Source organism: Notechis scutatus, chromosome Z, assembly GCF_049901735.1.
Source record: "Notechis scutatus isolate UNSWTSFEM ecotype Mainland chromosome Z, rNotScu1.2, whole genome shotgun sequence".
Classification (NCBI taxonomy): Eukaryota; Metazoa; Chordata; class Lepidosauria; order Squamata; family Elapidae; genus Notechis; species Notechis scutatus.
In genome coordinates, this window is record NC_142025.1 from 112,003,001 (window position 1) to 112,075,089 (window position 72,089).

The window sequence follows — 72,089 nt, forward strand, 5'->3', positions numbered from 1 at the left end:
CACTGTTGGGGCATTTATAATTTCTGGAGGCAAGTTGTTCCATTGAGTAATTATTCTGTCAGGAGATTTTTCCTTAATTCTAGGTTATGAGAATGGTAACAATTTCTATCCATTGCTTCTTGTCCTGCCCTCAGGTGCTTTGGAGAATAGCTTGACTCCCTCTTCTTTGGGGCAGCCCCTGAGATATTGGAAAACTGCTATCATGCCCCCCTGCCCAGTCCTTCTTTTCATCAAACTAGACATACCCAATTTCAGCAACCGTTCCTTATATGTTTTAGCCTCCAGTCCCCTAATCATCTTTGTTGTTCTTCTCTGCACTCTTTCTAGAGTCTCGACATCTTTTTTTCATCGTGGTGACCAAAAGCTTAAATGTTAAGAAAATTGACACATTCATCTCACGACACCGATAGTGAATCTTAGTAACAAGTGATATAGAAATGGAATGATGTTTATAGAGATTCTCAGTCATGCAGGTCATGGTTGTCCCAGAGGTACTTTTTCAACAGAGAACTGAAAACAACTCTTGGTTTTACCTTGAATATATTCGCTTCTCATCCAAGAAGCTTCTTTAGTTCAGAACTGAAGAAGCTTCTTGGATGAGAAGCAAAATGTATTCAAGGAAAAATATAGCTCAGTTGCCTCTTGGAAAAGCACCTTTGGGACAAATTGAATTATGGAAAAATTGTAAATTCTATTTTAAGGGAATGAATCCATCTATGGTATGTTATATATTTTTTATTATCAGCAGGACAATATTATGAGGGGTTTTTAAAATCTTGGCGTTTCTTTCCAGTCCTTGTTATATTTCAATCTGCTGAAAAGCTTCAGGAGATCAGAAATTTTGTAGTATCTGAGGAAAAGAATAGGTTTTAATCTTCCATTCTGTTTTTGAATGCATTCAAACTCAATAATATAAACATTTTGTTCCAAGAGTCAAATTAAATTTCTGAAAAAGAGATTGAGCAGATTTTCCTAATCTTGAGCTAGTGTTTAATATTTTATTTCATACCTTTGACAAAGCATGTTGTAATTGCTGATACAAGTAGGAAGACATGTTTTTGTCAAGGCAGAAAGCACTGTGTATAATACTGGCTACAAGGTTTTCTTTGGGAGTGGGACTAGGCTGGTCATAATACCAAGTAAGTTTTTGTTCTTTATTTCTGCTATTGTGATCAGTTCAAAAGGTTGATTTCTTGCCCCCATATTATAAAACTTAGCGGCATCTCAACCTGCATGCTTTGTAGAAAATTCTAGATTCGGTTCTGATCTCTCCATTTCCAGTTAAGAAATAATGACTTTGATTGGAAACCCCATGTCATCCTTATCAAGCAATTACTACTTTTGATCCATGTTTGGTTTCATACAACTGTTGTTACCCAACTGAATATACTAATTCCCCAAAAGAAAAAGTATGTCACAGTTTTATTATGAAACCTTTTGGGCTCTGAAAAAAGACATTAATTTAAAAAAATCATTAACTCATAATTCTTCTTCCCATAAGTGAGGCCTAGGTGGTCGCTAAGAGTTGACAACATCTTGATGGTACATTATCAATCAATCAATTAATCAATCAACCAAGATATGTGCTTCTAGGATTTTCAGCTTTCTGATTTTTCATAACTTAGACTTGGCTCATGGATGGTTGAACAATGATATCATATCATGTTTACATTGGAAAGAGAAACAATACACACACACAAACACATGTATGAGAGAGACAGAGAAAGACAGACAGATAGACAGAAAGAGAGATAGAGAGAGACAAAGAGGAGGGGAGGGGGGAGGGAGAGAGAGAGACTATGAACTTTTAGAGATCTTTGCAGATGAACAACCATTTTCATCAGCTACTGTTTTACTCCCCACCTTGCTTAGCAACCCCACTCTTGAGATAGATCTTTTTATGAAAAGCAGGGAATAGATCTGCAAACTTTACAAAAAGCCCCCAGCTTCACTGAGAATTGGGGCATGTTAAAATTTATATAAGGATATCTAGATATTTAGATCATGAAAAAATGCTTAGATCATGAGAGAAAATAGCATTTCTGTCTGCTTTTTTCAATAACCTGGGTTTTATTCTTAAACTTCTTCTCCAACCCATCCTCTAAGTTTACTAACTGTGTTTGAAACACTTAACTAATGGGTTTGTGTAAGGGATTGTATCACTGTGAATAATGACTATGGCAAGCTCACTTGGGGATCTGGCACCAGGCTAATCGTTATGCCAAGTAAGTTGATCCATTAATATTATACATGTGTTGTGCTTGAGGAAGCTTCTCTCTGCTTGTGTATTGGAGATCTTTTCTCTTTTCATAGACAGATTGATAAAATTAAGAAAAAGTCTTGGCTATCTCAAGATGTGTTACAAGAGGAGAATAGGAAATGGAAATAAGGGTTCTACTTCATCTTTCTGAAAAGAAGGTTTCCAAAAATGTCAGAATAAGAATTTTATACTAACCAAGCAAACTGGTTAGCATAGATGGGCATTCTAGAAATTGTCCTCCTAAAGATTCTGGAGGGGAAACTGAATGGATGATAATAAATATGCAGCTCTCTGGAAAATTGGACTGTGATTAGAATTATGAAGATTTGATGTCTATGGAGATTCTCAATAATCCAGATCATGTCCCAAAGGTGCTTTTTCTGGAGACAACTAGACTTTCTTGTTTTTTCTTTAAAGATGTTTCACTTCTCATCCAAGAAGCTTCTTTAGCTTTGACAGGATAGTGGGGGATGGAATATGAGAGTCCAGTTATCTCCAGAAAAAGCATCTTTGGGACAACCATGACATGGATGATTGAGAATCTCTACAGACATCCAGATCATGGTTGTCCCATACATTATCATTCAATCAATCAAACAACCAAGATGTGTGCTTCTAGGATTTTCAGTTTTCTGATTTTACATAAACGTAGAGTTGGCTCATGGATGGTTGAACAATGATATCATGACATGTTTACATTGGGGGGAAAAACACACACACACATACACATACACATACACACACACACACACACACACACACACACACACACACACACACACACATATATATATATATATATATATATATATATATATATATATATATATATATATATATATATATGGATCTTTGTTATTCGGGTTTTCTCGCGTAGATTCAAAGTATCTGAGCACGCTTTGATGAAGTCTCATTCATCATCTTCAGCTTGGCTCTGTGCTTCTCAGAGTGAAGCACAGAGCCAAGAAGCAAGCCTGAAGATGATGAATGAGACTTCATCGAAACGTTGCCTAGATACTTTGAATCTTACGCGGAGAAACCCAATAACCAAAGATCCACATACAAATACCATGAGAACCTCAGAAAACAAATATATATACATATATATATATATATGACAGAAAGAGAAAGAGAGAGAGAGAAAGAGAGAGAGAGAAAGAGAGAGAGAGAGAAAGGGAGAGGGAGAGGGAGAGGGAGAGAGGTGGACCATGAACTTATAGAGATTTTTCATACAACCATTGTTACCCAACTAAATATGCTAATTCAACAGTGCTTTTTGTCAAGACAAAAAGCACTGTGTATACCAGAGCATCTATAAGGTCATATTTGGAAGTGGGACTAGGCTGGTCGTAATGCCAAGTAAGTTATTTGTGCTGTTGTTATAAGAGCGAGAGTGTCTTTATTTTGCTCACCCAAACATTTTATCTGTAGTCTTCAGTGATTAACAAATTCACAGATTATTTCTGTGGTTACAGAGATTATTTTGACATTCAAGAAATTCAAGACTCATACAATATTAATGTTCCTAATTGGTGTGCACATGTCTTCATACAGCCATGCACATATGATCTAAAAACAAATAAAAGTGATAAATAAACCCAGAAAAAAAGTAACCAGTAAGGAATGAGCAGCCAAAATACCAAAAGGTGAAATGTCTATTAAGCTGAAATGTGCAAAAACAACAACACATTTGTCTGAGAGTGAATCCCAGTAACTAAATGACATACAAATACAACTATGGAAAATTATAAATTTCAAGGGCTGAGATAATTTATAGTATCCTTAGTTTCTGGTATCAGAGGTACAATATCATGATAACGCTTGGGAATCTTGGCATTTCTACCCAGTCCTTGTTATATTTCAGGACAAAGGGAGTGGAGGGGTCTATCTAAGGAAACAACAGGCTGTAATCTTGTGTTCTCTTTTTGAATGTATTCATATTCAATTATCTAAATATTCTGTTCCAAGAGCCAAATCAAATTTCTTAAAAGTCGATTGAGCAAATTTTCATGAGATTGAGTTGGCTTGCAGCATTTCATTTATTAACTTTATTTTCAACCTTTAATGCCTGTGATGTTTCTGGAATGTTTAAAATTAAGCTATCTGTACAGATAATTACAGATTAATAGAGTTGGAAGGAATCTTGTAACTCATCTAGTACAACCCCCTGCCCAAGCAGGAGACCCTACACCATTTCTGACAAGTGGCAGTCCAATCTTTTCTTGAAAGCCTTCAGTGATGAAGCTCCCACAATTTCTGAAGGCAACTTCTGTTCCATTGGTTGATTGTTCTCACTATCAGAAAATTTCTCCTTATTTCTAGGTTGAACCTCTCTTTGGTCAGTTTCCATCCATTATTCCTTGTCTGGCCTTCAGGTGCTTTGGAAAATAGCTTGACCACTTTCTCTCTATGGCAGCCCCTCAAATATTGGAACACTGCTATCATGTCTCCCCTGGTCCTTCTCTTCACTAGACTACCCATGACCAGTTCTTGTAACAATTCCTCATATGTGTCACCTGGTGCTCCATTCAAAATCCAAGAAAGAAATACTTAGACTCCTTTAATCAGAGAAAATATATCTTTTACTTGAAATCAAGTGGTAGCAACAAAAGAATTCTGAATCTGAGAAAATGGGCGCGTAAATCACATATACAAAGTAATGGCAACGTTCCCACCCCCAATAGTTCAATTGGCTCATCCAATTAAAAGTTGTGTATATCATCATATGGGCATCTCCAAGTGGTGATGAGGCTTCTGTCCATTGACCTTGACATAATTTGATAAAGAGTTGCAGCTGCACATAGCATAGAATAGAAACCTAAGCAAGAGAATGTAACCCCCCAGCTTATACAGTTCTGGTTTGTAACACCTCCAGCTCACTTCCCATAACCATTCCCCCTCCTCCCCCATTACTTATGACAGCCGAAAGATGCCAAGCAAAGGAGAAAATCTTGAAGGCTGACAATATGTTTTAGTCTCCAGTCACCTAATCATCTTGGTTGCCCTTCTTTGTACTCTTTCTAGACTCTGAATATCTTTTTTATAATGTGGTGACCAAAAATGGATGCAGTATTTTAGGTGTGATCTTACTAAGGCTTTATAGAGTGCTATTAGTACCTTCCTTGACATACCCCTGACATAAATATGATTTGAAGTCTCTTCAGTGCCTCTTAACAAAGTTGGCTTAAGTTTTGACTATGTAAAAACTCAGAACACTGTAATAACTTATGGCTCAGCTAGAGTTGTATTTGGAACTGGAACAGAGCTGGAGGTTCATCCATGTAAGTTTTTAAACAGGTCTGCAATATAAAATTTGTGTAATTCTAATATAACCTGGTAGTGTATTTATGGTAGAGATCTGTTTCTGTAGAGTTGCAAACTGATTCTGACTCCTAAGAAACAGAATAAGGGTGACAGGAATAAGAAGGTTCCCATGTATCTACATTTTAAATACAGAGAACTGAAGGATAAAACATAAGAAAAAAGGTTGCAGGAATTGGGTATGTTTAGTTTGGTGAAAAGAAGGACTCTGGATTTACACAATCCTTTGAATTATAACCTGGTAAATAATCAAGTAAGTGTTTTGTTTCCTAATAAGCTAAATTCCCCATAGATAAATTATATTATAGCTTTATAAGTTCTTGGGATGCATAGAGGATATAACTTTTTAATATGAATTCATAATTGTTTCCCATTGGGGAACTTGAAGGGGTGCTTTTAATGAAAAGGACTAAGGATGACATAATAGCAGCATTCCAACATCCAACGGGCTGCCACAAAGAATCATGTGAAAGTTTCCAAAGCACGTGAAGTCAGGATAGGATGTCATAAATAAAAACTAATCAAGGAGATAACTAACCTAGAACTAAGGAGAACTTTCCTGACAGAGCAATTAATCAGAGGAACAACTTACTCCCGATATTCTGGGTGCTCCAACACTGGAGATAGGGTTCCCTATTTGAGGAGGGGGCTGGACTAAAAGACCTCCAAGGTCCCTTCCAACTCTGTTATTCTGTTAAATATGAAGGAGACAAGAGGAGCACTTCATTGTTCTAATGGGTAGTTAATATAATCACTTAAATTTATTTAGATGTCAGTTTTTCTGGGAAGCAGGACAACCCCATGTTCCTGTCTCTTGAGAAGGGAAAGTCTACATCTCGAGGACTTTCAGACTGGGGCTGCAAAAATCCAAATGAAGATTAGATGGTGATAAAGTGTGTAGGAAACATGTGGCTGCATGGCAAATATGACAAATAGGCAGACATGTTTTTGTCAAGGCAGAAAGCACTGTGTATGACAGTAGTTTCAGTAAGATCATCTTTGGAAGTGGGACCAGACTGGTGATCAAGCCAAGTAAGTTTCTTGCCATTATGGTCAGCCAAGGGGGTCTCCCCATTGCTCATTCTCTTTCTCCGCATTTATATGCAGTCTTCAGCAATGATCAAAATCAATGTTTATTCCAGTGATTACTTTGTTATTAAAAATATACACATTTATATGGTGCCCTAATACAGAGAATATCATACTTTTCAATTATATAAAATTAGTTATTTTATTAGGAAGGACTTTTCTCTCTCTCTCTCTCTCTCTCTCTCTCTTTTTTACCAAATCAATAATTATTATGAGTAATAAGATCTCCCTTAAATGAATTGGTTTTTGTAAGGGACTGTAACATTGTGAGTAGTAATACTTTCAAGATCACTTGGGGATCTGGTACAAGACTCATCATTAGGCCAAGTAAGTTGATCCACTAGTATTGGAAATTAAAGGATGAAAAGGCAAAATGTACTCATAACTCTGAAGAAGAAACTAGAATTCCCATAATATTTTATCCTTGCAGATATTAAAATGATGCTTAGGTTTTCCAATAGCTGCATTCTTTGACATTTTAAACCTAAAATATATTATTATTATTATTATTATTATTATTATTATTATTATTATTATTATTATTATTATTATTATTATTATTATTATTATTATTTGAAGATGCTGATACAAATAAGAAAATAGATTGTACTCTTTCACTTTTCCATTCATTCAAGGCATTTAAATTATATAATATAAGTAGTTTGTTCCAAGAGCTAAATTAAATGTCTGAAAAGGAGATTGAGCAAGTTGGCCTGCAATATTTCATTTTGTACCTTTGAGAAAGAATGTTGTATTTGCTGATACAAGTAGGAAGACATGTTTTTGTAAAGGTAGAAAGTACTGTGTTTAATGTTGGATACAACAAGGTTTACTTTGGAAGTGGGACAAGGCTGGCCATAATGCCAAGTAAGTTTTTGATTTCTTTTCAGCTATTGTAGTCAGCAAAGAGGTTGTTTTCTTTGCTTCTCTCTCACCCTCCCTCCCTCCCTCCTGCTCTCTCCCTCCCTCCTTCCCTTTTTCTCTCTTCCTCCCTCTCCGCATCCCTCTCCCTGTCTCTCTCCCTTTCCCACTCCCTCCCTCCCTGCCCTCCTCCTATACCCATGCATATGCTTTGCAGAAAATTCAATTCTGTTTTCATAATTTCAAGTTCAGGAAAAATGACTTTCTTTGGAAACTATGTGTCAAAGCTTTTAAGTAATCAGTTTTGTTGGTCCACATCTGTGTTCATACACCATACATAGCCCAACTCAGAAGTATCAAACAATTGCTCTATTTCCCAAATATGCTCATTCCCCCACAGATAAGCCATATTAAAATTTATTATATCATTATTTGGATTCTGAAGGGTTTTTTTTTTAATTGTTAACTCATAATTGCTGTTCCCATAAGAATATATGGGATAACCAGGAGTTGACAACATCTTAATGACACACAATCAATCAATCAATAGAATTGTTTTCTAGGAATTTCAGCCTCCTGATCTTAAATAACTGGGACCTGAATGATTGAACATGGTTATCATGATTTGGTTATGTTGGAAAGAGAGGAGAGAGAAGGAGAGAGGAGAGGACAGGGGAAGAAAGGAAGGAAAGGAGAGGGGAGAGGAGAGGAGAGGACAGGAGAGAAGAGGAGAGAGGAGAAGAGAAGACAGGAGAGAGGTGAACCATGAATTTCTGGAAATTCTTAAATATGAACAAAGATAAGACACCATTTTCCTACATAGTTTTATTCAAAACCTTACTTCCAACCCCAATCTTGAAGTAAATCTTTTTTTTTCTGAAAACAGGGAATAAATTTAGATTTAGATTAACAGAGCTGGAGGGGTTTTTGTAAGGGACTGTGGCATTGTGAATAATAACTACAAGATCACTTGGGGATCTGGTACCAGGTTGATCATTATACCAAGTAAGTTGTACTAACGTGTTTATGCTTTTATATGTTTTTTATTTTTTATAACTGTAAGCTAACTGGAGTTATCTTGAGGAAACCATGGGCACCTATAAATTTTTATAAATAAATCAGTAAAATTTTACTTCAGGTTTTTACTAATGGTGCTTCCAGAAATGGAAAGAATTGTACAAATTCTATTAGCTATTAGCACTTCCAGAAATGGAAAGGATTATATAAATTCTCACCTAACCAAGCAAGCTATAGTCAGAAAACGTAGTAATTCTATGATTTTTTCCCCCTAAAGATTCTTGAGGGGAAACCGAGATGAAGCCAATGGTTATAACTGCCCAGCCCTTGGACTGTAGTCAACATTATGAATATTGTCATCCCATAACTTGGAGAACACATTTGGGAAAGATGGATTAAGCTATTCCTACAAATGTTCCTGAATGGACTTCTGTCCAGTCTTTTTAGTCATTTTAGGATATACGCTTTCTCTATCCATGTCTATTGCATTAATCTCAATTGGATTAATGCAATTAATAATGCATAAAGGAAGCAATAGACTTCCTAGAACTGATAACATTCTTCCATACTTCTGACATATATATGATTGGAACTTCATCAAAGTTGGCTTAAGTGATAACTTTTTGTAAAGATCCATTTTACTGTGATAAATGATGGCACATTCAGAGTTGTATTTGGAATTGGAACAGAACTGAAGGTTCATCCATGTAAGTTGCTGAAAAGATTTTCAAAAGATAAATACTCTATAGTTACACATAAAGTGGTAGTACATTTGTGACAGAAATCTGTTTGTGTAGAATTCCATGCTGTTTATGACTGCTTCTAAGCATTCCTTATAGAAGATAAAGTACTGAGGGCTACCAAAGTAGAAGATCTTGGGTATCTACATTTTTACTATGAAGGAGAAAACATGGGGACCTGAGGGCTGAGAACTTCATTGTTAGAAGGGGATGTGCATATAGCACTTTAAATTTATTTAGATGGTCATTTTAGATAGGAAGAAGACAATCTCAAGTTTCTTTCCCTTGAGAAAAGAAAGACCACATCTTTGGGGCTTTCAGATTCAGGTTGCAAAAATCTGAATAATCATTAGATGGTGACAAATTATGTGGCAAACTTGTGACTGTATAAATTTTTGCATGGTAGAGCAGAGATTCCATATTACTTCATAGATGACTCAAAGTGTTTTTTCAAGAGGTAAGTGGACTTTCTGTTTTTTCTTTGAAGACATTTCTTTGTAAACATTTGCTTCTCATCCAAGAGCTGTCTGAGCTGAAGAAGCTTCTTGGATGAGAAGTGAAATATCTTCAAACAAAAACCAGAAAGTCCAGTTGCCTCTTGAAAAGGCAACTTTGGGACAACCATGATCTGGATGACTGAGAATTTCCATAGACAATACTTCATGGACTTTCATTAAGCAGAACAGAACAGAACAGAACAACACAGTTGGAAGGAACCTTGGAAGACTTCCAGTCCAACTCCCTGCTGAAGCTGGACACACTTTACCATTTCAGTATAAATGATTGTCCAATGTCTTCTTTAAACCTTCAGTGTTGGAGCACTCACAACTTCTGAAGGCAAGCTGTTCCATTCTAGTATTCTTAGTTAATGTTCATTTAAGAACACACCAAATGAAGACAAGTAAAAAACCAAATATTGGGAAGGGGGACACATGAGTGGGCAGGACATGAGAAGAATGAAGTTGAATGGAAATTTCAAGCTTCCTTGGAGTCATATCTAATTTAGTTCCAGTTCTGAAACAAAGCCTATTTAAGCTATAGCTAGCTCCACAGTTGCTTTCTTTTTTTTAAAGAGGATGAAAACAGCCCAAAGGGGATGAAAACAGCCCAAAGCAGTTTTTGTTAAGGCAGAAAGCATTGTGTATACAGTGGCAACTACAAGCCCACCTTTGGAAGTGGGACAAGACTGGTTGTCATGCCAAGTAAGTGTTAGCCCTTGATTCTTGCCATTATGGTCCATGCAGGACTGTCTTTCCTGTGCTATCCCCCCCATTTATACACAGCCATCTGTGATTATAAAAAGTGAACTGTACATTTCTTTCTTTTCCATCTATTTCTAATATATATGCCCTTATCCTATTGTAACTAGTCAGTTAAATCTGGATAGTTCCAATAAACAGTTCTGTAACTAAGATTTGATTATTGGCCTTATCAGAAAGAAAAGGAGTTTTACTGATCTACAAACAGTTCTAGGCTGCATAAACAGAGAGAGAGAGAATCAAGATCATATGAAGAGTTAATATCACTTTATAATGCCTTGGTAAGGCCACACTTGGAATACTGCATCTGGTTTTGGTTGCCATGATGAAAAAAAGATGTTGAGAATCTAGAAAGAGTGCAGAGAAGAACAACAAAGATAATTAAGGGACTGGAGGCTACAAACATATAAAGAACGGTTGCTGGAACTGGGTATGTCTTGTTTAATGAAAAGAAGGACTCGGGGTGACATGATAGCAGTGCTCCGATACCCCAGAGGCTGCCACAAAGAAGAGGGAGTCAAGCTATTCTCCAAAGAATCTGAGGATAGAACAAGAAGCAATGGGTGGAAACTAATCAAGGAGAGAAGCAACCTAGAACTAAGGAGAAACTTCCTGACAGTTAGAACAATTAATCAGTGGAACAACTTGCCTCCAGAAATTGTAAATGCTCCAACACTGGAAATTTTTAAGAAGAGATTAGATAACCATTTGTCTTCCTGCCTAAGCAGGGGGTTGAACTAGAAAACCTCCAAGGTCCCTTCCAACTCTGCTATTCTAAAATTACAGTTAGTCCTTGACTTATGAACACATTTGAACCCAAATTTTCTTTTGCTAAGCAAGAGTTGTTAAGTGAATTTTGCCTTGTTTTACAACCTTTCTCGTCACCTTTGTTCAATGAATCACTGTAGTTATTAATTTAGTAACATTGTTGTTAAGTGAATTTAGCTTCTCCATTGATTTTATTTATCAGAAGGTCGTAAAAGGGGATCATGTGACCCCAGGACACTGCAACCATCATAAATATGAATCCCTTACCAAGCATTTGGATTTTGATCACGTGACTATGGGGATTCTGCAATTGTCATAAGCATGAAAAACGGTCATAAGTCACTTTTTCTAGTGCTGTTGCAGCTTCGAATGGTCACTAAAAGAATTATTATAAATTGAGAATTATGTGTAATAGATTCAGACACATTATTGATGGTTTTTATTCCCATCTATTTCTAACATATATGCCTTTATCCTATTGCAAGTAAACTACTTCCCTAAGTAGTTATGTAACTAAAAATTAGTTATTGGCCATATCAGAAAAAAAAAAAAAAAGAATTTCATTGATTTAAAGAAATTAAACCCACAAGAGATTCAGGGATTCAGATAGATTATTAACATTTTTTTTCTTTCCAGAAAACCTTTGTATTCTTGGGGAAAGTAGTTAGTAAGGTCAAATTATTGATGGATAGAATCAGCTATGGGATTGAACGAAATGAACTGCCAAGATACCAATAAATCATAATGCTATTAAGTTTAAATGTTTAATTGACATATTTATCTCACAACACAGAGAATAAATCCTGATAGGTAATGTGGAAAGAGAAGTATGAAAAAACTACAAATTTTAATATCAAGGGCTGAGTCCATCTGTAATATCTTGTAAATTCTGTTATCAGCAGGAGAATATCATGACCTGGTTTGGGTACCTTGGCATTTCTCTCCAATCTTTGCCATACTAAAATCATTTTCTCCCATTACTTTTGGGGGATAATTATAAGAGATAGTCCTCAGTATTTTAATCCTAAACTCTAAAGCTGTAGCTGTTCCAAAAGAAGCTGTAATTGTAGATACAAATAAGAAGACATATTTTTGTCAAGGCAGAAAACACTGTGTTTCAGCAACAAGATTTTGTTTGGAAGTGGGACTAGGCTGATTATAATGCCAAGTAAGCTTTCATTCTTTATTTCTGCTAATACAAGTGGCTCCCTTGTAATTATCATGACTATAAAGAAAATCTGAAGCATCTTCCCTCTATTTCTTTTTATTTTAATATATTGATTCAACATTTGTAAAATTAAAAATGTGTATATACATTTTACAGCGTTGTTTGAGCAATAGATACACTTGTACTAATATTGTGTTATACATTGTCATAATAACTCCTTCATCCTTTTAAGCTCTGTATATGGATACATATAGTTTATTAACTTTTATTTATATGTCACCTTTCTTTTCAAAATGTTACCAAATCATCAGATATTACCTTTTCTTTATCCAATTATTCCAGATATCCCATGTTTTATAATATTCACTGTCTTGATTATCTTTTAGCAATTTAGTTAATCTATCCATTTTGGCACATTCATGAATCTTATTATCATGTTTTCTGAAGGGGTCGTAGCCAGTTTCCAATTTTGAGCAAAATCTTCTCTCTATTTCTATTCATTTTTTTTTCATTTTTTGTTTTTTCTTTGTTTCATTTTCTGGGGTTTCCCCCCTTCCTTTCTTTAATTCTAGATTTTTTGGTTTTTATTTCCTTTTTAAAAACCTTGCATTCCAGTGTGTGTGTGTGTGTGTGTGTGTGTGTGTATGTGTGTGTGTGTGTATCTTTGATTATTCAGGTTTTCTCCCGCGTAAGATTGGAAGTATCTAGGAAACGTTTCGATGAAGTCTCATTCATCATCTTCAGGCTTGAATGAGACTTCATCGAAATGTCGCCTAGATACTTCCACACACACACACACACACACACACACACACACACACACACACATATACATATACATATACATATACATATACATATACATATACATATACATATACATATACATATACATATACATATACATATACATATACATATACATATACATATACATATATATATATATATATATATATATATATATATATATATATATATATATATATGTTTGTATCGGGGTCAATGCAGGCAGCACCATATCCGGGTGTGCAACAAAAGTACTTCCTAGTGGCAGGCCCCCTCCGCCACCATTCCCCCCATTTTGCGTGTTTTAATATAGGCCTTAATTTGGGGGGAGGGGCTTAATTTCATTTCATGCCTATAAAACATGCTGGGACTTCCTATTGAGGGAGGCTGTATTGTTGGAGAAACAGGGTATATATATATAACAATAATAAATAAAATACTTATTCTATTCCAATTCAGCTCTATCATTAATGTTAGTTATAATCTTTAACATCTTTAACATTTCTTTTCAATATCATACTTCCTTAGGAACACTTATAATATTTCCATAATTTTTTCATATTTCTTTCATATTCCTCTTCACTTAAATTTTTATAACTCATTAATAATAATTAAAATGTTCCCATCCTTTCCTAATTTCATTCTCTCATTCTCTTTATTTCATTTATTTATTAATAAAAATTCCATTACATTATAATGAGTATTTTATCTATCATTTTAATCACACTTGTTTCATATTTTCTAAGTTCATTTCTATTTCTAATATAACAATACTATCTTATGTACCCTTGCAGAATCCCTCTTTCAATTAAGTTTTCACCCATTATCTCTATGTCTTCTAAATAGGCTTATACCTTTAATTCTTGTACGTTTTCCCTGTTTCTCTATATCCTGCTTCTGTCCTTTATAATTTCTTTTCCTTTCCCTCTTCCCCCTCTTCTTCTCCCTCCCCCTTTTGATCCCTTGTCTCTTTAATTCTAATTCCCTCTTCTGTAATCCTCTCTTCTGTTTCTTCCTAATATTGTAATTACTTTTCAGACTATTCTTTTTTTTGGCTGTTTTTCAGATCTTAAATTTTTTTACTCTCTTTCCCCCTTTTCTTCCCCCCCCCCCACATAGAATTACTTGGTCATTGAAGATGGCTTCTTCTTTGACCCACCCTTCTTGTTCTACAGGCATTTCTTGTTGTTTCTCATAGTTCTGGATCTCCATTTTTAAAAATTGAAATACGAAGCCAAAAAAAACCTCTTCCTTCTTGTGCATCTTCTTTCTATTTTTTAAATTCCACTTTCAATTCTTCCAATTCCAGTATATTTTAAGAAGCATTCCCTCAATATATTGAACAGCCCAGAAAATGTCTGGAAAACTTCTCACTCAGTGTTTATTTATTTATTTTATTTTATTTGTTTGTCAAACATGTGCAAGATAACAAGTATAAGTATGAACATAAAAAAGAAAAAAAGGATAAATGGGGACAGTAAGACAAGGACAGTAGGCACGCTGGTGCGCTTATGCACACCCTGTTTAAGGACCTCTTAGGAATGGGGTGAGATCCATGGTAGACAGTTTGAGGTTGAAGCTGTCAGGGTTTGAGGCTGTAACAATGGAGTCTGGTAGGGCATTCCAACCTTTTCTTGGCTGGTGGCCCAGCATGGCGGGAGTTGGGGGAGGGAATGATTTTGTATGAGGGGCTAGTGCATGTGCTGGCTTGCTACTCATGCAGTCCAGTTCCACTGCCTGGGAATGTGTTGTGGTCCCTACTCTAACTCATGGAAAAGGCAGAGAATGGATTCAAATCCCTGAAGGAGAAACCAGAGCCCTAATCATAATATTCAGTAAGAACAGATGTCCAAATAAAATTTCTAATCTCCAAGAAGAGAGTCTTGCACAATTTAATCCTAAAATCTAGGGATTTAGCTTTTTAAAAAAATATATATTTGTAGATTTTTCTTTAACATAGATGAGTGCTTAATAAACAGCATATTGTCTAGGTCAATTGACTTATACATAATATTAATAATAGTAACAATATTTACTTGTATATAGTAATATTCCTCCAACCTCTAATTTCTACCTTTATTGTCTAACCATTTGTAAAGCAAATCCCAGGTTAAAAAAAATATTCTGCATCTCCTTTATCCTTTATCTTTAAAATTAACCTATCCATTTCCACAGTATAATTTTTTTTAAAATTATGTTTTCATCTGTAGGAATTTCTTCATTTTTCCAATATTGTGCAAATACAGTTCTTGCTGCTGTCAACACATGTAATATTAAATATGCAACCCCTTTGTCATATTTTTCTGGTAATATACCTAATAGAAATATTTCTGGCTTTAGATCTGTATCCTCCCACTCCAAATCTGGGATTTAGCTTTTCTAAAGGAAGCTATAACTCCTTTACAAGATTAGGAAATAGGGTGGCATGTTTTTGCTAAGGCAGAAAGCACTGTGTGTAACCATGGATAAAGTTTTCTTTGGAGATGGGACTAGGCTGGTTGTTTTGCCAAGTAAGTTTTAGACCTTTATTCTTGCCCATCTTGTCTATACAGGGAATGGAGATGTCTTTTGTGTTAATGGAAAGAAAACCTGAAAGTCCTTCTTTTGTTTCTTTTCTCGTTTTTTTGCACTTTTAGCTTCTTGTTTGTCTTGTTTCCTTCTTTTGCTTTATCTTCGTTCCAGTTAGATTTTGTCTCCTTTAAAAAAAAACTAAATTCTGGTATGCTTTTCCTGAGCAGATTTTCCACACGTTTCCCTCTAACTTGTGGAATAGAAAAGGCAGGGAATGGATTCACAATAAAGGAGAATGTTTGTAGGGTTGAAATGAGGGCTTCTTGGTGATCTCTGAGCTCAGTTGTTTTCTTGCAGACATTTCATGACCCAATGCTGATGATGTTACCTAGTTTGGGTAATGAAACATCCACAATAAAACAACTGAGCTCAGAGAACACCAAGGACCCACTGATGGACTCTCCACCTCTGAAGAAGAAACTGGAGCTGAAAGAAAAATATTTTATAATGACAGATGTCCAAATGATTTCCATGAGTTGCATGGAAACAAAACTGGATGTTACTCAATTTGAAACAAAACTGGATGTTACTCAAGTAAACTTAGCTTTTCATTCCCTTTATCATGCCTTTGTCAATGTCCACTTTTTAATACTTGATTTTTGGCTTTTCCACAAAGAGCAGGTGAAGTTGATGACTGTTTAATCCACAAAGCAACCTCCATTCCTAAAAATATATATTGCCCATCAGGTCACATTTTGCTTCTATTGCCTTCTTTTCCAGAATTGAGTGCACAATGAGAAAAATTCTTGAAACTATAAATTATGGGAACTGAAAGGGCAGAGTGGGTTCAAACTTCCAAAGAACCCCTACAGTCCAAATTAAAGTATTTTACAAGGATAGTTTCCAAATAATTCTTCAAAATATCCAGGACCATAGTCATTGATATTTAAGTCTAAACTCTAGAGATCTACTTTTTCAAAAGGGTGCCATAATTATATGCAAATAGGAAGCCGTGTTTTTGTCAAGGCAAAAAGCCTGATTTAGTCTCCAGGCCTTTAATCATCTTAGTTGCTCTTCTCTGAACTTTTTCCAAAATCTCAACATCTTTTTTGTAGTATGGTGACTAAAATTGGTTGCAGTATTCCAGCTGTGGTCTTACTAGGGTTTTGTAAAGCGGCACTAATACTTCACATTATCTTGATTCTATGCCTCTGTTTTCTTTATTCTATTTCCTTTAATCTTCTCATGTCCTCCCTCGTTAAGGTGTCCACCTTCCCAATATTTAGTCTTTGGCTCTTCCACATGGATCAGATGAACTCAATGACTGCTTAGTTCCATAAAGCAACCTTAATTCCTGGGTGCCCTTCAGATCAAATTTTGGATATGCAACCGTTCCATTTCCAAATAATGCTTCAGATTTCCACCAGCCACCACCCTTGACATTTTAATGGTTCAAGTCTAGAGCTTTAGCATTTCAAAAGGAAGTTGTAAATGCTGAAACAAACAGGAAGCTATGTTTTTGTCAAGGCAAAAAGCACTGTGTCTTCCTTTAGCAACTCTAAGGTCATCTTTGGAGGTGGTACTAGACTGGTCGTAATTCCAAGTAAGTTTTAGCCCTTTTGTTTTGTTCTTATGGTCCATGCAAGAGGGATACTTTCCTTGCTCATCCCCCAGTATTTGCAGTTTTCAGTGATTATCAAAACCACTCCAAATGAATATGCAGTCTTCAGTAATTATAAACAATTCTCAAAAAAATTGTTATGCACATTTTCTAATCGTGACTTGGTCTTCAATATTTCATTTCATACCTTTATATTCAATATTTCATGCTTATGATGTTTGGGAGTAGACTTCTTAGGACTGCCAAAAATTAAACCATCCATACCCATGATAGAAAGAGGATTTGAAGTCTCCTCAGGACTTCTCATCCGAGTTGGCTTAAGTGATGACTTTATGTAAAGACTCAGAACACTGTGATAAATTATGGCACTTCTAGAATTGTCTTTGGGACTGGAACAGAGCTGAAGGTTCATCCATGTGAGTTTCTGAACAAAGATAAACTCTCTGTAATGATACATTTGGGATAAAATATGTTTTTGTAGAATTGCAGGCTAATTTTGGTTCTGATTTCTAAGCATTTCTTATAGAGATGAAGTTTTGAGGGCAACAGAAGTAAAAAGGGGTCCCTTTTAACTATGAGGGAAATCACAGGAGAACCTTAGGAGTGAGAATTTCTTTGTTACAATGGAATGTGAATATAAACCTTTAAATTTGTTTAGATGTATTTTCAAGTGGGAATAGGACAACCTCATGTGTTTTCCCTTGAGAAGGGAAAGAACACATTTCTAGAGCTATCAGACCAGGATTGCAAAAATCTGAATGATTATTAGATGGGAACAAAGTGTGCATAGCAAATGTCTGTGTCTGGATTTTTTGCATACTAGATCAGTGGCACCACATCATTCCACATATCTTCATGAAGTGCTTAATTAATGTTCATTTAAGAATATACCAAATGGAGAAAAGCAGTGTTTCGGCTTCCTTTTTGTAAAGACATTTCTTATTGTGTAATCAAGATGGCTATAGGAAAGTGATATTTGCACAAGGCACCAGGTTAACCATAATCCCAGGTATGTCAGACATTGTCAAAACACTGGCTTCTTGTGAGTATTACAGATGAGTAGGATCTCATCTTCATTGTTCTGAAATGAAGGAGAGTAGGATTTTTTTTTCATTCCTTTTGGGAATGAATGGAATTTTGCTTTATATATTCTATACTGTTTTAGAAAATTGATGTTTCCTCCCCATTTCCTATTGTTTAATAGGATGAATTACATAATAGTATAAATTACGGGTGATAATGTTCCTTCTTTGAGGGAAAAGAAGCACAGAAATCAAGAAATCTATATTTTGCCCTCCCTTTCTTCCTATACTGCTTTGCCATGGTCATCCTCTGTTCTATACTGCTTCATCATCCTTGATTTCTCAATAATTTTGAAATGTTGAGGACATATGTCAGCATTCCAATGAAACTCCCCATTTCATTCAGCACTGAGAAACAAAGTTCATCCAAGTAAGAATTTATTAAAGAAGTCATACTGGCACACCTGGAAAAACCTGAATCTAAGAGCTCCAGGTTTTCCATTCCCAATTGAAATTCAAAACCCCATCCCCTGCACCCACCCGTCCATCACATGGCCCAATCAACCATCATTCCAACTAGACATATTCCTCCAGGCACTCCTTTCCAGGTGCAGGGTGACTTGTCCTAGACTTTATGAGAAGAATGTTGTTGAGTCTAATCTTCCACTGCTCTATGAAATCCCCCCTCCCAAATTCCCAGGCACTAAAAGGTGGCAGCTTCGAAGCTTCCAAGTAAAATATGGCTTCCAAGGCTGACAACATCATTAAGAGGAACACCTGTTGCTTTTAATGTACAACAATCTATCTAAAGTTATCTTAATGGCTCTGAACTGTTGAGATATTTGGGGTTTGAAATCTACCAAGAACATTGGGTGGATATGAACTAGAAAAAAGCTTTCTTTGACAAGTCAAATATTTGTGAGGGCATCTCCATTACCTTTGCTTTCAATGTTGCCCTGCATTGGACAGCTTTTGCCAAGAAAGAAAGCATTGTGGATCTACAGTAGTTTCAATAAGCTTATCTTTGGAGGTGGAACTAAATTGGCTATAACTCCAAGTAAGTTCAGTTTCTTATTCCCTTTATCCTTCTCATGTCCTGCCCAATTCAGTTATGCACCTTCCAAATATTTGTTCTTTGGCTTTTTCACATGGAGCAGATGAAGCCAATGACTGCTTAGTCCACAAAGCCATCTCCATTCCTCAAAATTTATATTGGCTCTTTCAATCAAATGTTGGATATAGATTTTTTTCCATGCTGGATTGTCTTTTTGAGAGTCACTTTTGGACAATATTGATTGCAGGATAAATAAGATTCTTGAAGCTGTCTAAATTATGGAAATGGAAATTGCAGAGTGACTTCATATTTCCAAAGAATAAACATCTGAAAGGAAAATATTTTATAGGAAGACATATCCAAATGATTCATTAGATTTCAAGCAGGTGATATTTTAATGTTAAAGATTTATCATTTCCCAAGGAAGTTATAGTTGCTTATAGAAATAGGAAGACATGTTGTTGTTAAGGCAGAAAGCATTGTGTATACTGGTGGCAACAGGAATGTCATCTTTGGAAGAGGGACTACACTATTTGTAATGCCAAGTAAGTTTTATTTGTTTATTCTTGTCCTTGTGGTCAACACAAGAGGGTCCTTTCCTTGCTCATTCCTACTGCAATTACTATCTATTAATTTTCTTAATTTGTGTGTATCTGCTTGGGGACTCATATAATTATGCACATACAGTATGACATAAACACATAAATAGAATAGAATAGAATTCTTTATTGGCCAAGTGTGATTGGACACACAAGGAATTTGTCTTGGTACAAATGTGATAAGTAAATATGATAAATAAACTGAGGAAAGGTAATCAGTGAGAAGTAAGGTGTCAAGATACCAGAAAGTGACAATTGCATTAAGCTTACATGTGCTTAATTGATTCCTTTATCTCATAACACTGAGAGTGAATTCCATTAAGTAGTGATATAGAAATGGGCCTATGGAAACATAAATTCTTCTTTTAAGGATTGAATTCATCTATGCAATTTTTGTTATCAGCAGGAGAATATCATGACCAGGTTTGGGAATCTTGGGACTTCTATCTAGTCCTTCCCATATTTCAATCTGCTGGAAACCTCTAGGAGAGACAGAATTTTGGAATTGTGAGGAAATAGATTGTAATTTCCATTTTCATTTTGAATGAATTCCAACTCAATAATCTAAATATTCCATTCCAAGAACCAAATTAAATGTTCTCGGAAAAAAAAACGGAGCATATATTCCTGATATTGAATTGAATTGCCCTGCAATATTTCATTTTGTACATCTCTTTTTCATAATGCCTATGATGTTTGGGGATAGATTTAAAAGGGCTGCTACAATTAAAACATGGACACTCCTGGCATAAATATGATTTATGTTCCATTGTGACTTCTCATCAAATTTGGCTTAACTGGATGACAGCTAAAAGTTCATCCACGTGAGTTTCTGAAGAAGTCTTCCAAAGATAACTTTTGTGGAATTCTAACATAATCTGGTAGTTCATTTGTGACAGAGATCTATTTTTATAGAGTTGTGTGTTGATTCGGACTCCTTCCAAGCTTTTTTCTCCTTCTTATGTCTGTTAAGACCAACAAAAATAAGAAGAAAGTCTCAGGTTAGCTACATTTTCTCAGGGAGGCACTTGGAAGAGACAAGGAGGACCCAAAGGATGAGATCTTCATTGTTACCATGAGATGTGAATATTAGCCCTCAAATTTGTTTAGATATCATTTCAGGTAGAAGAAAACAACTTTGTGAGTATTTGCCATGAGAAGGCAAAGACCATATCTCTAGAGCTGTTGGATTGCAAAAATCCAAATGATCATCTGATGGCAACAAAGTATGAAGCAATCTTGTGGTTCTTTGGATTTTTGAATACTTGATCAGAGACTCCATGTTGCTCATGGTGGAGCTTCACCAAGGGCTTCATTAATGTTCACTTAAGAACCTGCAGAATGGAGATGAGCAAATACTGTTTCTCATTCCATTTTTGTAGTCTTTCCTTATTGTGTGATCAAGGTAGCTATAGAAAAGTGATATTTGGGCAAGGCACCAGGTTAACCATAATTCCAGGTATGTTTAACAGACTCAGTAGATTGGTTTCTCTTTAATGTTATTGAGGAGTAGTGGCTCAATATCATTGCTCTGAACTGGATGAGATGTTTTCTCCCCTCCTCTGTTTTTTTTTTTTTTTTAGTATAATTTTTTAGTATAAATTACATTAGATAATAAAAGAAAACATGGAAACTGAATTTGAAAAACCTATACATTCTTTCTCCCTTTCTTTACCATGATCCTCCCCTGTATGCATGAAGTTCACAATCCTTGATTTTGTAATAGTTTTGAAATTTTGAAGATGTAGCTAAGGGGAAAATTTGTTGCTCTAGATGTGCAACAATTCATATAATGTCATTTTAATGACTGCGAATGGCTGAGAAATATAAGCTTAGGTAGACCCGAATTGGCAAGAAAATTCTTTTTCTGGCAAGCCAAGCATTTGGGGGAGTATCTCCACTACCTTTCCTTTTAATGTCCTCCTGCTTTGGGCAATTTTTGTCAAGAAATGTACCACTGTGGAGCTCTAGTAACTGGAATAAGCTTAGCTTTGGAAGTGGAACTAAACTGACTGTGACTCCAAGTAAGCTTCAACTTTTCATTCCTTTTATTATTCTCATGTCCTGCCCCTCTCCACAGAATAGAATAGAATAGAATAGAATAGAATAGAATAGAATAGAATAGAATAGAATAGAATAGAATAGAATAGAGTAGAGTAGAGTAGAGTAGAGTAGAGTAGAGTAGAGTAGAGTAGAATAGAATAGAATAGAATAGAATAGAATAGAATAGAATAGAATAGAATAGAATAGAATAGAATAGAATAGAATTCTTTATTGGGCAAGTGTGATTGGACACACAAGGAATTTGTCTTTGGTGCATAAACTCTCAGTGTACATAAAAGATATAAGTGATAAACCATGTCCACCTTCTCAATATTTTATCTTTGGGTTCTCCTCAAAGAGCCAATGAAGTCAATGACTGCTTAGTTAATAAGGAAACTTTGATCCCAAAAATATCTTGGTGCCCTTTGAATCAAATTTTGGATTTGCAACCTTTCCACATTGAATTGCCCTTGACAGTCATCCCTTGCCCAATAATGAGGGTGGGACAAGAAAGATTACTGAAACCCTTTAATTTATGGGAACTGAAAGGGCAGAGTGGATTCAAACTTACAGAGAATCTACAATCCCAATGGAAAGTATTTTACAGAATTATATTTTATTTTAGAATAGAATAGAATTCTTTATTGACCAAATGTGATTGGACACACAAGGAATTAGTCTTGGTGCATATGCTCTCAGTGTACATAATAGTCATAGGGTACAAAAAGCAATCAAATCATACTAGGAAACAGTCAATAAAAATCATTAGGATACAAGCAACAAGGTTACAGTCATACAGTCATAAGTGGTAGGAGATGGGTGAAAGGAAGGATGGGGAGATTAATAGTAATAGTAATGCAGATTTAGTAAATAGTTTGACAGTGTTGAGGGAATTATTTGTTTAGCAGAGTGATGGCATTTGCGTTAAACAAATAATTTTAATAACTTTTCATCAGTTGACTTAATTGATGAATTTATTTAAAACCCAAATCATTGTGATAAATTATGATACATCTAGAATTATTTTGGAACTGGAACAGAGCTGAAGGTTCATCCATGTGAGTTTCTGAAGAGGTCTTCCAAAGATAAATTCCCTGTAATTTTAACATAAACTGATAGTACATTTGTGACAAAGATCTGTTTTTCTAGAGTTCCAGGCCAATTCTGACTCCTTCTAAGCCTTTCTTATAGAAATAAGAGTTTTGAGGCAACAGCAATAAGATGAAGGTCCCTTCTACATTTTAATTATGAGAGAGACAACAATAGGACCTAAGGCTAACTTTATTGTTCTCAGGCCTTAGGTCTGAGGCTTCAGATATTCAGCAGCCATAATCCTTCACATTTTAATCCTAAAGTCCATAGATTTAGCTTGTCAGTAGGAAGTTAGAAGTGCTGATAGAAATAGGAAGCCATGTTTTTGTCAAGGCAGAAAGCACTGTGTCTAATGTTAACAACTATGGGGTCATATTTGGAAGTGGGACTAGGCTGGTCATAATGCCAAGTAAGTGTTTAGCTTTTTATTATTGCCACTGTCATTAGCACAAGGGAGTCCTTTTTTTGCTCACCCCCAATTTATATGCAGTCTACAGTGTCTAACAAAATCACTTATTGTCTATGGAGATTCTCAGTCATTCAGGCCCTGGTTTTCCCAAAGGTGCTTTTTCAAGAGACAACTGGAATTTGCTTTTCCCTGAAGATGTTTCACTTCTCTTCCAAGAAGCTTCTTCAGTTCTGAATCAGAACTGAGGAAGCTTCTTAGATGAGAAAAGAAACATTTTCAAGAGAAAAAACCCAAGAAAATCTACATGCCTTTTGGAAAAGCACCTTTGGGACAACCATGAGCTGGGATGACTGAGAATCTCCATAGACAATCTTCCCTTCCTTTTTGAATGCATAATAAAATAGGCATTTAATATTTTGTTCCAAGACCCAAATTACATTTCCCAAAAGGTGAATTTCTGCTATTGGCAGGAAAATATCATGATAGGATTTGGGAATGTTGGTATTTCTATCTGTTCCTTGCCATATTTCAATATTTTAATTTTCTTTCCACTTCTTTTTGGAGACAGTAGAACAGAATAGAACAGAAAAGAACAGAACAGAATGGAACAGAATAGGATAGCTTAGCATAGCATAGCATAGCATAGAATAAGAAAGAGAATGGAATGGAATGGAATGGAATGGAATGGAATAGAATAGAATAGAATAGAATAGAATAGAATAGAATAGAATAGAATAGAATAGAATAGAATGGACCTTGGAGATCTTCTAGTCCAAACTCGAGTAAATTTTTCTAATTTTATTTGGTACACAATATTTTATTTTGTGTCTTTGTGAACAAAGTTCTATTTCCTGATTCAAATAGGCATGTTCTTGTTAAGGCAGAAAGCATTGTGTCTAACAATGGCTACAAGATTTCCTTTGGAAGTGGGACTAAGCTGGTCATAATGCCGAGTAAGTTAGTTTTCCCATGGTGGTCAGCACAAAAAGTTATTTTGCACTTATAATTGTTGAAAAGAATATCCAAAGCTCCTTCTTTCTGTTATCTTTTTGTGCCCCCCTCCCAATTTTGGCTTTTATTTGTTTTTGTTTTTGGGGGGGCGTGGGATTTCCTTGCCTTTCCTCCATCTTCCTTGTTAGTTTTTGTAAAAAAATTAAATCCTAATATATTTATCAAGGGTTTTCCTGAACAAGTTGGATAACCCAGTAAAAGTTAGGAAATATTCTAAATTATGGAGTAGAAAAGACAGAGAGTGGATTTACACCTGTGAAGAATTAAACCAGAGCCCAAAAAAAAGTATTTTATAGGCACAGATGTCAAACTGATGTTTTGGGTTTCCACAAGCCGTTTTCTTTGACATTTTTATCCTAAAATCTAGAGATTTAGCTTTTCAAAAAGAAGTTAAAATTGATGATAGAAATAGGAAATCATGTAATTGTCAAGGCAGAAATCACTGTGTATAATACCTACAATAAGATCATATTTGGAAGTGGTACTAAGCTGGTCGTAATGCCAAGTAAGTAATTTTTCCAGAATCTCATCTGCCATCATCAGGCTTCTGTATAGCTGTATCCCTGTAAGAACTTAGGCTCAAGGAAAGACCACTGTGCAAATTACAGTTAGTTTTGGGTATGGGACAAGTTTCAGATCTTACTGAGTAGTGTATAATGCACATTTTCCTCTCCACTCATTTTTGCTTAATATATTTCTTTCCAATGGTAAACTCTCATGGCAATGCTTCTATTGTCTAGTTATTCCTCAGCTTCAGAAGGTTTAAAGCTAAAAATTCAGGACAGTTTCAAATGTAAAAAGATGGAAAACTCCAGAAACCAGTTTTCTATTCTTTTCTTTCAAAATGTATGTACCATTTGGCATATATATGAAAGAAACAAAGAAAGAGGTGAAAAGAGAGAGAAAGAAAGAAAGAAAGAAAGAAAGAAAGAAAGAAAGAAAGAAAGAAAGAAAGAAAGAAAGAAAGAAAGAAAGAAAGAAAGAAAGAAAGAAAGAGAGAGAGAGAGAGAGAGAGAGAGAGAGGGGGGGAGTCTTACGTTGGGCTGAACAAATGAAAAATAGTAAGAAATTAAGAATACCTACCTGTTAGTTTGTTTCTTGTTTTCCCCCTATATTTTGTATTTTAACTTTGGAAATAAAATAAAAAATGTAAGCAAAAGATAAACTTAGAATCTAATAAACTTAGAATCAAGGGCCTTTTCCTCCATTTTCAAAATTATTTGAAAAACAGACATTAATAAATTAACCTGGTCATTCCCTATTTATGCAGAAATAAGGAGCTCTGAATTCAATAGGGTTTACTTGATGACCAGTTATATCGAATTGTAGGATGGAGCCTTAGCTCTTTAAAGAGACTGTGATTTAATATATTCACAGAGGCTTTTAGTGAACTGATAAATTGGAGGGCACAGTAAGGAAGAGTCTGGAAACATTTTTAAAAAGTCTGGAAATTATGGGATTGAAAAGGCAGAGTGGATTCACACCTCCAGGAAAGAAACTAGAATCAGGAAGAAAACTATTTTATAGGTATAGATGTCAAAAGGTTTCATAGTTCCAGTAGTCACAATCCTTGACATTTTGGTCCTAAAATCTAGAGACTCATCTTTTTAAAAGGAAGGCACAATTCTGATGCAAAATGCAAGGGGTATTTTTGTCAAGGCAGAAAGCACTGTGTCTGGCTTGGGCAACAAGATAATCTTTGGAAGTGGGACTAGGCTGGTTGTAATGCCAAGTAAGTTTTATCTCTTTATTTTAGTCATTGTGGTCAGCTCAAAACAATCCATTCCTAACATTAATTTTCCTATTTTGTGTGCATATGTCCAAGTATTCAGATAAGTATATGCATTTGACATAACAACAGAAAAAATGTCATGAATACACTGGAAAAATGTACTAAGGAGCAGTCAAGATACTAACAGGTGACAATTGCACTAAGCTTAAATGTGCATAAAGAGTACACATTGATTTTGCAAAATTGAGAGTGAATGCCATTAAATAACTGATATGAAAATGAACTTGTGAAAGTATTACACACCTTCTTTCAAGGGTTGAATCCATCTATAACATTGTTTAATTTCTGTTATCAGCAGAAGAATACAGTATCATGATAAGGTTTGGGAATCTTGATATTTCTATCCAGTTGTTGCCATATTTTAATTTCCCCTCTCCTCCCCAATTCCTTTTGGGAGACAATTTCAAGAAATAGTGCTCAACATTTTTTTCCTAGAGATTTAGCTTTTCAAAAGGAAGTTATAATTGCTGATACAAATAAGAGGACATATTTTCTATGGAGATTTTCAATCATCCAGGTCATGGTTGTCTGAACAGTGCTTTTCAAAAGGAAATGGAGCTTCCTTGAATATTTTTCCTTGAAAACGTTTCACTTCTCATCCAAAAAGCATCCCAAAACTTGAAGGCAGGATAAGAAGCTTTTTCTTGATTGAAAACCAAATTGTTTTCAAGAGGAAAAAGACCCCTAGAAAGTCTAGTTGCCTTTTGGAAAAGCATATTTGGGAGAAGAATATGTTTTTGTTAAGGCAGGAAGCACTGTGTCTAATAGTGGATACGGTAAGGTGATCTTTGGAAGTGGGACTAGGCTGGTTGTAAGGCCAGGTAAGTTTCATCCTTTTATTTATGCTTTATAGTGAGTTCAAGAGGGTCTTTTCTTTGTTCATCCCATCCCATCAAATTATGAAATGCAGTGACATGTGGAGGAGCACACTTTGACAAAAAAAATCCAGATTCAATTCTGGTCTCCCCATTTTCAGTTGAGGAAAAACGACTTTGACTTTAAAGATTGGCAGCACTATGTCAACAGTATTAAGCAACTAAAATGGTTCATCCATGTTTACACAAACCTTGAATCAGTAGTGGGGTTCAAATATTTTTACTACCGGTTCTGTGGGTGTGGCTTGGTGGGTGTGGCTTGGTGGACATTGCAGCAGAGGATACTGTAAAATCTCCATTCTCTCCCCACCTCACTAATCTGCTTTCCAGCTCCATTCTCCTGTGCAGGGCAACTGGGACTTGGGAAGCAGAGAATAGATGGGCGCAGGGCCAGTCAGAGGTGGTATTCCGAACTACTCAAAATTTCCACTACCAGTTATCCAAACTACTGCCTAGAGAGAAAGGAAGGAAGGCAGGAAGACAAAAAGGCAGGAAGGAGGGAGGGAGGGAGGAAAGGAAGGAAGGAAGGAAGGAAGGAAGGAAGGAAGGAAGGAAGGAAGGAAGGAAGGAAGGAAGGAAGGAAGGAAGGAAGGAAGGAAAGAAGGAAGAGAGAGAGAGAAAGGAGAGAAAATCTTATTTTGGGCTGAACAAATGAAAAATAGTAAGAAATTAAGAATGCGTATCTGTTAGTTTGTTTCTTTGACCAAAAAAAAATCCAGATTCAATTCTGGTCTCACCATTTTCAGTTGAGGAAAAACGACTTTGACTTTAAAGATTGGCAGCTCTATGTCAATAGTATTAAGCAACTAAAATAGTTCATCCATGTGTGGGTTGACACAACCCTTGCATTGGTAATGGGATTTAAATATTTTTACTACTGGTTCTGTGGGTGTGGCTTGGTGGGCATGGCTTGGTGGTCATTGCAGGGGAAGGATACTGTAAAATCTCCATTCTCTCCCCACCCCACTAACCTGCTTTCCAGCTCCATTCTCCTGTGCAGGTCAACTGGGACTTGAGAGGCAGAGAATAGATGTGCAGGGCCAGTCAGAGGTGGCATTCTGAACTACTCAAAATTTTTGCTACCAGTTCTCCAGAACTGGTCAGAACCTGCTGAATACCACCGCTACCTTGAATTATATGTAACTTGGCAAATAATCAAGAAATTGTTCTGTTCCCTAATATGCTAGATTCCCCATAGATAAATTATATTATAGCTTTATAAGTTCTTGAGGTGGGAAAATGGTACAACTTTTTAATATAAATTTATAATTATTCTCCCATTGTGGAATTAGAAGTGGTCCTTCTAATGAAAAAAAAGAACTGTGGTGATATAATAGCAATGTTCCAATATCTAAGTAGCTGCTACAAAGAAGATGGGGTCAACCTATTCTTGAAAACACTTGAAGGAAGGACAAGAAGCAAGGGGTAGAAACTAACCAAGGAGAGATTCAACCTAGAACTAAGGAAAACTTTTCTCACAGTGGAACAATAAATTGGAACGTGGAATGACTTGTCTTTAGAAGTTCAGAGTGCCGCATGGAGGTTTTTAAGAGACTGGACAACCATTTGTCTGAAATGGTATACGGTTTCCTGCCTGAGCATAGGGTTGGGCTAGAGGAACTCAAGACCCCTTCTAACTTTATTATTCTGCTTCCAGACATAAAAGAAAGTGAACCATTCATGAATTATGAAATAATGATATCACAATCTACAATAAATTAAACTTTATAATTTGGTTTCACTGGTGAAACACAAAGAGAGAGAAAAATGAGCTGGGACATGAAGTTCTAGAGATCTTTGAAGATGATCAACAATGAAACACTATGTGAGGTTTTTGGTGTTCTCTGAGCTTGGTGGTTTCCTTGCAGACATTTCATTACCAAATTAGGTAATGTCACCAATTTACTGAGCACCAAGAACTTAGTTCAACTCTGAGCTACAAATATTCTGTTCTATTGATGAGACACTCTTTTTCTAATTGATATGTCAACCCAGTGTTCCCTCATCCACATAACATTGTCCTTCTGATCTTGGTGATAGTGTATCTTAGTCTCTGGATATTTAGTCAGTTGATTCTTCCTGTGTAGTCAAGCCAATGTGCGTTAATAATCAAAGAAGAGAATCTAATCCATTGGTCAGTAGATTAGATATTGTCAAATTTGGAAACAGCATTGTAAATATGTTGTCCTCTCTACTTTAATATTAGAATAACAGAGTTGGAAGGGACCTTGGAGGTCTTCTAGTCCAATCTTCTGCTTAGGCAGGAAACCCTTCACCACTTCAGACAAATGGTTATCCAATCTCTTTTTTAAAACTTCCAGTGTTAGAACATTTACAACTTCTGGAGGCAAGTTGTTCCACGAATTAAGTGTTCTAATTGTCAGGAAAATTCTCCTTAGTTCTAGGTTGCTTCTTTCCTTGATTAATTTCCACCCATTGCTTCTTGTCCTGCCCTCAGGTGCTTTGGAGAATATCATTTACAGATTAACAGAATTGGAAGGGAAACTTGTAAGTCATCTAGTCCAATTCCCCCACCCAAACAGAAGACCTTACACCATTTCTGACAAATGGCAGTCCAATCTCTTCTTGAAAGTCTCAAGTGATAACTTCCAAATGCAAGCTGTTCCATTGGTTGATTGTTCTCATTGTCAGATTTTTTTTCTTATTTTTAGGTTGAATATCTTCTTGAATAGTTTCCATCCATTATTCTTTGTCTGGCCTTTGGGTGCCTTGGAAAATAGCTTGACCCCCTCCTCTCTGAGCCATCCTTTCAAATATTGGAAGACTGCTATCATGTCTCCCCTGGTCTTTCTCTTTACTAGACTAGTCATGCCCAGTTCCTGTAACTGTTCTTCATATATTTTAGTCTCCAGTCCCCTAATCATCCTGGTTGCTCTTCTCTGCACTTTTTCTAGAGTCTCAACATCTTTTTTACAATGTGGTGGCCAAAACTGGATGTAGTATTCTAGGCATGGTCTTACTAAGGCTTGATTCCCTCCTCTTTGTGGCAGCCCCTGAGATATTGAAACACTGCTATCATGTCACTCCTATTCCTCCTTTTCATCAAACTAGACATAAGGACCAACCTTCTTTAAAATGTGCACTTAGAGCGTACATGTCTCATCTACCTACAGCCATAGCTGTAGCCTTGCATATGTTTATGGTAAGGAAGAAATCATTGTGTGAACCTCAGATGATATTTGGTTCAGGGACAAAATTAATTGTCCAACCATGTAAGTTTGTTCTGTTTCTATAAAAGTAGCTTTTTTCCCCTTTCAATTTTTTTTTAAATCAATGTTTTATTTTGCTATTATTAATGTACCTGTTTATGATTTTCTTCCACTATAATTATCTTTATTTATTTTGGTTCCTTTACTATTGAGGGTTGATCGTAAAGGTCAGAAGCTCTCTATCAATTGGAAGGAAGGAAGGAATGAATGGGAAAGAGAAAGAAAAAGAAAAAGAGAAAGCAAGAAAGAGGGGGGAGAGAGAGAAAGAAAATAAGGAAAGAAAGTGAGAGAGGAGAGAGAAAGGAAAAGAAAATAAGGAAGGAAAAAAGAAAGAAAGGGTAGAGAGAGAGGAGAGAGAAAGAAAAGGAAAATAAGGGAGGAAAGGAAAGAAGGAAGGAAGGATGGAAGGAAGAAGGGAGGAAAGACAGAAAGAAAGGAAGGAAAGAGGGAAGGAAGAAAGCTAAACAAATGGAAAATAGTAAGAAATTAAGAATGCCTATCTGTTAGTTTGTTTCTTATTTCTCCCTCTATATTTTGTATTCTAATTTTGAAAATAAAATTTTAAAAAGTAAGCAAAAAATATCCATCTAATAAACTTAGAATCAAGGGATTTTTCCTCCATTTTCAAAATTCTTTGAAAAAAAGACAGTAACAAATTAACTTGGTCATTTTCTGTTTACACAGAAACAAGGAACAGGGCTTACTGTATGATCAATGTATATAGAATTGCATCATGGAGCCTTAGCTCTTTAAAGAGACTGTGATTTAATTTATTTATTATATTTGTAGAGGCTTTTTGTGAATTGACAAATTGGAGGGTACAGTATGGAAAAGTCTGGAAATGTTTGAAAAACATCTGGAAATTATGAGATGAAAAGGGCAGAGTGGATTAACACCTCCAGGGAAAAAACTAGAGTCCAAAAGAAAAAAAATATTTTACAGGTATAGATGTCAAAATGATTCAGATTTCCAATATCCACAATCCATGACTATTCCTAAATTTTAGAGACTTAGCTTTTAAAAAGGAAGGCATAATTCTGGTGCAAAAAGGAAGGAAAGTTTTTGTCAAGGCAGAAAGTACTGTGTCTATAAGGTGATCTTTGGAAGTGGGACTAGGCTGGTCGTAATGCCAAGTAAGTTTTATCTTTTTATTCTTGCCATTGTGGTCAGTTCAAAACAATCCTTTCCTAAAATTAATTAATTAATTAATTAAAAAAATTAATTAGTTTTGAAGGTTGATTCTAAAAGGGAGAAGAAGCTCTTTATCATTTCAATATCTTCTTTGTCCATTCTAGGACTATTTGTTGTAGCTATTGTGTTCTTTATTGTTTATTTTAGTTCCATTTTTTTTTTTACTAAATCCCTTGAATTTTCATAACTAAAGTTCGGCTTGCAGGTCATATGCATTTTCAATTATAAGAGTGGCACCATCAATCTGTCAAATCTTAATTAAATCTCCTTTGAGTAAAACTGAACTTCTGAAGACTTAACGATAATTTTCCATTGAACTTCTTCTGGGATACATTTTTCTATGCAAATTAGTTTAAAATCTAGGATTTGCTGGTAATCCCCATCTAATTAGATTCAAAACTGCTTAGCTTTTTCTTAAATGAAGCCAGGCTGCCTAAGTGCTGGTCAATAAAGTTAACTTAATGTTAACTTAGTTTACATAAAGGTGATGGTTAAATTCATCTGAGTAAGGAAGCAGAAGGCATGCTCTCAAGTGACTTGTATTTTTCTTGAAAACCAAACATCTCAAAATTCTATTTCAAGTACAGAGGCATGGTCCCAAGGGTGCTTTTTTTTCAAGAGGCAACTGGACTTCCTGGTTTTTCTTTGAAGACAGTTCACTTCTCATTCAAGAAACTTCTTTAGCTCTGACTGGATAGTGGGGAACAGAAGGATTTATTCTCCTTGCTAGACAGCTGGTCATTTGCATCCTTTTAGTGGGTCATTAAGGTCACCTGGAGATTTATCTGTATCATCAGGGTCACCTGAATGATGCAAATAGGTTATAGATTGGAGATAGATGATGGTATATCCTCCCCCTCTGTTGAGAGAGAGCTGGTTAATTTTGACATAGATGGCCTCTTTAACCCCCTTTCAAACCAGCAATGTTCTCTGTTCAAAATATGATACAGGTATCAGGTGACCCAGGTGATCCTAACAACCCACTAAAAATGCAAATCACCAGTTGTCTGCAAGGAGTTGTCTTCCTTTCCTCCATCCAGCTGAAGAAGCTTCTTCGATGAGAAGCAAAATGTTTTCAAAGAAAAACCAGAAAGTCCAGTTGCCTCTTGAAAAAAGCACCTTTGAGACAACCATGACCTGGATGATTGAGAATCTCCTTAAACATACAAAGGAATAGAGTTGGCTCTGGAGTAAGGGAACTAAACTTACCTCTCATTAAAGTAGGTGGTATATAAATGAGGACTTCATTGACTCCATCAGTTTTAACAGGACCTATAGCTAATAAAGGAGAACATTTGTAGCTCAGGGTTGACATGAAGGAGTCTTTGGTGCTCTCTGAACTTGCTCAGGGAGCACCAAAGACCTAAATCCAACTCATTTCATCATTCATTCCCATTAATCCATTGAGAGCTGTGAAAGTGTTTTTGACTCTGGGTGGACACCCAGATAGATGTTTGCTCAATGATGATATGCCCCCTAATCTGGTCCTTCAGATGAGTTAATCACAAGGACAAAAGATGAGAGTTAAATAAGACTCTCTCACTTGGTTGTTAATGAAATCAATCTCTGGGTTGAAGAACCTAGCAAACTCACTGTCTCTCTGTCTCTCCCTCTGTGTGTGTGTGTGGGTGTGGGTGTGTCTGTCTGTCTGTCTGTCTGTCTCTGTCTCTCCCCTGAAGGTTGGAATAGAAGTGAGGATATCCTACCCTATATATTTATCAACAAATCTATTCTTTTATTCCAACATGATGAAGGCCTGTTGGAATTCATTGGTAGATAACTTTTCATCCTTTTCATCCAAGACAACTTTATTACTTTAGAATTAGCTATCAGATTGGGATATCTACAGGCCTTAAAGTTTTCCCACTGAATTGATAGCCCATGCAACCAACTGTTGCATACCATCTGCATTCACTCCCTTTCTTGTGTCTGGGAAGTTTTTGATAAGGCTGAAAACACTGTGGGGAGAGTGGTACCTGGAAGCAAATATTTGGAAGTGGGACTAGACTAGTCGTGACACCAAGTAAGTCTCTCTCCCCTTAACACCATTATTTATTTATTTTGCATATGTAGTAAGATTTTCTTTTTTTCGACACATATACCATCTTTTTTCTTTTCTTTTCTTTTTTACATATATCTGTTTTAAGTCTCCTTTCTTAAAAAAGAAAGACGGAATTGATTTCATTGTTTGTTTGTTCATTTATTTATCTATTGATAACATTTATTTGTTGTCCATCTTATACCAACAACTCTGGGCAGCTTACAACATAAAAAATAATTGGAATTTTAGGGGAAGCAATATCTATGGGAGGTAGAGGTAATTTAGTATTGTAAAGAAGATTAGATGTAGGACTTACTGGTTCCCCATTCATAAACAGATCACTTAACAGTGCTTGGAAATTAGCAAAGAAGGCCATTTTGTAAAAGTGTTGCTTGTAGTGCTACAGTACTTGGACAAAACTCACTTTTGGAAGTGGGACCACACTTGTTGTCCTCCCTGGTAAGCTGAACATTTTTGAATGTGCTTCTTTAGGGGACAGTTGGGTCTTTTGGAGTTTTCTGAGCTTGGTGGTTTTTTGCAGACATTTCAATACCTAACTAGGTAACATTATCAATACTAGAAGAGAGTGGGGGGTTTGCTCTGAACTCTGTATATACTTGTGGCTTGCCCTGTCAGTGTTGCTGGGAGCATGAAGGACTTTCCATGGTGAAAATAATCACTACCAGATAAGATGTGGTGTAAAAGGCTGCCATGCTGTAAAGACATTTTTCATAGTATTCAGAAGTCTACTTGGAATTTTCAGTTTGGCAGTAGAACCAAACTTATAGTTCTTCCTGGTAAAATTAATTAATTAATTAATTAATTAATTAATTAATTGCTTCTTTCCTCCTCCCCCCCTCTCTCCTTTGAAGGCTGGGATAGAAGTGAAGACATCGTACCCTCTGTATTTATCAACAAATCTATTCTTTCATTCCAACATGATGAAGGTGTGTTGGAATTCATTGGTAAATAACTTCACACTTTCATCCAAGATAACTTTATTACTTTAGAATTAGCTATCAGATTGGGATGTCTACAGGCCTTAAAATTTTCCCACTGAATTGATAGTCCATGCAACCAACTGTTGCATACCATCTGCATTCACCGCCTTTCTTGTGTCTGGGAAGTTTTTGACAAGGCTGAAAACACTGTGGGGAGGGCAGTGCCTGGAAGCAAATATTTGGAAGTGGGACTAGACTAGTTGTGACACCAAGTAAGCCTCTTTCTCCTTAATACCATTATTTATTTATTTTGCAAATGTAGTAAGATTTTTTTTCCCTTTTTCTGCACACACACCAGCATTCTGTGTCAAATATGCTGTTGCTCTTTCCTGTGCCAATACATTGATATGAGGGGAATAGGCAAAATGTTAATTTATAAAATATTGGTTTTTTCAGTGGATCAGCAAGTTCTTGAGAACAAGCTAATGTTTTCCCCTTCTTTCTTCCTTCCCTCTTTTTTATTTTTCCTTCCCTTCTCTTCCCTTCATTCTTCTCATTCTCATCTCCTTCCTTCATCCTTCCCACCCTCTTTTCCTTCCTCTCCCCTTCCCTCTTCTCATTCTCATCTCCTTCCTTCTTCCTTTCCTCCCCTTCTCTTCATTCTTCTTATTCCCATCTCCTTCCTTCATCCTTCCTTCCCTCTTTTTCTCTTCCCTCCCCTTCCCTTCTCATTCCCATCTCCTTCCTTCTTTCTTCCCTTTCTTCTTCTCATACCCATCTCCTTTCTTCCTCTTTCCTTCCTTCCCTCTTCTTTCCCTACCCTTCCCCCTGCTTCCCATTTTAATGGACCCCAGAATAAAAGTGCTAGATTCAACAGTCTGTGGTCATCAGCCATTACAGCAATGGTCATACAACAGCCTTACCTTATTTGATTGCTGTATTTATCTGCCACCGTTTCCCATAAGACTCCAGTCATAATTTTACCTGTCTTCTATGCATGGTGCTCAGTCAACATCTGTTTTTTTTTTTTTTTTTGTCCTTTCACTCAATTGTGCCTGAATCTTAGAGACTGCCTGGACAAGTCCCTTTAGTTTTTCAAAAATAACCTGCCATTGTCTCCTTCCTAGAGCAGATAGAAAGTGACTGGTCCCAGCAGGACTAGAACTCACAGCCTTCTCCCAATTTCTAGCCTGATGCCTTAACCACTACTCCAAAACTAAAAATATACTGATTACCTCTTAAGAGTTTTAATATGGATACTGGTAGCCTAGTAGGTATTATATAAAGATTTGTAGAATTCAGAAATCATATGGGATTCATTTGAACCCTTCTTATTCTTCATTGATTCTTTTAAAACATCAGGAATGAAGGATGAATGAGCTCTGAAGGTTTTTGTAGGCTTAGAGATCACTGTGCCACTAACTATAAAGTCATCTTTGGTAAAGGAACCTTTTTAATGGTGAAACCATGTAAGTATCATGCCTTCTTATTTTGCTAGCAATATTAGTGGACGCCAATCTCATGGCATGACTAATTATCTGGAGAAAATTAGTGGAGCAGGTCTTATGGGATCTATTATGACCCTATGAGCCTAAATGAATGTTGATCTTATGACCATGGAGATGCTTCAACAGTTGTAAGTCTGAAAAATGGTCATAAGTCTTTTTTTCCCAGTGCCATTGTATCTTTGAAGACACTAGATGAACTGTTGTAAGTCGAGGATTTTTTTAACCAGGTTCAATTCTCCATGAGTTTTTTTTTTTTTTAAGTCAGGTTCAACCAAAATTGTAATGCTCATTCTATCAGTGTGGGAGCCTCTTAAAGGATATTTTTTGGCTTCAGATAAGTAGATTTGCTTGATTATATCTGGAGTAAAATGGTATCCCTTAAGTCAAATTTGATCCGTGGTGGCTACCTGGGACTGCCATTGACTTCTGTGCTTCAGCTGGCAAAGAAGCCAACACAGTTTTAGGCTGCATAAACAGAGGGATATAAACAAGATCATGTGAAGTGTTAATACCACTTTATAATGCTTTGGAATTTGGAATACTGCATTCAGTTTTGGTTGCCATGATGTAAAAAAGATGTTGAGACTCTAGAAAGAGTGAAGAGAAGAGCAACAAAGATGATTAGGAGACTGGAGGCTAAAACATATGAAGAACAGTTGCAGGAACTGGGCATGTCTAGTCCAATGAAGGACTAGGGGAGACATGATAGCAGTGTTCCAATATCTTGGGCTGCCACAAAGAAGAGGGAGTCAAGCTATTCTCCAAAGCAGCTGAGGGCAGGACAAGAAGCATTGGATGGAAACTGATCAAGGAGAGAAGCAACTTAGAACTAAGGAGAAATTTTCTGACGACTAGAACAATTAATCAGTGGAACAACTTGCCTCCAGAACTTATGAATTCTCCAACACTAAAGGTTTTTAAGAAGAGATTGGATAACCATTTGTCTAAAATGGTGTAGGGTTTTCTGCCTAGGCATGGGGTTGGAATAGAAAACTTCCAAGGTCCTTTCCAATTCTGTTATTCTATTCTTATTCTATTCTTCTGTTGTATTTTGGGCATTTTCAGCTTTGCTTCTAGCCTTTGGATCATTATCAAGTTGAACTTTGAGACGATATGCACTCATGAAATGTCATGGAAACATACAACACCCAGAGAGTCTCTGTAAACCTCTTTGTATATATGTTTGAAAAAGTGTTTATTCCTGGTAACTCCCTGGTTTTCTTGCAAGATTTCAGAAGTGGTTTGTCATTGTTTCCTTTCTAGGGCCGAGAGAGAAGGACTGGCTCAAGATCAACCAGCTTCCATGCCCAAATCAGAACTAGAACTGTAGGGTCCTTGGTGCTCTTTGAGTTTGTTTGTTTTCTTGCTGATGCTTCATTACCCAACCAGGTAACATCTTCAATGCACTGAATGTCTGCAAGAAAATAACCAAGCTCAGAGAGCACCAAAGGACCCTGAGCTACAAATATTCTCTTTATCAGAACTAAAACTCACAGTCTCCCTGTTTTTAGACTGGTGCTTTAACCACTAAACAACTGGCTCTCCTCTATAAACCTACAAAGTACAAGCCTCTTCCTAAAGGTTGTCATTTTGTAAAGGATGGTATCAGAGTGTTACACTAGTAGTGGATGGAATAAAATTCAATTTGGAAGTGGCACCAACCTAGTAGTTTATCCTGGTAAGTCCACATTTTTATACATGCCACATTGAAGAAATACATTTCAGAAACTGCTTAAGGAAACTGCTTGTGGTTTCATTAATTCTATATTTTACTTGAGAACATCAGTATGTATTAGTAATGGATGGAAACTTAACAAAGAGAGATTCAACCCAGAACTAAGGCAAAAGAGAGAACAATTAATCATAGAATGGCTTGTCTTCAGAAGTTGTGGGCAATCCATCACTGGAAGTTTTCAAGAAGAGATTGGACAGTCATGTGTCCAATGGTACAGGGTCTTCTGTTTGTGTGGAGAGTTAGATAAAGATAATCAGAGTTGGAAGAGACTCTAGTCCAACCCCCCACCCAAGCGGGAGACCCTACACCATTTCTGACAAATGTCAGTCTAGTCTCTTCTTGAAAGTTTCAAGTGATGATGCTCCCACAACTTCCGAAGGCAACTTCTGTTCCATTGGTTGACTGTTCTCACTGTCAGAAAGTTTCTCCTTATTTCCAGGTTAAATCTCTCCTTGTTCAGTTTCCATCCATTATTCCTTCTCTGGCCTCCAGGTGCTTTAGAAAATAGCTTGACCCCTTCCTCTCTGTGGCAGCCCCTCAAATATTGGAAGACTGCTATCTTGTCTCCCCTGGTCCTTCTCCTCACTAGACTAGCCAAGCCCAGTTCCTGTAATAGTTCTTCATATGCCATAGTCTCCAGTCCCCTAATCATCCTGGTTGCTCTTCTCTGCACTTTTTCTAGAGTCTCGACATCTTTTTTATAATGTGGTGACCAGAACTGGATGCAGTACTCTAGGTGTCGCCTTACTATGGCTTTATAGTGTGGTATTAGTACCTCACTTGATCTGGATTGTATCCCTCTGTTAATGCAATTTAGGATTGCATTAGCTTTTTTGGCTGCTGCTGCACACTGCTGGCTCATATTTATCTGGTTGTCCACTAGGACTCCAAGATCCCTCTCACAGTTACTGCGATTGAGCTTGGATTCACCCAGTCTATATGTGTACTTTTGGTTTTTCTTGCCTAAGGGTAGGACTTTACTTTTCTCTACATTGACTATATTGAGGGTTGGACTAGAAAACCTCAAAGGTCCCTTCCACATCTATTATTCTCTAATTCTGTAATTCTGGTTAGTTTTACCCTTTAAATTGAATTTAAATTGCTTAAGTATTGCTCTCACACCCAAGCACGTTTAAGAGCAACTGTGGTGTTTGGTACATCAGCTGAAAGTTACATAGGGATTGGGAAAAGTTGGAATGTTCCGTAGATGATAAATTCCTGCACAACTTGTGGGTTCTTCTGTCCAAACATTTGTCCAGTTTTTTTTCTTTTTATCCTTTGACAGCTACATTTTATCATATATTATTTCTATTGCCCTTTTTATTAACTGCTGGATTGCAGGGTTAAATGTCTGTTGCTGCAGGACAATTAATCTTCTCATCGGTGTGTCCATCTGCCAGCCCTTGTCTGACTTCAAAGTCATCTTTCTTAACTCTTACCTCACTTACATATGTTTTCTTCTCTTAGGATCATTTTTATTCTCCTTGGTCTACTTCTCCAAATATTTTTGTTATAAAAGCAGCATTTTCCAGAAGTCTTTCATTCAAATAACCCTGCTGAGCTTTGGCTGAGTACCACCCTCTACTGAAACTGAATTAATCAAATGCCACTTACACCCTCAGATAGTTCATAGAATATAGAAGTAAATAGCTGGAAGGGACCTTAGAGATCTTCTAGTCCAACCCCCTGCTCAACCAGGAGATCCTGTACCATTTCAGATAAATGGCTGTACAGTCTCCTCATAAAAGCTTTGAAAGATCCTGAGAGGCAAACAGAGCTCTGAGAAAGAATATATTTGTAGTCCTGACCCATCACTCTATAGTTCAGAGGTGGTATTCAGCAGATTCTGACCAGTTCTGGAGAACTGGTAGTGGAAGTTTTGAATAGTTTGGAGAACCAGCAAATGCCACCTCTGACTGGCCCCGCCCCCATTTATTGTCTGCCTCCTGAGTCTCAGATGATCGGCTGGGTCTTCTGTTGTTGCCTTGCACAGGAGTACAGAGCTGGAAAGCAGGTTACTGGAGTGGGGTGGGAATGGAGATTTTACAGCATCCTTCCCCTTGGCATATCCACCAAGCCACGCCCACATAACCAGTAGTAATTTTTTTTGAATCCCACTACTATTTTGAAGCCAAGCCATTGCATTGGAGTGTTGTTAGGAAATTTCTTCTTAATTCTAGGTTGCTTTTCTCCTTGATTAGTTACCATCCATTGCTTCTTATATTGCCTTCAAGTGCTTTGGAAAATAGGTTGACCTCCTCTTCTTTGTGGCAGTGCATTAAATATTGGAACACTGCTATCATACATAATAATAGTCCTTTCTTCTACATTAAAAAGTTCAGGATGCTAGTGACTTTTGAAATTGCACTGAGAATGCCTTCAAATCCTTTGGGGATCATTGAAGGCCATAGCTTAGAGACCTTTAAACATATTATTGCAGCAAGCATATTTATTGAATAAAATAAGAGACGCAATATTTGAAAGTTTGAAGAGCAATATTCTAACACAAATGGCAAACTTTTAATGTAAAAATATATAATATGTTGAAGGGAAGACCAAAAAATGTTTTGGAGCTCTTCCTGTAAGTTGCCATTTTGTAAAGGAAGGTGTCATAGTGTTACACAAGTAGTGGATGGAATTTTAAATTTGGAAGTGGTACCAAACTAGTAGTTCACCCTGGTAAGTGGACATTTTTATACAAGCCATATTTAAGGAATAAATCTAAGAAACTCTCTAAGGAAATTCTGCTTTAATTAACCCTATCTTTTACTTGAGAACATTTTAATAATTATTTTTTACCCTGTAGCATACAAACTGGTAATCTCTCTTTAGGGTTACTTTGATTCCCAAATAGCTCCATTAAAACATATCTATGCTCATAAAATAACCCTCAGCTTGGCGTTCTGCAATTTAAAATAACATACCCTGCCATTTTATCAGAAAAAAAATGCTATGATACTGACAAAATGAAAGTTCAGTCAGAATAGAATAGAATAGAATAGAATAGAATAGAATAGAATAGAATAGAATAGAATAGAATAGAATAGAATAGAATAGAATAGAATAGAATAAATTCTTTATTGGCCAAGTGTGGTTGGTGCAAATGCTCTAAGTGTAAAAAAAAAAAAAAAGATACATTCATCAAGAATCAGAAGGTACAGGGACAGTTTATTCAAGATCCATCCCCAAAGACCAGTAATTTTGGGGAATAAATCTTTAAATTGCATTAATACATTTTCAAAAAAAAGCAGATAAGAGGAATATTATAGTGTAATATGTAAAGTCCACTCTGGATGGAGAGGAGAACAAAACTTTTAGAATTCTATGATTCTATGTATTTTCTGAATTGGGTTACACAGTCCAGGATTGATAACCCCTTTTTTGCACATTTTAAAGTTGAATTAAAAGGGTTACACATTTAATTCAAGTGTAAAATTTGCAAAAAAAAAAAAAAGGGGGTGAAATAGGAGAAGGAAATATTTTTTTAAACAAAAAAATATAAAAAGCAGATTGAAAGCTGGAAGTGATTCTCCTCCACCCTGAATTCAGGTGCTGTGCACAATCAACATAAGAACATTTATTTAATGCTTGGGAATGTTTAGGAATTTACAGAAAATGTAGAAAAGAAAAAAGAGACTACTCTGCAGCTAAACATGTCCTCTTCTTAAAAAGGCCTTTGTTTAGCTTGTTTTAGAGAACAGACTCTTTTTTTCTTTTTCTTTATTATAAAAGTCTCTTACGTCTCTTCTTTCTTAAAAGAGAAAGAGGGGATTTATTTATTTATTTGCTTGTTCATTGATTTGTTTATTTATAAAATTTATTTTTCACCCATCTTGTACCAACAACTCTGGGCAACTTACAACATAAAAAATAAGTGGAATTTTAGGGGAAGCAATATTTATGGGAGATGGAGGTAATTTAGTACTGTAATGAAGATAGGATTTAGGACACTGTTCATAAACAGATCAGTTAACAGTGCTTGGAAGCTAGCAAAGAAGGCCATTTTGTAAAGGTATTTTTTGTAGTGCTACAGTACTCGGACAAAACTCACTTTGGAAGTGGGACCACACTTGTTGTCATCCCTGGTAAGATGAATATTTTTGAATGTGCTTCTTTAGGAGACAATTGGGACTTTTGTGGGGTTCTTGGTGTTTTCTGAGCTTGGCGATTTTCTTGCAGACATTTCATTACCCAACATGGTAACATCATCAGTAGAATAGAATAACAGAGTTTAGAAGGGACCTTGGAGGTCTTCTAGTTTAACCTCTGCTTAGGCAGGAAACCCTACACCACTTCAGACAATCTCTTCTTAAAAACTTTCAGTGTTGGAGCATTCACAACTTCTGGAGGCAAGTTGTTCCACTGATTGTTCTAAGTGTCAGGAAATTTCTCCTTAGTTCTAGGTTGCTTCTTTCCTGGATTAGTTTCCACCCATTGCTTCTTGTCCTGTCCTCAGGTGCTTTGGAAAATAAGTTGATTCCCTCTTCTTTGTGGCAGCCCCTGAGATATCAGAACACTGCTATCATGTCACCCTAGTAGTCCTTCTTTTCATCAGACTAGACATATCGAGTTCCAGCAAGTGTTCTTTATATGTTGTGTCCCTGAGTCCCCTAATCATCTTTGTTGCTCTTTTCTGTACTCTTTCTAGAGTCTCAGCATCTTTTTTACATTGTGGTGACCCAAATTCCAAGTGTGGCCTTACCAAGACATTATAAAGTGGTATTAACACTTCACATGATCTGGATTCTGTTCTTATGTTTATGGAACCTAGAACTGTGTTGGCTTTTTTGGCAGCTGCAGCATACATGTAGCTCATATTTAAGTGATTGTCCACTAGGACTCCAAGATCCCTCTCTCATACTAGAAGAGAGTGGGGGGCTTGCTCTGAATTTCGTATATACTTGTGGCTTGCCTTGTCAGTGTTGCTGGGAACATGAAGGACTTTCCATGGTGAAGATAATCACCCCCAAATAAGAAGCAGTGTAATAGGCTGCCATGCTGTAAAGACATTTTTCATAGTGTTCAGCAATCTACTTGGAATTTTCAGTTAGGCAGTGGAACCAAACTTATAGTTCTTCCTGGTAAGATTTTCTTTCTTTCTTTCTTTCTTTCTTTCTTTCTTTCTTTCTTTCTTTCTTTCTTTCTTTCTTTCTTTCTTTCTTTCTTTCTTTCTTTCTTTCTTTCTTTCTTTCTTTCTTTCTTTCTTTCTTTCTTTCTTTCTTTCTTTCTTCTTTCTTCTCTCTCTCTCTCTCTCTCTCTCTCTCTCTCTCTCTCTCTCTCTCAATTTCACAGACACTTTGGCAAGTATATTTGCAAAAATTCCACTTTGGCCCATTCTATACTTTTCCTATTGTATATATCTAGGTTAAATGTATTATTTGCAGGGGGATATAATTTCGTTACTTTTACATGCTGATAATGTGGTAATTGATTTCGAATCTTCAAACATTGGGGTTGGGCCTGAACTCTAGAATTTTTGGACAGCATGGACAAAGCCTGTGGTGACAGATAATTGAATAGAGAAGAATTCTATGATATTATGATAGATATCCTGGAGCTGGATTAATCTCAACTCAGTTTTTATCTAAATTAACCCTGGGGCCATATTGTTCTTCCTCAAGATCTCACCAATTCAGTAATTTTAGGGATGTTCCTGGTAGTTTTTCAGAAATGTCCAGAATTCATATAGCATAACCCTAAGAATGGAACATTTTACACTTAGTTATACTGCTAAGTCACATCCACTTACACAGTCTAATGCATATACATTTTATAATTCTTACTGGAACTTCTTCCTTCTTGTCTTCCCCTCAGGTCTTTGAAGAATAGGTTGACCCACTCCTCTCTGTGACAGTTCCTCCAATATTGGAAAACTGCTATATTTGAGGGGCTGTCACAGAGAGGAGTGGGTCAACCTATTCTCCAAATTACCTGAGGTCAAGACAAGAAGTAACAGATGGAAGATTAATAAAGAGAGGTCCAATCTAGAATTAAGGAGAAATTTACTGTTGGTGAGAACTTTTAATCAGTAGAACAACTTGCTTTCAGAAGCTGTGGTTGTTCCAACACTGGAGGTTTTTAAGAAGGGATTGGATAGCTATTTGTCCAGAATGGTATAGGTTCTCTTGCTTGAGCAAGGGCTTGGACTAAAGGACCTCCAAGGTCCTTTCCAACTCTTGTTATTTTATATTCTGTAACCCTGGTGTCCTTGGGTTTGATGTGAATGCAGAGTGAATGCAGAGTTGGGTCCAAACCTAATATAGATTTCTTTAAAGTCTTCAGCTAATTCACTAAATGAAAACAACAGCAGGAAATGCAGTAAGACAAGCTACTATTGCTCAGATTGTAAGCTCTTAGTCATAAAATGATAGCATCAGATGAAAGCCCACAGGGAAGGAGGCGTAAGCTTTGTGAGTTTTTCTCTGAAATTAGTTTTGGAAAGTTTTGCAAGCACTTGAAGACGTTATTAGCTTGTTTTGCAAGAAAAAAAGTACACAAGTAAAAGTATATGATATTAAGGTTTTGTGCTTGTGTTTGTATTTGAACTGTGAATGTGTGCATGGATATTCAATACAAGAGGTAAAAACTGAATGGCATGGGGGGACACAGGTCCCACACAACTATCAGGCTGGCCAGCCCTATGACAACTTCTCCCCCCTGCCTGTATTAATAACTTACTAACCCTCCCTATCTTGCAATTGTTCACCTTTTGAAAGGTTATAATGCTATTTTTATAATTTTAAAACTTTTAATCTTACTTTAATTCTGATTTCAATGTTATTTTCATAAATTGTATTGTACACTGCTCAAGCCATTCTCTCAGGGAAATGAGTGATCAAGAAATAAGAAATATAAACAAATAAAAATACATTTTCCTGAGGCTCCCTTGTGGCCATGAGAATGAAAAAAATGACAAAAGAGCCAGAATTTCAACAGATTGATTGATTGATTGATTGATTGATTGATTTATTCATCTATCTATCTATCTATCTATCTATCTATCTATCTATCTATCTATCTATCTATCTATCTATCTATCTATCTATCTATTTGGCTAGCAAGTATTACATAACAGGTATAAGCATGGTTATGAATACATGAAATGGATACGAATAAAAAAGGAAACAACCAAAAGAAAGAAGCGGGATAAAAGACAGAATTTATACTACTGAGTTTCATAACAGTTAATGCCTCAAGAGGCAGGAATAATTGAAAAATTCAAGAAGGCAAAATGAAAACTTTTTTTTAGGATTTCAGGTATAAACATGTCTGAGAGATAAATCCCTGCTAAATTAGTTAGGAAACTTCTTAAATTCCAGAGAATATTGACAAGGCTACTTGGGCAGGCTGAATTTCAAAGAGAACAAGTCCCTATCAACCTTCAAACATCTGGAATTTACCTGCTGGTTCTTTAGATCCAGACCTATCTACCTACCTATCTGCTTGTTACTAGACTTGCCAAAATCTTTTAATCTATCTTCCCTTTAAATAAGATGAAACATCGGTCCTCTTAAGTACCAGTTTTGAGGTTTCAGCATCTTCTCAGTTTTGTCCAGGTTCAAAAGCTTAGCCAGCCTGATTAGTACTTTAAGAGGAGGTCAGTAGATATGTGCTAGATTAAACTGAGTTCTTAAGAACACACATGGCCACCTGAAATTTTGGGGTTCATTCTTGGATCTTGTCCAGAAGTCCACCAAATACTTAATCGAAGGCTGTCAAACTTGCGGCCCGTGGGCCAGATACTTCACACACTGCTCAGGTCTTTTTTCAGTGCTATTGTCACTCCGAATGGTTGCTAAATGAACAGTTCTAAGTCTGTATGTGTTTCCCAAGCTTTTCAGATCTCAGAGCTGAGCAATGTATGTTGTTTTTTTATTGTAGATCTTGGTGTTTCAGAACCTTCTGTCTACCAGCTGGAATCCAAAAAAGAATCAGGCGACCTAGCCGCTTGCCTCATTACTGACTATTCACCTGTTCCCATCAACATGAAGTTTAATGATAGTTTGGATCCTGTAGCAGCCAATGGCTCTGTTGTGGTTGTGAAAGATGGCGATAAAGAATCGGCCAGCCTTGGGGTCGTCCTTTGGAGCAAAAATAAGGATCAGTTTCAATGCTCTGCTATTTACAAAGGCCAAACCTACAAAGCTGAAAAAGAAGGTAAATTGATGTAAATATTGGAATTCCTGTTGAACCCATATCTAAAATAAAGCTTTCTCCCTCCAGTCCACTTGGAGGAAGAAAGAGACCAATAATAGCTGCTTTTCTTATGGTTCCTGAGGGCTGGTTGAATATCTGTTGGACATCCTGCAGAAAATATGAGGCTCACTTAGACCAGAAGACAGTTTTGCAGATACATTTAGTGTATGGCATACCATCCATGGACTAGCAATATTATATATTAACACTTGAGTTAGATTAGTAAAATACAATAAAATATAAATGTCGAAAAGATCTATGCTGAAATAGCAATATCTAGGCCCGTGATGATGAACCTATGGCACACATGCCAGAGGTGGCAGGCAGAACCCTGTCTTTGGGCACGCGAGCCGTCACCCCAGCTCAGCTCTACCATGCATGCACGCATGCCTCCCAATGGCCAGCTGGTCTTCGGGTCTCTGTGTGCATGCGCAGGGGGGTGGGGCACATGCAGGGGCACGCGCATGGGGAGGCACACACACAGGGAATGTGCACACATGTACAGGGCAAATGCACAGGGGCATGCACACATTGCATTTGGGGGGTTTGCACGCACATACGTGCTTGGGACACTTGGTGCCGAAAAAGTTAGCCATCATTGCTCTAGGCTATCTAACCATTGAAATACAGCATCATTTATACTAAAAATAAAATAAAATAGATACCAGACCAGTACATGCCCTCAGCCTATCTCTGGTCAGGATGTGGTCTACAGTTTGATGTGAGAATCTGCAACTGTTTTGCAGAAAGGGGTGGGAACAAATAAGGTTTCTCAAAGTTTATTGAGATGTGTATTTCTTATATTGTTTAAACTTTCCTAAATCCTTACTTCCCTGAGTGGTATAACAAGTTTTTAACCATGCACCATGTGATATTTTTAAAGACACGCATATTTTCTAAAATAATATCATTTATTCTCTTTAGTTAAAAGGAGAATTGAAGTTTAGTTTTAAAAAGATAGCTGTGAATAGCAAAGATAAATGCAGTGAAATAATATTCAATAATGTTCAGAGTGGTTTCGAACATTAAAATGGATGACAAATACATTTAATAACAAATAATAATCAATAAGTAAACTTTCAAATGGTTTTGGAAGTGCTTGGGAAATGATAAATATTCACCTAGTTTTCAGAAGACCATTATGAAGACATCAGGTGAGCTTCTGCTGAAGAGTAGAGGAGATATCAACTCCTCTAGTCGTTGCAGAATACCTGATGCCACCAGACACGAAATTCTAGACCTAGAAACCTAGAACTATGCCGCCTTCAGTCCAATCTAAGTATAGTATATAAAATCATACATTGCAATGTCCTATCTGTCAATGAATACTTCATCTTTAACCATAACAACACAACAGCACACAATAGATACAAACTCAAGGTTAACTGCACCAAACTTGATTGCAGGAAATACGACTTCAGCAACAGAGCGGTCAATGTCTGGAATACTCTACCTGACTTTTTTTCCCCAAACCCCAAAAACTTTAACCTTAGTCTGTCTACTATGGACCTCACCCCTTTCCTAAGAGGTCTGTAGGGGGCGTGCCTAAGCGCACCAACATGCCTACTGTCCCTGTCCTATTGTTTCTTTTATATATTTTTTTATTTTTCTTATATGTATCCATGTATTCATAACTATGTTTTTACTTACACCTATTATCTTGTAAGCAATTGACAAATAAATAAAATAAATAAATATTCTAGAAATGAGGTGCCACCACTAAAATGTTCATTTTTTCCTAGCTTGCCTCAGGCCTCAGGAGGTCCTTTTCCTTCAACTAGTACTTAGTACTACTACTATTTAGTTGTATTTAATAGTAGAGGGATAAGGATCTCAGGTGGACATTGTAATTCAAGGCACATAAATATAATGGTTGCCCCTGCTTGTAGCACGGCTGTAGGACATCTGTTTTATTTTTTTGTGTGTTGGAGAAAGAAGAGAGCAAGCCACTAAATGTGGAAAGTTGTCAGCCCTACCTCAGTGTGAGCTTTTAAAAAAACTGATCCTTAACACCACTGAGGATGAGAAAGAAATAGTTTATTAGAAGTTAAGGGATATATAGTAATGCAAAGCCAGAACTGAATGTCCATGCACCAAAATCCCAGGGTAACTTTTCCCTTTCCAAAGGCACCTCCCATAACTGATCCCTCCAAGTCCAAAAAATTCAAAATAAATATTTTTTCAGAAAGGTTTTCTGGGGAATGTAGGTGCTCTCCATTCCCAAGCTGTTGACTTTGAGAAGGTGCTCAGAGTGGAATGATAAAATTTCATCTGTTCTGACCTAGACTTCTCAAGATCAAGCAGACTCCTCGTCCTGATAAAACTCTTTTTATTTAGGTTAAAGTGAATTCCTCTCCAGCAAAGTCCCGGCAAACAGTCTTTCATGAGATTTTACAACTACAGACCTTTATCAGGCTTGGAGAGTTGCCAGGCCGATATCTTCCAAGCGCCATGCTGTAGCAGCAATTACTTGGCATGAAGTAAGGAACAGATCTTCACCCAATGAATTGAATTGTCTCCTGCAAACACCACTCCCCTTTTGCTCGTCTTTATTCCCTATGGGAGGGGTCATTCACTGTCCACCTGAGCCTTCACTCCCGAGTCAATGCTTGTTCCTTAACTGTTCCCTTCTCCTGGCAGCTCTGCGCATGTGCATACCGGGAACAGGCTCCAGCTGTTCTTCTGTCCCACTGATCTCTGACTCTGAAGGCAACTGATAACTGTCTGACAGCCCTGGCCCCATCTCTGCCTCCGATGCAGAGCACTTGTTGGAACCTTCCCCAGACTCCAGGACTGGCCCATGTTCCTTCCCAACCTCCTCACTGTCTAAGTCTGCCACCAGCTCTGCTGCCACTGGTGGGCCACAACATCATCCCTTGGCCTAACAGGCCCCTAAGTTTATGGCAGATTGGCACCGAAATAGCTTCTTGCAGCCAAGTAGCATAGCGTAGCATCAATCATCAAGGTGACATCTGACAAAAACATTCCAGAAATCTTTCTTGCTCTTTTTATTATAATCATAATCATTAATGATCATTGTTGTTGTTACTATAGAGGATGCTACGTGTTCAGAAACTCAGTCCGACACTCCAGTTTTCGAAACAGGTATGTTCACTGTGGGTAAAAGCTCATGTCAAAATAACAGTGTTGGAAGGTGTGAATTGCAGCTGTACACACAAAGTCAGAGACAGTGACGAGATCTGGTACTTTTATATAAATGAATATATTTTGCATTAAAATTTACAGCGGTCAAGATAGGAGGACTAGGAACATTGTGAGGTAAATCACGAACAGCGTAGCGTAGAGAGCACACAGAAGAAAAAGGGAAACTCCCCCTTTACTCCACAACAACCAATCAATGACAACTATGGATTGTGGCCCATTGTACACTTCACTGTTCCAGCTGCTAAGTTTAATATGCTAACAGAAGGGACCTTGGAGTTCATCCAGTCCAACTCCCTGCTCAAGCAGGAGACCCTATACCAATATAGCTATATGAACAAGATACACCAGTGAGAAGTTGAAATAAAAGCAAAATGTTGTGTAAAGTCCTGCAAAGGTGTCTTCATTGGGGCTTGGTGGAATCTCAAAAAAAGTCAAGATGGCAACTATGAATGCTAGTTCTAAGACTCACCGCGTATTTACTATGTGTGGCAGGCCCAACACACACACAAAAGAGCAAAGTTTGAATTGGTTACAGATGTTTACAGATTAACAGAGTGGAAGGGACATTGTAGGTCATTTAGTCCAATACCCAACCCAATTGTGACTGACATTGTGATTTCATTTTAACTCACACTCCTTCACTGTAGAATCATTTCTTTGAACATGCAAGTACAGGTGGTTTTTGACATTCGACAGTTCATTTAATGACTGTTCAAAGTTACATCAGCAGTGAAAAAAGTGATATATGACCGTTTTTCAGACTTAACATTCATACTTGGGACTTGAATTATCGTTTCTTTGTGGGTCTGTTTCACTTATGACATTAAGCCACAAAATATGGTTTACAATAGCTGGATTCGTAATCTTAACTATTTAGATCAGAGGTGTCCAACTCATGGCCCATGGGCTGCATACAGTCCTGAACAGATAGTAATGTGACTCCAACAAGATATTATTTTTTAAAAAAAATCTAAAAAAATAAAAGTTGGTATTCATTACCTGGATTATATATTTTATATGCAGCCCAAGACAATTCCTCTTCACTTTATGCAGTCCAGGGAAGCCGAAAGGTTGGGCAACCATGATTTAAATACAGATAAATACAGATATACAAAGAACAATATTGTTCCTCCATTAAATCAAGCCACTTTTTCTTGATGAAAATCAGCAACAGACTTTATATATTATGTTAAGTCCATATCATACAAATTACAGGTAGTTTTCAACTTATAAAAGTTCATTTAGTGACCTGTTCAAAATTACAGCACTGAAAACAATATCTTATGACCAGTTTTCATACTTGCGACTGTTGTAGCATCCCTATAGTCACATGATCAAAATCCAGATGCTTGGCAACTGACTCATATTTATGACAGTTGCAGTGCCCCAGTTTGACTAATTTAACAACTATGGTGATTCACTTAATAACTGTGGCAGGGAAGGTCATTGAGTGGGACAAACTCATGTTTCACTTAGCAGCATAAACATTGGGCTCAATTGTGGTCGTAATTCGAGAGCTATCTTTAACTTTTGATTCAGCATGAAGCATCAACTCAGCCCTGAACTCTTAAAAGGCACAATCAAATATTGGTTGGTCCAGCCAAAGATGGGGAACTATGGCCCTTTAAAGATTTGTGAACTTCAACTTCAACATGGTTGGCTCAGCAATTCTGGGAGTTGAAGTTCACATATTGTAAAAGGGCCATATGTCCCCACCCTTGGTCTACCAAGCATCATAAGCAACCAATCTCAACAGACAAATGGAACATCTTGATATTTATCTTCTTTTTTCTTCTTCTTTTTCTTCAGACGAAAGGTTGAATCTTCTTTCTCTCACTGTGATGGGACTGAGATTGATATTTTTCAAGAGCATTGCTCTCAACTTGATACTTACCTACTGGGCATGGTCAAGATGAGGTAAGCAGTGGACTATAATCCACACGGTTGGAAAAAATGATAAAACAACACATAGACTTTAAACCTGAGATATTCTTATTGGGAATTATACCGGAAATATACAGTAAAGAATTGAAATATTTGATTATAAATGTTTTAACAGTGGCTAGAATTGTATTTGCTAAGAATTGGAAAAATGAAAAAAAATACCTATGCAGGAGGAAATTATGAAGAAATCATGGACTGTGCTGAAATGAGTAAATTGACATTTGAAATCAGAGAACAAGAAGACAAACAATTTTATATGATATGGGATTTATTTTATCAATGGTTAGATAAAAAGACAGGGTAAAGAAATAGATTAGGAAGTTTTACAATAAAAAGTTGATAGATTGATATAGAATACAATATAAAATATATAACCATTGGATGAATGTATAAGATTAAATTATAATGAAATTTAGAATATCTCGTATAGAATGATGGAAAAATAGTTTAGTCAAATGAATGATTAATAATTGATATTACATAAGCAAATGTTAGATTGATAAGGTGAGAATTTATACAACTTGTGAGTAATGGTAAAAAAAAGGATAGCACAAAGGATTGTAACCAACTGACATACTGTATGTATATAATTGAAATATAGTTTTATGTTTTTATGTTTCATTTGTATGTTTGTTATATGTTTGTTATAAAAAATAAAAACTTTATTAAAAAAAAGTTGAGGTAAGCAAGAGGAGCACACTTAATGTCCAGGGTTTCCCTTTGGGCAACTGAAGCCTAGAAGCTTGGATTGAATCATTTCTAGACTATAGGCATGTGAATGTGCATATGTTGTGTTTATAGAATAGAATAGAATAGAATAGAATAGAATAGAATAGAATAGAATAGAATAGAATAGAATAGAATAGAATAGAATAGAATAGAATAGAATAGAATAGAATAGAATACCTTTATTGTCATTGCATTCTACAAATACAATGAAATTTGAAAGCTACTCCAGCACAGTGTCCCAAACACCACATCACAATCACACTACAGAGTATTTAAAAAATAAAATAATTAAAATAATAATTAAAAACCTAGTCTAAAACCTATCTAAAACATATAGTAAGTTAGATAGTTTAAAAATGCCATTATATACATAGGGCTAAATCACATGTGCATTGTTTGATTCAAGACAATTATTGCCTTGGAAAAGAAACTGTTTCTCAGTCTATTAGTCCTCATTTTAAGACACCTATAATGCCTCCCTGATGGTAACAGTTCGAAATATGAATGTCCAGGATGAGAATGGTCTGTGGAGATTTTTAGTGCTCTAGAGAGGAGTCTGGTCTTCACAATCTCTTCCAAAGAAGAAAGAGAGCAACTGATGATTTTTTTGTGCTGTGTTTATAACTCTCTGGAGCATCTTCTTATCCACTACAGAGCATCCAGCATACCACACCGTTACACAGTATGCCAAAATGCTCTCAATGGTAGAATGGTAAAAAGTAACCAGCAACTTCTCACCCAGACCAGAAAGTGCAGGGGCTGTTGGGAATTCTTTGCAGTGGCCATAGTGTGGACTGACCAAGTAAGGTTGTCAGAAATATGAGTTCCTAGAAATTTAAAACTGTGTACTCTTTCCACACAGTCTCCATTGATATATAGTGGGAGAGGCTCTGCTTTGCATCTTCTGAAGTCTATAATGTCTTTGGTCTTTTTGATGTTCAGGGCGAGGTTCTGACTCTTGAACCACAAGACCAGTCTGAGAACCTCTGACCTATTGGCCGTCTCGTCTTCTCCTGATATGAGTCCCACCAACGTGGTGTCATCTGCAAATTTTATTATAGAGTTAGAGGGAGTGCAGTCGTAGATGTAGAGTGAATACAAAAGGGGGCTCAGCACACAACCCTGTGGAGAGCCAATGCTGAGAGCAAGAGTGGAGGAAAAATAGCTGCCAATCCTAACAGTTTGGGGTCTGTTAGTAAGAAAGTCCTTTATCCAACAGCAGATGTGAGAGGAGAGGCCCATTTCTAGCAACTTCTTAATCAGTAAGAGCCTGGGTTTAAAAATAATTCAACCAATTTGGGCTCCCATTGATTCTGATTGCTATACAGCCACAAATTGCTATACAGCTTCCCTCAATGTGGACTTTATGGCTGGTTAGACTTAGAATAATTTTATTGTCACTTTGAATGTACACTAATTGTCATACATTAAAATGAAATTCCATTGCATACAGCTCTCAAAGGGTCACCGCGTCCAATATACACTACATAACTAAATAAATAAATGACTAAATAAATAAATACAAAATTGTGTAAATACCCACATATATTATACGACACAGAGGAACAACACAATCTGGTTTGGATATATAATGTTTTTAATGGAAGTTAAAATTCATCACATTTGAATGATTGAATGACCCTCACAAGGAACCCTCTAGTGGAACCCTTAAATTAAATGTAATTTCATGTTAATATAAACAAAGTCTAAATTTAATAGGACATATTCCATGTGCCTTTGGCATGTAACCATGCTAGACACATGACCACAGAAATTGTCTTTGGACAATGTTGGCTCCCTCACCCAAGAAATGGAGATGAGCACTATGCTCTAGAGTCGGACACAACTGGCAGGGAAACCTTTTACCTTTGCAAATGGTTGAAAATGATCTGTTGTTGGGACAAGGGGTATCATCCTAATTCTCTCAGATAACCAGAAATATCTCTTCCTCTTTTTGAATAGGAATGTCAGAAAAATGGAGAACTGGAATGTTGTCATTTAGGACTTCAATATTTGACTGGACAGAAAACATGCTACCAGCTTTCCTGATTGCCTTCTCAGATTTTTAAACAAAACAGCTTCACTTTTTAAATCTTCTGTGGAATAGCTTTTAAAAACACCTGGACAGCTTATCAATGCAAATTCTTGCATTGTTCTAATGTACTATACCGTCTTCTGAATATTATGTGTTAAAGCATTTACAGTGTAATAAAGATGCATATTTAAATGTGTGTGTGTGTGTATGGCTCATGCTTTACTATTCAGGATCATTGTTCCTCCTTCATCAAGAACAAATAAACTCATTATGGTTTACAAAGATAACAGAATAACAGAGTTGGAAGGGAACTTGGACATCTTCTAATCCAATTCCCTGGTCAAGCAGGAGGCCCTATACCCTTTCAGATAAATGGCTGTCCAAATTCTTATTAAAAACTTCTAGTATCTGAACACCCACAACTGCTGGAGGGAAGTAACTGATTAACTACTAATAATATATTATGTCTATAATATTCCATAATGTGGTTCGTCTTATTTAAATGAGAAAGCCCAGCCGTTATGGCCCTATGTGCCAACCCACTTATATTTTCTTTTGTTTGTCTTAATGTTCTTCCTTGTGTGGGAATGAATAAAAGAAGAATGAAATATTTTGAGGACTATTAAACAAGGCAGAATATTATATTTTTCTAAATGAGAAATGGAAAAACATGGGGGGGGGGGGGGTTTAGAGGCAGGAAGTAGCCCCAATCTCCCTTCCCCCAAGCAGAAACTGTGGAGGCAACTTTTAGAAATGCAGATTTGGTAATCCATTCAAGACATGATATTTTGAAACTCCATGCAGCAAAATCAGAACAAAGGCAGAATTACCTAACAAAGGTAGGATTAACCCTTCACTCAAGATCCAAACCAGGACAAAGCCATTAAGCCACATTAGGAATTGCCCAACATTCTTTCAGAACACAAACCCCTTCAATGCATCACCCCAAAGCAGTCCAAACTTCAACCAAATTAGCTCAGACAAGCCCATAGGACATGCATTTCCTCATCTGCCTATAGAGCCAGATATGACCCCTACATAACTCCTATATGACCGCATAGGAATCGGACAACAGCAAATAGAATACATGTTTTTGCAAAGGAACAGGAAGTTCAAATACAAAGCCCAGGTAAGGTATAAAAAAAACCCCACTGTCAACTCCATTTTGTTAGCTTCCCAGAATCACAACTCATGTGGTTCTGCTTCATCGATAAACCATACTTCCAATCAGCCTCCATGTTTCCAGTGTCTCTCTGCCAGCTTGGAACTGATTCAGATGAATATATCTTCCCACACCTGAAAGCAAACCCAGAAGATTGGAACTTGCACTTTTAAAAGCATGAGCTTCTTAGGGCAAGCTTCTTATAACTCTTGCCTGCCACAGAATTTTATTTCATCTTTTCATCCCTGAATCTAAGCGTTGGCTTTGCTTTTACAAGAATCAAATGCTAGATAATAAATGTTCTGATCTTATTGAAGTAACCATCTTTTTTCAAAAGAAAAAGTTCATGTGTTTTTGAATATCTGAAAAGAGATTGAAGTTACACAAGCAATTTTTGTAATACTGTACTAACACTTAAAAGTATTGCAATCTGGAGTTAAAAGAACAGAGAAGGCCCAGAACAAAAACAGAGAGTCTGAGAAAAATCTGGAAAAAAAAAAATCAGATGTGAAGACTATGCCAATCTTGTTCTATTAGCTGGATCAAGGAGCAAATTCCATATCAGTTGTTCATGGGCTGATGTCATAATATTGTATATTTGAACAAAACGTGCTGGAAATATCTCAGTCAGAAGTTCCTTAAAAAATTAATAGTAATCCTCAACTGCCAATGCTAAATCAATTGGATTAGTCATCAATGGAACTACACTATTCCAAATCGGAGAAGTGTTGGAAATGTCATCAGATACCTGGATCATATTACCATATGTGGTGAACATGTGCGGATGCTAAAAGATATTGGACTAAAATACACACATGGCTGGAAAAAATGACAAAACAACATATAGATTTAAAACCTGAGATAATTTGTGTTGGGAATATTACCCGAAGGTTATTACAAAGAACTGGGTTATCTGATTATTAATGTTTTAACTGCAGCTAGAATTGCATTTGCTCAAAATTGGAAAAATGAGAAAATTCCGAGGGAGGAGGAGGTGATTAAGAAAATAATGGAATGTGCAGAAATGAGTAGATTATAACATTAGCAATTAGAGAGCAAGAAGAAAAAGAGTACTTTTAGATATGGGATTTATTTCACTAATGGTTAGATAGAAAAATAGGAAAATGAAATATAATACAACAGCAATGATATGTTATAATTGATTATTTTGGAATGAATTATAATATGAACTAAAATTAGTAAGAATTGAGATTCGCTCTAAAGGACAATGTGGATTTGAAATCAGAGTCTAATGATGATATAATAATATAATAAGACATGGAAAGTTGATTAATGTGACATGAATGCAAATTAAAACCTAAGAGGAAAAAACTGCACAAGAAATATGTATCAACCGACACACTGTACAATTGAAAGAATATTTTATTTGTTGCTTTATGTTTATGTTTCTCTATGTTTGTTGTTAAAAATAAAATAAAAACTTTTTAATATATAAAAAAAGAAACTACACTACTCCATCTGACTCCAAAAGTTTAAAAGTTGCATCACTTGATACCAAAACAACTATCACAGCAGTTGTGATAAACCCGTTTTTTTTTTTACATTCACTTCTAGAAACCTTTTGTGACTTGACTTCTTGCATTAAATTTTGCAATCTTGGTAGTAAATCAGATTAAATAGTGGGAGAGATTCTAGAACGTCTGTCTACTCAGTTCTGAATCATATAAAATTCCATTGACAACTACACAGAGACATTTCAGTAAAAGCAAAAAACAAACGTAATTGTAGTTTTATTTTCCCTGAACAAACCACCTATTCAAACTGACCAAACCAGTAAGTGAGGAAGAACTTGTTTGCTGTCTAGTCTTTTACATTTAAGGAACCTTCTTCAACCTTATCTTTAAATCTGTTGGATTTTAACAAATCTGTTGCTACTATCAGTACAGAGGTAGTATTCAGCAGGTTCTGACCAGTTCTGGAGAACCGATGGTGGAAATTCTGAGTAGTTCAGAGAACCAGCAAATACCACCTCTGACTGGAGATTTTACAGTATCCTTCCCCTGCCATCCCCACCAAGCCACGCCCACAGAACCGGTAGTAAAAAAAAAAAAAATGAATCCCACCACTGTAGCAGTAGCATTTAGACTTATACAATGCTTCACACTGCTATACAGCCCATTTTAAGGGGTTTACAGGACCAGCATATTTCCTCCAACAATCTGGGTCTTCATTTTACCAATCTGGGAAGGATGGAAAGCTGAGTCAACTTTGAGCCCCTGAAAAGCGAACCTCTGGCAATCAGCAGAATTAGCCTGCAATACTACATTCTCACCACTGTGCCACCACAGTTCCTAATATTGATTAGGAATTAGAAAGGAACTTTTATTTCCATTTCATTTCATTTTTATCCCACATTTGTTATTTTTACAAATAACTCCAGGTTGCAAAAATTTTCAACACTCTTCTTCCTCCCATTTTCCCTATAACCACCACCCTGTGAGGTGGGCTGGGCTGAGGAGAGAATCACTGGCCCAAAGTCACCCAGCTGGCATTCATTCATTCATTCATTCATTCATTCATTCATTATTGCCGCCTATTCGCCCATGGCGACTCAAGGCGGCTTACATAATGTAAAACCATATTTAAAACAAAAAAATAAAAATAAAAACAATAAAAACTTACAAAAAGAATCAAATAAATTAGTAAAGTACAATAAAACAAAATTTGGAAAAACAAAAAACAAAACAAGAAAACAAAAACCAACTTGCACCCCCCACCCCGATGACAGATCACACTAGCCACCTGATGGTGGCTAGATCACACTAGCAACACTATCCCTCTCTGGGTTCCCCAGGCCTGCTGGCAAAACTTCAGTGCCTCTCGGAATAGTATTAATGAGAGGGCCATTCTAATCTCTGGGGGAATGATGTTCCAGAGATGGAGCCACCACAGAGAAGGTCCTTTTTTGTGTCCCACCAGGTGTATCTCCCTCAGTGGTGGGACTCACAACATTCCATGCCTTCTCGCTCTAATGGGTTGAGTGGATGTGACTGGCAAGAAATGTTTCTTTAGATAACCCATACCCAATCCAAGGGCTTTAAAGTTGATAACCAGCACCTTGAATTGCACCCGGAAGCAAATTGGCAACCAATGCAGCTCCTGCAGGACAGGTGACACATGTGCACACCAGGGTCTGCATAAAACCACGTGGGCCGCTGCATTTTTCACCAACTGGAACTTCTGGATGCTCTTCAAGGGAAGCCCCATGTAGAGTGTGTTGCAATAATTAAGACAGGAAGTGACCAGGGCATGAGTGACTGTGAGTAGGGACCACTGATCGAGGAAAGGGTGTAACTGGTGCACAATCTGCAGTTGCGCAAAGGCCCTCCTGGCCACAACCGCCACCTGCTCTTCAAACAGGAGTCGTGAGTCCAGGAAAACCCCTAGGTTACGCACAGGGTCTGTTTGGGGTAGTGCCACCCCATCCAAGACTAAAGATGGCCATTCTCCCTGAACCAACGAACCCCAAACCTAAAGCCATTTGGTCTTACAAGGGTTTAGTTTCAACCCGTTGCTTCCCATCCAGCCCCAACAGCCTCCAGGCGTTGTGAAAGGGAGGACACAGCATCACTTAACTCACCATGTGCCGAGACATATAGCTGAGTATCATCAGCATATTGGTGATACCTCAATCCATGGTGATGGATGATCTCACCCAGCGGCTTCATATAAAGGTTGAACAGGAGCGGAGAGAGTACTGAGCCCTGCAAAACCCCGTAAAGCAGTGGGCAAGGTTTGGATCTCTCCCCTCCTATCAACACTGACTGAGAGCGGCTGCAGGGGAAGGAATACCTTTTATACCTTAAGGTGGGACTAGAACTCACAGTCTCCTGGTGATCAGCCCAAAGTCACCCATCTGGTTTTCATGGTTAAGGCAGGAGAACTCACAGTCTGCTAGTGATTGGCCCAAGGTTACCCAGCTAGCTTTCATGGCTAAGGCAAGACTGGAACTCTGTTTCCTAGTGATTGATCCAAAGCAGGAGGGGGATTCAAAAATTTTAGCAAAGGAATCTCTGCCGTTGCTGGGTGGGCATGGCCATGGTGGGCATGGCCTAGTTGGCCTCCTGTACCATGGGTAGGCATTTTTGCTCTCCCCAGGCTCCGGGGGCTTTCCTCGAGCCTCCAGGATGGCGAAAATGGCCTCCCAGGGCTATGGGGGCTCTCTAGAAACCGGAAACAGGCCCATTTTCAGCCTTCTTGAACTTCCAGGAGGCCCATTTTTTAGCCCTTCCTGAGCTTCTGCACACGCCCTGCATTTACCTGCATCCAAAATGGCCCCCGTGGGGACTCCTGGAAGGTGAGGTAGGTGGGGCCAGCCGGGAGTGAGATTTGGGGACTCTCTGAACTGCACAGAATCTTAGCTAGGGGCTCTCCTGAACCCCTGGGAACCCCCAGCAGCCCACCTCTGATCCAAAGTCACCCTGCTGAGTTTCATGTCTAAGTTGGACTAGAAGTCAGTTTCCCGGTGATTGGCCTAAGGCCACCCAACTGGCTTTCATGGCTAAGGCAGGACTTGAACTCAAGGTCTCCTGCTTTCTAGCCTGGTGCCCTCATCACTACTAGACCAAAGTTGGTTCTCCAAATTAGCTAAAGAATCATGTTGGTTGAATTTTCCCTTATTGAGAAGGCAGTGAATTAAGAAAGGTTGATTCAACAAAGCTATTTTCTTCCTTTATTTTTTTTTGTAAGACCCACAGAGTTAAATGTGTCTTATTTCTCAACTAAAGAGGATACTCTTGTAGTGAACCATATGCAAGTAGGCCTCAACTTACAATGGTTCATTTAGTGACCATTCAAAGATACAATGGCACTGAAAAATGTGACTTATGACCATTTTTCAGAGTTACGAGCTTTGCAGTATCCCCATGATCACCTGATCACAATCCAGATGCTTGGCCACTGGTTCATCTTTATCTCCATTGTGTGTATCCCAAGGTCATGTGATCCCATTCTGACAAGCCAAGTCAATGGGCAAGCCAGGTTCACTTTACAACCAGTTACTAACTTATCGACTGCAGTGATTCACTTAACGGCAGCAAGAAATATCATAAAATGCGGCAAAACTCACTCAATGAATGTTTCACTTAACAACAGAAATTTGGCGCTCAATTGTGGTTGTAAGTTGAGGACGACCAATATAATCTCATAATTATTCTTTCCTTAAGGAGTATTAAGTCACCCACTGTAGGAAAAGGGTATAGATTAATGTTTCTTATTTTATGAGACATAAGAATCTTTTGGACCTACTATCAAAAGCATTTAAAACAATAACTCCATTTTATTTTGAATTAGTTATAGATGCTCTGACATACTGGAAGGGACCCCAGTTGCCTCTTTTTATGAAGCTATAGACACTGAAAATGGTCAATATTATGAAAAAAAATGAAATGAAGGAGGTACATATAGACTGAAGAGTATCAAAATAAAAATCATACACTAGAGCAGGGGTGTCCAACCTTTCACCTTCCCTGGGCCACATTAGAAGATGAAAATTTGGTTTGGGCCGCACATAATTAAATTAAATAATTAATTAAATTAAATTAAATTAAATTAAATTAAATTATTAAATTATTAAATTAAATTAAATTAAATTATAAAATAAAATAAAATAAAATAATTATTTATTATTTATTATTTATTATTAATTATTTATTAAAAATTATTTTTTTTTTATTTTATAATTTTCTGGCCAAATTTTGCGGGGGGAAGAAAGCTCGCCCGCCTCGCGCCTACCTCTCCTCCTGCAAATTATTTATTTTTATTAATTTTCCGGCCAAATTTTGCGGGGTGGGGGAGGGGGGAAGAAAGCTCGCCCGCCTCACGCCTACCTCTCCTCTTGCAAATGCAGCAGCGGCAGCAGTGGTGGCGGGGGCAGAAGCAGCAGTGGCGGTGGCGGCGGCGGGGCAGAAGCAGCAGCGGCGGCAGCGGCGGGGCAGAAGCAGCAGCGGCGGCGGCGGCAACAGCAGGTGGCGGGCGGGACTTTTGGGCTGCGGCTGCCCGCCTTTTCTGTTGCTCGCCTCGCCCCGCCTCGCGCCTACCTCTCCTCCTGCAAATGCAGCAGCGGCGGCGGGGGCAGAAGCAGCAGCGGTGGCGGCGGCAACAGCAGGAGGTGGCGGGGTGGGACTTTTGGGCTGCGGCTGCCCGCCTTTTCTGTTGCTCGCCTCGCCCGCCTCGCGCCTGCCTCTCCTCCTCCTCCTCGCTGGATCTTTCATGAAGGTTGGGGTGGGCAATGGGCCGCATTACGAGGCGACCTGGGCCGCATGCGGCCCGTGGGCCGCGGGTTGGACAAGCCTGCACTAGAGGGTAAATCTGGGTGGAATTATTTAAGAATGGAAGAAATGGATCAGCAAGAATGGTGGGATTCACTTAACTGGATGTCTTTAATCAAATATTGGACAGCTATTTGTTAATCTATTATTCTGGGCCAAGGTCTGGCTTTTAAGAGCTGTGCAGGGCCAATAATAGTATAATAATATATGTTGTTAGTTACTCTCATAACAATGCAATAAAAAGGTGTATCTATCTATCTATCATCTATCTATCTATCTATCTATCTATCTATCTATCTATCTATCTATCTATCTATCATCTATCTATCTAATCTATCTATCTATCTATCTATCTATCTATCTATCTATCTATCTATCTATCTATCTTTCATTCATTCATTCATTCATTCATTCATTCATTCATTCTACATTCTGCCTCTATTTGGATACTTGTACAGTTCCAGGAGCCTTTAATAATTGGCCCATTTAAATTCCTGGATAGTACCATCCCAGATGACTTTGGGGGCATAGTCCCAAAGCTGCTTTTTCAAAAAGCAACTGGACTTTCTTTGTTTTTCCTTGAAGGCATTTCACTTCTCATCCAAGAAGCTTCTTCAGTTCTGGCTGAATGGTGGAGAAAGGAAGGATTTATATTTCTGGTAGTCATCTGGTCATTAGCACTCTCTCTGAGAGTCACTGAGGCCACTTGGAGGTTTAGCTGTGCCCTTAGGGTCCCCTGAATGGTGCAGATGGGTGTGGAACCTTCTTGGAACTGTTGAAAGGACTGTGTTGTAAACAGGAGATAGGTGATGTTGTATTCTTCCCCCTTTGTTGAGAGAGGGCTGTGTGATTTTAACCTAGATGGCCTCTTTGACCCCTCTTTCAAACTAGCAGTCTTCTCTGTCCAGAGTGGGTTGGCATAGGATTTCCTTTGCTTTGGATCACAGCACATGCAAGCAATTTCTCAGAAATACATATTCAAGTTGATGGATTTTAAAAAATGAGCAGACATAAAAATTTGTGGAGTTTTTATTTGGGTGTTTTTTTTTTTTTTTTAAAAAAAGGAGTTGCACCCTGCAACATTTCAAAGATGAAAAGATTCTCAGTTTGACTTGTCTTGTTTCTGGGTGCTAAAAAAAACAGAAACCATCTTACAGCAGTTGTTTCAAAGATGACATTACTTCCTTTACAAAATAATTCTGTTTTCCCAGGTAGTGCTATGGATACATTTAAATTTAAATAATTATTTATTTGAAACAGTGATGTAGCCGTCCATCTTTCTACCAACTTTGGGTGGCTCTCAATTTTTTTAAAACATAAAGCATGCCTTAAAAGCAATCTTCTCCAATTACTTAATTGAAGCATGCATAAGGATGTGTTAAAACTTGTCTCTGAAGACAACTGGCTTTTCTTTTAGTAACAGGAATTAGAGAAGAATGTAATACCTGACTGTTGTTACACCCTCTAACCCCCATTCCTTTAACCTTAAACTATCCACTATTGACCTCACCCAATTCCTAAGAGATCTATAAGGGGCATGCATAAGTGCACAATCGTGCCTATCATCCCTGTCCTATTGTCCCCATTTACTCGTACCTATTTCCTGTATTCTTACTTATGTTTATACTTATACCTATTATCTTGTAAGCGATTGACAAATCAAATATAAATAAATAAATAAATAAATAAATAAATAAATAAATAAATAAACTTCAATTAAATAAACTGGGGGTAATTAGGTTTAATTTTACTGTTCAGCCCTGCATGATGGGAAACAAAGTATCATGATATTTTAAAGTAGAGGGTACTATTTTTAACATCCTCCAGGTGTTATGACAACGTTCATCTCTGCAGCAATCTACATTTTAAGTTTTAAAAATATCTTCTCAGCAGAGTTCACCCCTGGCCCAGCCAGCTAAAGCAAGAGGAAATAAACAAAAGCAGGAAACGGAAAAAGGGGCAGGTTTTAAAATGGGTCAAAACCAACCCACCTGAGTCTTCCATGATGTCAGGAGCGGCAAAGTCGATCTGGGCCAGCCTTTGAAGCTCTTCCCGCAAAGACCGCTTCCTCTTGAAAAATTGTTTTGCAAAACTGAACAAAGAACCGGCACGTGCCAGAGCTCCGGCGGAAAACCAGAGCGGGTGAGAACGTTACACCTCAAGTTGAGTCAAGGTGAAAACCCACAACACTGCCAGATGCACAGGTGCAGAAGGGGGAGAGGTGAGCTAAGTATATCACCAGTAAAAGGCCTGCAAAGACTAAGAATAACTATATGGTTGCTTCATTTGTGGGCAACTTAGAACAATAACAACAAAAAAAACTGGGACAAAGAGAGCCCCTTTGTAAACCTTTGAAGAAGAACTAATCTATGAAAGCCAGCCAAATAATTTTCTTTCTGGAATGGAACATGTTAATCTTTTCCTGCTCAGATAGCAAGGATCCAATGATCTCTCGGAGGGGATAGATCCTAAAACATGCCAGTGGAGAGCAAAGCATTGGATAGCATTAAGTGCTCAAGGAGAAAGATCTGGATGGTTTCATGGAAGGTGGGACCTTGTAGAGATCAATGCAACATGACCACTCCAGACTCCTGCACAGCCATTTTGTACACATGGCACAAAACTCTTGACACAGTTAAACACACTAGTGCTTAACACACTATGTGAATTCTGAAACTACTTGGGAACAGAGTTTATCACATAGCAGACTGGGGGGGGGAATCCACAAACTGTTCAAATGAGGTCAAATAATTCATAGCACATTGCCAGGTAGCATATAAATTTAATACATAACTGTGTTTCTTCTGCAAGTTCTGGAAAGCCTCCAAGAATATGGTTAAGGTATGACCTGGAATAAGGTTTACAAGTAGGATACTGAAATTTCCATCCATTTTTCCTCCATTGGTGGAATATAAATTAAACCATTGGTTTCTTCCAAATGTTGTTGACTGCCAAGCACAAGCAATCCAACAAAGTTGTCATACAGCAACACTAGGAAACTCCTAGCTCAGTGATGGCGAACTTTTTCACCACCGAGTGCCCAAATCAGAACGAGTATACATGCGTGTGTATGTGCGTGCCAGAAAACCAAAGACCAGTTGGCCAGTGTGGACATGCCTTTTTTTGGCTGTTTTGGGGCCATATTCAGGCCGTTTTTGGCAGTTTTTCAGGCCATTTCAGGCTGTTTTGTGCGTGCTAGAAACCAGAATAGCTGGCGGCAGAATGCATGCCCACTGAGGGCTCTATGTGCCACCTCTGGCACGCGTGCCATAGGTTCACCATCATGGTCCTAGTTTGTCATTCTAAAAAAGTTAAAATCATCTCCTAATTTACCTTGTTTTTCTCTTAAGGCACCTAAAATGGCAAATTGGAACATCTAGGAATATTTTGAATTGAATCTACTTGAAACACTTGTTATATATACACCAATGTTTCTCAACCTTGGCAGCTTGAAGATTTGTGGGTTTCAATTCCCAAAATTCCCCCGCCAGTATGCTAGGCAGGGACAAACATAAACTTTTTTTTTTTGCTTTCAAAGTAAAAGTTGCAATAGTTGAGAACACTTGCAGCAAGTCCAATTCCTATCATTGCTAACCACTAACTATACTGGACAGTAAATGTGAACAGTATCACTGTCAGAATTTCTTCATTCTGTATGAAACATGTCTTTCTTTATTCTGTATAATTTGACCTCCCCTTCATTTCTAAAGGCCTTTGGTTTCATACAGAAACAATATCCGAGTAGACATTGTTCTACCGAGTAGATATTGTTCTATTGTTCACAGCTAAATCACATATTTTGCAGCCCAATGACTGGTGTGAATATCTTAGATGGTGCAAATACATGAATATCTTATGATATTATGGGTCTGAAAATCTAGCATGTCACAAAGAAAATAAAGGGGTTTCTCAAAATCTGATAAAGCTCTAATCAAAAGCTTACAATATGTGGGATAAGAGTTATTTTAACTTGACGAGGGAGCACACACACAATTGTATGTTCTTGAGAAAACTATTTTACCTGCTAAGAATTTGAACTACCGTGTTTCCTTGAAAATAAGCCCTAGTATTTTTTCAGGATGCTTGTAATATAAGCCCTACCCCCAAAATAAGCCTCAGTTAAGATTGTCAGCCAGACGGACACATTTAGTACCGTATTTTTTTCCAAAATAAGCCCTAATGGGTCTTTTGGAACGAACATTAATATAAGACCCGGTCTTATTTCCAGGGCAACACAGTAGCTTGCAGTTCTCTAGATATGAGATTTGGACGCATTTTTAAAATATTTTTTTTTGCCACTTTATCTAGCTTTGCACAATGATGTCAAGGCTAGTGCATTTTAGCATAGGAAGATGAAAACCTATGAATAAAAGTAAAACTGTATTGTCTTCTTGCAAACTTACAGAGAAACTGTTCTGCTCTTGATACAACTGAGTAACTTCGTAATCCTTTATCCTCATGTGAGGTAGTCATAAAGAAAGATGTTTGACAATGCAGTTATTCTAAACAAACATCAGATGGCAGCAAAATAAAGGGAAAAGTGATAAAATGCTAGCATTGACAACATCTAGGCAACAAGAACAAAGCACACAATAGATTGGGAAGAAATAAATGCACATTCAGCTGGCTGCACAATGAAGGTGCCCAGGCAACTATCCTTAATAAATTTGAGGATACAGAAGAGTCGTCCACTCAAACCCTGCCAACACTGTTGTGGTTTTCTAACTGTTGTCAAGATCCAAACACATGACAGAAAAAGTAAGAAAAGTGAATTTATTGAGACATAAAAGGCAGCAGCCAATTCCTTCAATTATTTTGATCCTCAGACTATTTCTTGTTAGGAAGCAAACTGGAGTCTGGGATGTTGTCCAATAGAGGCTAGTCTTCAGCAAAAAAGAGAAGTCCAGGACAGTCTATAAAAGAAAATAAAGATACAATTGCTTTTCAGGAGTGAGTATCTTTTTGCTGTAACACCACTACTTGTATGCATTTGTTCCAAAGTCAACCATATATTAATCTTCCTAGGTTCATGCAATGTATCCATTCCTCTTTTCTCTACACTGTCTGTGGAAAATTTTGGAGCTTCCCACTCATAACTATTAACCTCAAATTCCATGCTGTATATGAAAGCAGTAACTGACACCATTAATTCAATATGCTGAATTTTAGTTTGGAAATGCCACACAAGGCATATGTCCGACATAAGGCCAGATGCATTATTTGCTTGAGGATAAATAACAGAGTAAAAACAAATTAAGAAGAACAAACTTAATCACATCTCTGTGTGCTAATTACACGTACTAATATTATACTCAGCATCAATCTTTCGATCAGTTTTATTACATATCTATCTATCTATCTATCATCTATCATCTATCATCTATCTATCTATCTATCTATCTATCTATCTATCTATCTATCTATCATCTATCTATCTATCTATCTATCATCACTTTACTGAGATAGGCAGCATATAACTTGATAAATAAATGTCTGTCCATCTTTCTATGTATCTCAGAAAAACAGTAACTGAAGACTGTTAGGGATAACATGGTTACCTAACTTAGTTTGGGTAAAATAATATATATAGACTATGATAAGTGTGTGTATCACTTTAACTGTAAAACATGTATTTTGGGTGCGGTTGTAAAATCACCATAAGAGGGAGCAAGAGAGCTCACTGTTTGCTGACTTTTACTGGATTACTGACAATGATGGATTGATGGTGATAACTGCGTGTTTTCCCTGCTATTGCTGAACGAAGAAAAGAGGTTTGATTTTCTTCATATCTCTACTGCAAAAAGAGATATATTACTGGACTGATTATTTGTAAGTTTACTGACCTCTTTTTCGACACTGGACTTTGCTAATGAATAATCCCTGGACGGACTGAACTAAGTGTATGATATATGGACTGTTTGACTATGCATAATAATCTTACTGGAATAAAAACTATTTAACTGGCACAGTGTATCTGATTTACTGAGTGTAAGCTACAACAACGTTTATCTCACATATCTGCCTGCCTGACTGACTGCCGTTGCACGTTCTGCTAGGGTGTATATCCCTAACACTGGTTATGGGCCCAGCTGCACAGTCAGACTAACCAGGATATAACAGGCTTATATAAAGTGAGAGTTTGTGTAGTTACACAATACTGTAAACAGACAGCTGTGTTTTTATTAATTATAGTTTAATATCCAGAAAAAGATGGCACAAGTCAATTTACCAAGTTTGTCTCTAATATCCAAACTGGATGGAACAAACTATGTTTCATGGTCTATGAAATGCAGCCTACTTCTACGCAGAGAAGGTTTGTGGAGTATAATTCAAAACCCACCAGAATTAGATGCATGGGATCCGAAGGATGAGGATGATGCCCAGAAAATACAAGAATATCAACTGAAGAATGAGCAAGCTCTCTGTATAATAGGACTGACACTCTCTGACCAGCAGCTTGTCCATATTCGTGGAGAAGAAACAGCTGCTAAGTGTTGGGAGAATTTAAAGAAGATTTATGTTCGAGACAGTGTAGGAGCACATATAAATCTTACACGGAAGCTGTTTAGAACACATCTTCAAAAGAATGGAGACATGCTGAGTCATATAAACACTATGAAGAGAATTTTTCAGGAACTGCATGAAAAAGAACTTATCTTCACAGAACTACATCAAGTTTATATAATTTTGTCTTCTTTAGATGAGAGCTATGATGACTACGTAACTTCACTTGAAGTACTGCCAAAAGATAATCTTACATTAACTGATATTACTGGCAGATTAATTGAAGAAGCCAGGAGAAGGCTTGAAAGGGATCAACTCAGAAGGGAACAACCACAATGTGAAGAAGAGAAAATATCTTCGTCAGCATATACAATTAGAAAATGTTTTAATTCTGGAGGAAAAGGACATTTGGCTAGATTCTGCAAGAAAGCAAAAGGCCAAAATGCCAGCCAGAATGCTAAAAGGCATCAAAAGGATAAAAAATGCAGAGTTAGCCATGTATAGCAACGAAACTGTGAATAATAATTTATGGGTTGTAGATAGTGGAGCATCGCACTGCATAACGAAAGATAAGAAAAGATTTGTTAAGATGTCCACAAGTTCACAGCAGATATCGTTAGCTAATGGCTGGAAACTGAAAGCTAAAGGTGAAGGTATAGCATATTGTTCTTGCATAAAAGAAAATGTAAAAATGTAATATGTACCACAACTTAAGTTTAATTTGCTTTCGGTTAGAGTTTTGGTTAAACTAGGTTATGTAGTTACCTTTAGGGGAGAAAACTGCATAATAGAAAAGGAAGGTAAAAAAGTGACTGCAACTTTAAAAGGTGAATTGTATGTGTTAAATGATAATTCATTAGAGGTAGCTAACACAGTATATAATAATGTTAAACCTCATGATGAGTGCATACATTTGTTACACAGATGTTTAGGGCATATAAATTTTAAAATGCTTAAACAAACGGTAGAACTATCTAAAGGTATAAAACTGAAGCCTTGCAGTAAGTATTTGCACTGCAATACTTGTAGTCAAGAAAAAAGCAAGGTAATACCAGCAAATAGATTAAATGAATTTAAAACAAAGGAACCTCTAGAGGTCGTATTTGCTGATATTATAGGTCCTAAAAAACCAAGTGTGGGAGGTGCTCGTTACATACTAAGTATAATGGATCATTATTCCAGATATGGTTTCTGTTATCTAATGAAGAGTAAAACGGAAACATATCAGAATTTCTTTAATTGGCTTACATTTGCAGAAAGAAAAACTAAAAGGAAATTAGTAACTCTTATAACTGATAATGGTACGGAATTTATAAACAATAAATTCCAAAACAGACTGAAGATGGCAGGTGTTGAACATAAAAAGTCTGCACCATATAGGCCACAACATAATGCCTTTATAGAAAGACGAGGCCAAACAATACAAGCAATGGCTCGTACTATGCTGTCAGATTCAGGACTACCTGAAACTTTGTGGGGAGAAGCAATAATGTGTGGTAATCATATATTGAATAATGTTGTTAACTCAACAACAGGTGAATTACCATTCACACGGTGGCATGGTAGAAAACCTGACCTAAGCTACATGCACACATTTGGAGCACCAGCATGGGTGCATATTCCTACACAACTGAGACAAAAGGAGCAGCATAGGGCTAAAAGGTTATTCTTTGTAGGTTATGAATCTAATCACAAATCATACAGATTCTGGGAAAAAGGTACATCTAGAGTTTACTGTGGTGCTAGTGCACAATTCCTGGAACATGTAGGATGGGAAAAACTGGAGCAAGATTCAAGTAAGGAAGTAATTATAGAAACCTACAAAAGACCAAAAGAACAAATCAGTAATAAGAAGAGCGCAATTAAAGAGGAAGTACAGGAACAGCAAATAGGACCAGAACAGGAAGAAATAACAGAAGAGGAAGAAATAGATAACCAGGAACAGGTAGTACATGAAAGTCCACCTGTAAGCCCTGTAATACCTAGACGTTCTACACGTGTAACCAGACCACCTGACAGGTACCAAGCAAGTGTAGTTTGCCAAGTTAGTAAAGTTCCAACTACTGTTGAAGAACTTAGGATGTATCCTGCAAAGGAACAGGAAAATTGGCATAAGGCAATGGAAAAGGAACTAAATTCATTAAAGCAAATGAAAGTTTATGAAAATGCCAAATTACCTCCAGGTGAAAAGTCCATTGGCTGCAAATGGATATTTAAATTAAAAACTGGTAAAAATGGGACTGTTACCCATAAGGCTAGGTTGGTAGCTCAAGGATTTAATCAAACTGCATATGATTATGATGAAGTATTTGCAACGAATTTAAAGGCAACAACCTTGAGAGCAGCTTTAGTGTGGGCAGCTAAGAAAAATTATATTATAAATCATTTAGATGTAGAAACTGCCTATCTGCATGCACCATTGCAGCACACTATATATTTAAAGAAACCTATAGGTATTAAGGATAATAAAACTAATAATGACTGTTGGAAACTTAAAAAGAGTCTCTATGGATTAAAGCAATCTGGTTATGAATGGAACCAATATATTGTTAAAGAGTTAAACAATATAGGGTTTAAAGCAGGTTTAGCTGATCCATGTTTATTTAAGAGAGAGACTAATGGAACAGTATCATTATTACTGTTGTTTACAGATGATATTGCTTTAATTACAAAGACTAATAATGAAGCTACTGAAATAATATCATTATTAGGTAAGAGGATAAAATTAAAGCAATTAGGAGAGATAAGACAGTATTTAGGATTGACAATAAACAAAACCAAGAGTGGCTTTAAGATATCTCAAGAAGATAAAATTTACCAATTGCTAAAAACGTATAAAATGGAACTTTGTAAGCCAGCAAAAACTCCATCAGGAATTTTGCCGACCTGATGCTCAAAGTTCAAAATTCGATAAGACTATTTATCAATCACTAATTGGTAGTTTATCGTATATTAGTAATTGGTCAAGGCCAGACATTGCATATGGCGTTAATCAATTGGCAAGAGTCAACACTGAACCCACTGAACGTCACTGGCAAGCGCTAAAGCGTATATTAAGGTATCTTAAAAAGACAATGCACTATGCATTGTATTTGGAGCCACAAGATGATTTGATTTTAAGTGCATATGCTGATGCAAGTTTTGCAACAGACATAAACACTAGGAAATCAACTTCAGGTATGGCTATACTATTAGGTAAAGCACTGATTGGTTGGAGGTCAATTAGACAGCAACACATAAGTATGTCTACAATGGAAGCAGAATTTTCATGTCTATCTTTATTATGTACTGATTTAATTCTGTATAAACAGTTGTTATTAGATATGGGAATAACTGTTAATGATGCCATTGTAGTGTATGAGGACAATCAAGCAGCCATACGGTTGGCTACAAATATTGCTGTAAAAACGAGATCTAAGCATACAGATCTTAGATATTTGAATGTAAGGCAATCTGTAAAAAATGGTTTAATAAGATTGGAATATTGCATGACTGAAGAAAAAAAAATTGCTGATCAGTTTACAAAAGCCCAAGGTGCAGTAAAGCACAAGGAAAGTTGTGAAAACTATGGGTTAAAGTTGTAAATAGATATATATGTTATTATATTACCCAAAAGGGGAGAATGTTAGGGATAACATGGTTACCTAACTTAGTTTGGGTAAAATAATATATATAGACTATGATAAGTGTGTGTATCACTTTAACTGTGAAACATGTATTTTGGGTGCAGTTGTAAAATCACCATAAGAGGGAGCAAGAGAGCTCACTGTTTGCTGGCTTTTACTGGATTACTGACAATGATGGATTGATGGTGATAACTGCGTGTTTTCCCTGCTATTGCTGAACGAAGAAAAGAGGTTTGATTTTCTTCATATCTCTACTGCAAAAAGAGATATATTACTGGACTGATTATTTGTAAGTTTACTGACCTCTTTTTCGACACTGGACTTTGCTAATGAATAATCCCTGGACGGACTGAACTAAGTGTATGATATATGGACTGTTTGACTATGCATAATAATCTTACTGGAATAAAAACTATTTAACTAGCACAGTGTATCTGATTTACTGAGTGTAAGCTACAACAACGTTTATCTCACATATCTGCCTGCCTGCC

General features: G+C 37.0%; 1 protein-coding gene and 1 gene segment (V, D, J or C); one reads left to right on the plus strand and one right to left on the minus strand.

The window, feature by feature from the left end:
• The first annotated feature begins 26,269 nt into the window (after nt 1-26,269).
• On the plus strand, nt 26,270-54,208 carry LOC113427465 (T-cell receptor alpha chain constant-like). The segment is given in 5 exon segments: nt 26,270-26,366; nt 45,829-46,104; nt 49,198-49,248; nt 51,118-51,225; nt 53,944-54,208. Coding segments are annotated over 4 exon segments (441 nt in total).
• A 12,019-nt stretch (nt 54,209-66,227) lies between these two features.
• DAD1 (defender against cell death 1) overlaps nt 66,228-72,089 on the minus strand; it is a 12,248-nt gene continuing 6,386 nt past the window's right edge. Inside the window, exon 3 of the mRNA XM_026689981.2 lies at nt 66,228-66,381. The gene's annotated coding sequence lies outside the window, so the exon portion shown is untranslated. The remainder of the gene's footprint in view (nt 66,382-72,089) is intronic.